Source organism: Strongylocentrotus purpuratus, unplaced genomic scaffold (genome assembly GCF_000002235.5).
Source record: "Strongylocentrotus purpuratus isolate Spur 01 unplaced genomic scaffold, Spur_5.0 spur5_contig_866, whole genome shotgun sequence".
Taxonomy (NCBI): Eukaryota; Metazoa; Echinodermata; class Echinoidea; order Camarodonta; family Strongylocentrotidae; genus Strongylocentrotus; species Strongylocentrotus purpuratus.
The window spans coordinates 1,527,860-1,599,948 of NW_022145575.1; the positions used below are offsets into that span (position 1 = coordinate 1,527,860).

Sequence of the window (72,089 nt, forward strand, 5' to 3'; positions counted from 1 at the left end):
GATATCTGCCTGTTACTTTCAAGATATATATACAGTGCGTCCCAGAAAAAAACGAAACCGAGAAGTATTGATGTTCTATCATAATTTAATCACAACTATAATTAATAAATCATACATATTTGGAAAGCTTAGTGTCTCCTCTTTCATGTGATGCTACTCTGATGATGCATATTTCACGCATGAGTGATTAAAAAGGAAAAGGAAAACAAAAAGGCATTTGGCGGGCTGTATCTGAATTTCGAAAAAAAATCACATTTCTAAGAAGTTGAGTTTCTGCCTTTCATATACCTCAATCAGGAAAAATGAGCGAGGAATGACAAAGTTCTGTTTGTTTAAAGTAGTGCTTGCATATCCATAACTTTATTAAACGACTCTCGTTTTTACTGGCTGCCTGCCATATCAATAAACGAAATTAACAAAAGACTTAACTCCGTTTCGTTGACAATCAGCCGTAGACGAGAGTCTTCATGCATGGCTGATTGTCAACAAAATGGAGTTAAGTCTTTTGTCAAATCTGCTTTTTGCTACGGCAGGCAGCCAGTGAAAAGGAATTCGTTTGTTAAAATTATGAAAATGTAAGGGCTACTTTAAACTAATAGAACTTTGTTATTCTTTGCTCATTTTTCCTGATTGAGGTGTCATATGAAAGGGCAGAAACTCAACTTTCTACAAATGTGAATTTTTCTTCGAAATTCAGATACCGCCCGCCAAATGTCTTTTTGGTTTCCTACCTTCAAATTGTTTTTAATCACTCATGCGTGAAATATGCATCATCTGAATAGCATCAACTGAAAGAAGAGACTCTAAGCTTTCCAAATATGTATCATTCATTAATTATGGTTGTGATTATAATTATGATAAAACATCGATACTTCTCGGTTTCGTTTTTTCTGGGACGCACTGTATATATATATATATATATATATATATATATATATATGTACATTTACATCTATTTGTGTCCTTATACATTTGTGACTTTAAAACCTATTTCTACTTAAATATTGAAACACGGTTTTGTTACACTTCATAATTTTAATATCTAAAACAAAATATAATTCAAGGAATTTGTCATTACAATAGTACATGCTCCTGTATATTATTTTATTTCATTTGTGGTGATATTGTGTAATCATGAATTACATTTACAAATAAAATGTTGTCATCCTTCCCGATATTCAATAATGAAAAAGTAGTGGACTTTTCTATTTTCTATAACTGGAGTTGAGGGAGGGAGGGAGGGAGGGAGGGAGGTATGATGCCACAGCAAGGGAGTGTAAACTTATTGCATTTTAAATTTGCGGATTATCAAGCATTTTCTGGATTAAAGTGAGATACTTTGTTTCCCCTGAAGTATTTGTCAGAACTTTAAAATGAATACTGTACAGTGTAAGTATTCCATTTCTATTCAAAAGACCTCTGTGATTAAAGAGAAATGCGTTCAAGTGAACAATATCTTCAGCAATGCAAACATGTATCTGCATGGCAGGGATTTTTTTTCTCACCATGTGGCACAATATCACTATTGCTAAGAGGCTGCACGACTTTATTTGGATAACTGGATTCAGTGATGGATAGGACACTTCACAAGACTGTATATCCGTGAGAGGGCCCCACCCCCCTCTCATCTCTACACATACAGTAAACCTACAAATACTTTAAAATGTTGAAGTCTGTTGGTGAGCAGTCTATTATGTGGATCAGACAGTAATGCAACAATTATATGGTATCCAACTTTGACTAATACTTAGATTTTGAAAAAGATGTAGTTTTTCATTCAAAGGAGTTTTTTTTATTCATTGATTGTATGTTGGCCAATATGTGGATCAGACAGTATTGCAAACAAATATAATTATGGTATCCAAACTTTGAATATTACTTTAGATTTTGAAAAAGATGTAGTTTTTCATTCAAAAGAGTTTTTTTATTCATTGTATGTTGGACAATATGTGGATCAGACAGTATTGCAAACAAATATATGGTATCCAAACTTTGAATATTGACTTAGATTTTGAAAAGATGTAGTTTTTCATTCAAAAGAGTTTTTTATTCAGTGTATGTTTACATTGCATGAAAGCAATAGCATGCTGCACAAAGCAGGAGAGTTGGCAAGGACATGTACATACACATGTATGTTTCACATAACATCCTTTTTTTATCCTTAAAAAATGCATTCAATACATGGATACATACAATGCACATAGCCTCTTGGTCCCCACACATCATACCGAGTCAGCTACGTGTCAAATATGCAGACTGCTTACATTGATAATTATACACAACAGGACATGGGCAAGTCTTGAGATACACGTATGCATACATTTTTCTCTTAAAGGTAATACAAAGTTTTGGTAATATATAAACAAGGTGGGATTTTGAAATTTAAAATTTGCCTTACCATTGTGAAACCCGTTAGAATTGGGCTTTAAAATGCTAAGGATTTCGAGAAATTAAAATATCAAATTTATCAGTGCTCCCGATAAATTTCAAATAGTGCCTACGGCGGTACAATGATAGCTTCGACCATGAAAATCTTGGAATATGCAGCTCTGATATATAACTTCCAAACGGGAATAGAAAATTGGTTGATTTTAGTCAAGAAACATTGATTTGAAGCTTTAGTGACATCACTCTTGAGAGAGAGAGCTTTACAACATAAAGCATTTATTATTTTCAATATTTTCAATTTTCAATTGTGACAGCGATCATTGAATATTGTAAAATGGCATATGCTTCCAATATGTTCATTTGAACTAAATTCATGACCCCATACCACAACTTTGCATTACCCGTCCATATTTTAAATGTGTAAAGCAACATATGGAACCCCTCACATACCGTAGTAAACAATTTTTAGTCTGTATGTGATTGGTGACCTCTAATTAATTACTCAGCCCAAAAGATCATCTTCCAAACTGAATATGGACATCCTGGTAAAGAATCAATATTCTAAATAAACAACCAACAAGATGTTACATCGATATAACCAGGCAACACCTGTGACCTGTCAATAGGGAGGAATCTATCCCGTGGGAAAATATATGTTTATTCTTCCCACAATTGTCCTGGGCTCTGATTCATAGAAGTTGTTATCACCAACTGCATTTATTTGCAACCAATTATCATTGATTTTTATCACATTCCGGTGTCTCTCCCGGTAGTTGCTAAACGCAACGAAAAAAACGAACTAAAAAATCCATTTTTGGAGTGAGTTTTTTGTCTGGAGTCTTTTTTTTTATTGTTAACGCCCACCGGAGTTTCACCAACTTTTGCAGTGTACATACAAACTTCAGTAAGATAATGATTTTTGCTTACGTGACTATCCTTGCTTCTGTGCTTACAGTAAGACATGCAAAAAATTGGTATGAGAAAACTTTAACGGCTTTTAATGGGTTTTTACAGTAGTGTAAATTTTAGTCAAAAAAATCAATGGTTTTTTTTCAAAATGGCGTTTGGGGTGTGTAAATGGACCTAATATCAAGTGACAATGACCGTTATTAGCTACTAAAATAGTGGCATTTGATTGGCTGAGAGCAAAGTTGTAATAGAAATGTAGCATTTGTTATAGATAACAAGTTTTACGAAGCAGGGCCCAGTTTACAAATAAAGTATTCAATATTCATATATATTCCTCTACTACAATCACAACAGATTTGGAGGTGTGTTCAATATAGCAACACATTAATGTAAATGCATTTCGTCTTTCAAAATACAATAGCTATTCAAAAAAATCAATACTTTGTGACTGGGACATATATGGGTAACAGCTTTTATGAATTTGCATAAAAAGACCCATTTACATTGCAAAGAAAAATCAAACTCAACGGTTTTTACTTGCAGTGTGAATGCCCTCATAGACTGTGATTTTGTTAGGAGTAACAGCTGGAAGGGAATCTTCACACCGATTGTGTATAGAAAAGTGTGTGGAAAATACCTCTGAATATTGCATCTTTTCATGTCTTTTACATACAACAGTGAGTGATACATATATACACACATGTGATCTTTTTCTTCTTGTGACCTCTTATTACAACCAAGAGTATGTATTCGCATCTCTTCAATTGGAACTTGTGCGTTTAATTTGATTGAAAATTTGGAACTTATGTTCCCTGCTTTCATTACAAGAAAGCAGTACACTTACAAATAAAATTTCACATTTTTAAAAGGTATACCATCAGAGATTCTGGACAAGAGTAACCAAAACACAAAAATCAATCAAATGACTCAAATATACATGTATGTGAGCCAATGGAATGCACACACACTGATCCAATTCTGTACTCCCAGTAAGAAAAACTAATATCTGTACATTACATGTACTGTACGTTGTCGACAGAAATACTGAAGTATGATACAAATGACAAACATTGCTCCAATTCTCTACTCCCAGTAAGAAAAACTAATATCTGTACATTACATGTAGATAAGATACAAATGACAAACAGTGCCCATGGCAAAATTTACATATGTGTATGGTAAGAAGGAAAACCATGAAAGACTACATGTATATATACATATATTGTAAAATAGATATCCAACTAATCTAAAATAATATCTACATATGTACTTTGTATTTACATGTCGTAACAATGTGTTGAAGAATTAAAAAACTGTCGGAGAGTACATGATAAAATATATTGGATGAGTTGTTTTAAACACTTGTTTGATAGAAAATCATGTCCATTTACAGTGTAGTGTAGTAGTGTACCTACCGGTAATTATGCTGATCAGTGATCACACAGTAAAATGTTTTTACCCATTAAATATTCATTCCCTCAGAAAATGATAAGTCTTTAAATTCATTCATCATGGTGGCATTATGATATGCCCTTCACATGCACATTATCTGATGTTCACTTGAATTGAATTGAATTGATTTGATTTGGGGTTCTAGATTTCTAGATATCGGATTTCAGAAAGTCTTGGCGAACTAGAGTCACATGTCACCTTGGCTAGTAATCGGATTTGAACGTCTGTTAACCCAAACAATTGCATGAAAGTTCTGAAATTAAACATGTGTTAGTGACTAAAAATTGTGCCTGACCAAATTTACGATGAACATCAAAGATCTGATCTCTGCCAACTTTTACTGAAAAAAAACTTCTAAAAGTGTATCAGATTTAAAGGCTTGATCAGACCTCGGCCATAACGATAACAAGTCAATAACTGTAAGGACTCAATCTTAAAGATAAAGTTGAGTTCTGGTCATGCGATTGCATTGTGAAAGAAACGGTGTGAAACCGACCAGAAAAGGTTGATCATCTAGCATATAAGAATTTGTGTGTATTGCAAGGTTTTGGAATCATCAAAATGATAAGAAATTTGGCCAAGTCTTGGTAAAGTTACAAACACTGTACACAGAAAGATGTATATGGGACTACACGAACATGTGGCGTAAAAAGCCGCCCCCCCCCCCCCCCCCCCCCGATTTTTATGATGTTACATGCATATTTAGAATACGAAGGCATTTGAAGAGCCATGCTTTTCAGGGAACATGTCTTATCTGATGTTCTTCCACACTTGCATAATAAGAATGAGTGACGCTCACAAATTATTTTTCACCTCTTCCCAGAACTCAACCTTCTCTTTAAATCGCTCATTTGTGTATTTGTAATCTCAATTGAATATCATCGTATACGTGTAGGTCAGACCTCAATGATTTATGAAAATGAACCTTGCTCAACGATTTTATTGTTTCATTGGGATCGCGAGGTGAGCAATATTTTTTATTATTTTTAAGACAAGCCTCAACGATAAATATGTGTGTTCCACTGTGAATAGCACCTTGTTCATGTGAAGAAGAGGTACAATGTACAGGCAGTGTCTAACTGTCCACTATGTACTATAGCCTATGTTATTAGTTTACAACTACCGGTAGCTTAAAGGTAAAGACCAGTTCTGATAATGTGATTGCATTGTGAAAGAAACGTTGTGGATCAGAAAAGGTTGATCATCTAGCATATAAGTATTGGTGTGTGTACTGCAAGATTCTGGAATCATCAAAATTATAAGAAACTTGGCCCAGTCTTGGTAAAGTTACAAGCGCTATACACAGAAAGATAGGACTAGTACACAATATCTATCCAGGCCTGATAGATATGATAATTTACCTAATATATCAATTACTAGGCGGTTCCCCAGCAAAATTTGTATCATCACGTATTAGTCAAAACATATTCTTTCACATGATTGGTCATAAGAGCTTACATGTACGTGTACATTTCATTTTTTGAGAGAGGGGCGTTTCCAAAACTGGTCTACGGTATACCTTTAAAGTTTTATGAATATGGGTACAGGTTGATTGGGCTATCAAAAAAAGAACCCCTTGGCATGGCAAACATATGTTGGCATTTTATCAGTGTTTCTGATTTCAGCTCAGCAAGTTTTCATATTTACCAGGGTGATCAACTCCACAATAACAAAAAAATTCAAACATAAAAATTGAAACTTCGGAGGAAAGTGAACTTTTGCACAAAGTCCTAAAGTGACTGGTTTTCTAAAAAAGGGGGGGGGGGAGATGGGATTCTTAGATGCTTTTTGGTGCTATCTGAGCCATAGGGTTAGATGCATTTCGAAACCAAATGACTAATATTTAATAATTAATTTTAGTTGACAATGAATTTTAACCTGTAAGCTAAAGATGTTCATATATGGGTATAGTCATTCATGATGTAGGCGACTTGGCCAACACCGAGCCAACAGGTAATACGCTCCCGTACGGACGTACGCATAAAGGGACACTAGTACGCAAGGGAACCTAATACCCATTGGCTCAATGTGCTGCCCTCTGTATAGACACGCATGAGCAACTTTAAATGATTTTTTTAAAAACTGTTGCTTCAAGATTAAAATCTGTTGCTGTTACAGTATAACACCACTCGTGAACCAGCCTCTATTAACACTGTTCATATACATGTACTATACATGAAGACTATATACAGATGAAAATTCATTGGAACTCAATGTAAATTGATTTACTGTCTACACATACACGTATATTGCTATTTGATCTGAAATGCAAGTTGATTTCTCGTGTTTTGCAAGAAAACGGTGCTTTTGCAATACAATAAATATTTTAAAGATCTAAGCTAGATTCAAATCAATAATTTATTAATAATCTCATTTACAAATACTAGATCACCTAACAGAGTCCTTTTTATCTTCTATTTCACTTTTCTTTGTTTCATTTTTTAACACATCTACAATTTCTTTTTCTATTTCTACAGGTTTTTGTTCCGTTTCCTTTGGTTTTTCAAGGTCTGTCCTTTCATTATCAACGTTTGTTTCCTTTTCTTGTTTTGGTTGGCTCTCTTGTTTCTCCTGAGCCTCTTCCCGTTGTTTCTCTTGGCTTAACTGTTCTTTCCCTTGCTCCACTTGTTTATTTTCCTGATCATCATGAGGCTGTTCTTGTGACTGCTGCCTGGAACGTGCCTCTTGGAGAATCTCCTTGGGTACATCGGCTGGACATGGGTACGTTCCGACACCGAAGGGACGCAGATGATAAACAAGGTATTCCAGGTTGTACAGTGCGGCAGGTGGAATGTAGTGAAAGGTTATAGAGTAATCTGAACAGCATCCTTCAAAACCCTGCAGACAGGATGAAGAATTTATTTTAAAAATGTTAAAAATTATTTGTACGCGGTATATGAAATAATAATAATAATTATAGTTCGTTCTTTTATAGCACATTTCAGGACCAAAGGCCCTCTCAAAGCCCTTTACAATGTACAATCTACGTTTACATAATAATCTTGTAATTACTCGAAGCATTCATCAAAAAGGTGAACAGAGGAATACAGCAATATCATGTCAGGGTTCCAAGCATATCATACCGATTTCTCCCTGATTTTTTGCCTGTATTTTCCCTGTTGGAGTTTCAATATTTCAGAATCATTTTACCAATTTCAAACATCTTAATCCAGTGGTTACGTGTCTTAACTAAAGACAAAATAAAAGAGACTGTGTACTACTTTCTTTCGGGTCCAATTGATTTCTGACTTTTCCCTGATTTATGTGCGTTATCTCAGTCTCTGACTATTTATAGCCGACTGTAAAAAGGGAACTCATCTCCCAGATTTTCCTTTATTTCCAGGACAGCTGGGATAGCCTGGAAATCACTTGGTATTGCTTCACATAAATTGTGGCAAAGCAACATCGCAAACTTCGGCATGTATAGAATAACGAGGTATTCTCAGATTCATGAACAGTGATAATTACATGTACACTGTAGGCCATTAATGTGAGCTTTACATGTATTACTGACATCACAAAACAGAGGGTCAGTGAGAAATTAATCCTTTTGGCCCGAATTCACAAAGGAGGTTTAGATTTAACCCATGGTTTAAACCCTCATTTAGATAACCCATGGTTTAAAATAAGCGCAAAATAAGCGACACAAGTCAGAGGTCCAATATTAAATGCGCGCACAGCAAGGTACGCTTATTTTGCGCTAATTTTTAAACCAGTAAATTCAGACCTTTGAGGCTTGTTCACATATAGTGCGTTAAACCATCTGTACGTTTTTTAACGTGTAAATGAATACTAGCAGCTGCACAAAACAAAGAACTTGCGTGTATGCAGTGAGCTCTGTGTTATGAGATACAGAAATGTGAAACGTATTACACATTATGTCATTATACTAAAAAACACATTAGCACTGTTCATGCAAATGTGAGTACAATGTACATGTACCTCTTTATTCAATACATGCAGAGATTAGGAATGTTCTTTTTGCTGTGTCATATCTATAAGACTATAAACAAGCTATTAGGGTTTAAAGATGAAGTTGAGTTCTGGTCATGCGATTGCATTGTGAAAGAAACGGTGTGGAATCGACCAGAAAAGGTTGATCATCTAGCATATAAGAATTTGTGTGTATTGCAAGGTTCTGGAATCATCAAAATGATAAGAAATTTGGCCAAGTCTTGGTAAAGTTACAAACACTGTACACAGAAAGATGTATATGGGACTACACGAACACGTGGCGTAAAAATCCTACCCCCCCCCCCCCCCCCCGAGTTTTACCATGTTACATGACATATTTAGAATATGAAGGCATTTGAAGAGCCATGCTTTTCAGGAAACATGTCTTATCTGATGTTCTTCCACACTTGCATAATAAGAATGATAATGCTTACAAATTATTTTTCACCTCTTCCAAGAACTCAACCTCTCTTTAACTACCTAGTGAAAATCACTTACCTCGTTACGTGGATAATAGATATAATCCCAGTACCAAAAAGCATCCGGGAGGCCTTTAGGATCAAGATGGGCTTCAGGTTGGAACGGATGAAAACGATTTCGTTCCAAGGAATCTCTTGAATCCCCAGCAACAACACCAGAATTTTCAAAGCACTTGCCAATCTCCACATCTTCTGCACCTCCCTTCTTGTCCATGCCCCAACATTTGGAAGGATCCTTAAAGGCAATCTCCACCAGGTTCTTAACACCGGTCCTGCTGGTCACGTAACCGCCCCCTCCGCTCATGTAACCCTGCTTGACGTAGCGCTTGAACTTGTGGCCAAAGTAAATCGACGTATCGGGGGTGTACGATGACAGGAAGTAGCGTAGGTTTTCCACGATGACAAACGTGTCATCGTCTGCTTTCAGGAACCAGTCATAGTCGTCCAGGAAGTTGTCGTAGATGTGCTGGAAGGCTCCTCGGGTCTTCTGCCAGAGGAAGTCCCGCCCTTCTTTAGTTGCTACCTTCACGATGGGGACCTTGTCCGATGGTTCAGAAGAGATGAATATGACCTTGTTGCAACGCTTCCCCCACGTGGCAAAGATATGAACGGCCTTTGTATTAATGTTTTGAGGTCCAGTCATTATCCAGCACAAAACACGTACCTTGTCATAAAGGACTTGTGCAAGGGCATCCTGACCTGCAATTGGAAAGAAAAAGTGATGAATTACAATTTATATCTCTCCTAATGATATTGTTTTCATCCTTCTTCCATCTTATATTTCTGTATTTCATTTGATATCTTATAGAACTACTACCTCTTTTTTTCATATTTCTTCTGATTTTCTATGTATTTCTTTTCTATTTCAAATATCTTCTAGATCTTGATTCATAATGTACATGTATTTGTTTTCATCTTTCTGTCATATAAGTGTTCTATCTTTCCATGTTATTCTGTGTTTCTATTATTCTATAATTTTCTCTTTCTATATTTTTCTCCATGATAATCATTGTTTTCATATCCTTTTATCATTTCATCATGATAACTTTACATGTCTTCCTGTTTGTTACAATTCATTCATTTGCCTATCTCTTTGTTATTTTTTGGTTATTTTTTCAAAAAACGAAGACATTATAATACACTTTCTCACAGGTTTTTACGGCAAACGCCTGCACAATTTCAGTACAATTGCATACTGTACCATAAGTTATTGACTGTAATCTCAGATCCCTATTATTAGTAGTCCACATTATGACGACGATGACCATTATTATGGTCACTAACTTCACGCACCCCTTCATCGGTATCAGTATGCAATTGTATTGTAATTGTGCAGCGGTAAGCCGTGAAACCTGTAAGAAAGTGTATATTATAAATGACTTGGTTTTTAAGAAAATACTCCAAAAGAGATAAAAAAAATTGACACGAAACAGGTAAAAAACATAACAACGTTTAAATCATGACCATTATTTGAACAATTGATGAAGATTTAGTTGATTTTTGGTATGTTTTACTTTTACGGTAGTAGACTATCTCATGCCACAGTTACGGGTCAAAAATGGATACAAAAGTACAGTCACTAGCGCCAACACCTGTTAATATTAGGTAAACACCTGAATGGTGTCAAATTCCACATGAGAGCCCACTACTAGTACTACCGGTATGTGTTTTTAACTGGTGTAGATCTGGGCCCTGTCTTGTAAACAATGCGATTAATCATTAATCTAAAAATTTTGTGATTGATATCCATCGCAACTATACATGTATCAAACTACAATGTATCATCGTACAATGTACTAGAGATTGGAGACTGTAACTTAATTGTATTGAGATTGATTGGAGGACATGCCATTGAGTCGGATCACTCATAACTCTTTATAAGACAGGCCATGAAGTTCATATTTTAATAGAAGAAAAACAAAATGAGTTGGTGAATGGTGATATAGTCAAATTTGACTTATTGCCATATGAATTATGATAATGAATAGACTACTGAATAGGGAGTAGGAATAGGGAGGCGAGTTGGCTCAGTCGGTAAAGCGTCTGCCTGCCAAAGATCTTGGGTTTGAATCCCACCGTGACCATCCCAGACGGATGACTGAAGCCTGCCACTCCCTTTTAATCATAGATGCAGGCTATTGGAAGTGGAAAACACTCCGTCCATCAGATAAGACGTTAGGAACCCACTGCACTATTCGTATAAGAGTACATGTAGGGGGAACCCTGGTGTAGTGGTCCACCTGCACACCCCAATCAGGCCGAGTATATTCGGCATCTGCAAAGATCGGTAGTTAATTTGAAGCCTGAAAGAGGCAGATTATCTCGAAGGAGACCAGCCTACAACAAAAAACTGACACCACACTGAGCACTCGACCAAAACGAAAGCTTCAGTTTCTATATGATATCGAGGGTTGTGACAAAGTTAGGCGGTTTTAACTTTTAGTTTTAGATTTGGATGGGCATTTAATAATAATGTCTGACTGAGTATAATTCTCTTCATATTCATAACAATTATAAACATCACATGTCATTTAGTATTCAGATATTAAAGGTATAGATCTAGGTCTAGACCAGTTTTGGAAACGCCCCCCTTTCAAAAAATGATATGGAAGCTCAAATTATACAATCATGTGAAAGAACATATATTTTGACTAATATGTGATGATGGTTGATACTAATTTTGCCCGAACACCGCCTACTAATTGGTAAATTATTATATCTATCTGGACTGGATAGATATCGTGACTTTGTGTACGTGTTGCGTAGTCCCATATAGCCATATACAGTGTACATCTTTCTGTCTACAGTGTTTGTAACTTTACCAAGACTGGGCCAAATTTCTGATCATTTCGATGATTCCAGAACCTTGTAGTACACACCAATACTTATATGCTAGATGATCAACCCCAGCCCGCCCCCCCCCCTACTCAGTGTTATTTAGGGTACGCATTTGCATGTTCCCTCCTTTTGAAAACACAGAAAAGTCGGCGCTAGGGAGAGAAGGGAAAGAGAAGATAAGGAATTAGAAAGAAGAGGAAGAAGAATAATAATGAAGGAGGAAAACGGGGGCAAAGGGCTCTTGCCTCCTCCCCCCCCCCCCCCCGCCTAACAAAAATAAGAGAGAGAGAGAGAGAAGGGAAAGAGAAGATAAGGAAAGAAAGAAGAGGAGTCTGAAATTTGGGGTCTGTTTTAGTAGGCTATATTTTGGATACCTTGCTACACTAGCGCCGAAAAGGCTTGTGTGTAAAGTCAATACGGATTACGGGCCGGATTTTTGTGTACCATGAGCCAGACATTGGTGTGTGAAAAGTATCCCTTTACCGGACATTTTGGGAACACGCATGCGGTCCCGACGACCCCGGAGTGGGAGGGGGGGGGGGCCAGGTGATCAACCTTTTCTGATCGATTCCACAACGTTTCTTTGACAGTTCAATACAATCGCTAGACCGAAAGCTTCAGTCTCTATAATCGTCGGTTGTTCCACTGAGACTACGTCTGGCTCCACTAGACCTCCGGTTATAACCGGAGGTCTAGTGGAGCCAGACGTATAACCGGAGGTCTAGTGGAGCCAGACGTAGTCTCAGTGGAACAACCGACGATTATAGAGACTGAAGCTTTCGGTCTATACAATCGCATGACCAGAAGGCAGAACTGGTCTTTACCTTTAAAGCTAAATAAACAAAACAAGTCATTCAATGATTCAATCTTTAAGAAATCAAAGATTCTAATGGCTTAGTTATTCCAGAGCACGTCTTCCGTCATATCACTCTCGTGTTAGTCTTACCCACAAAATTATGATGGTGAGAATCTTGAAAATGTTTCAGTTCGCTTTCTAACACTCGGTTCGTGTCGTCAACAATAACATGTCCATCGGGCTGCCGCAGCGCTTCCCCGGCCCCGTTGTTTGAGTCTGAATCAAACTTTTGCATATGAGAAGAAGATCTAAACTCGTTCAGTCTTGAAAATTTCACTGTGAGGTAAGTTATACAACATCCGAAGAATAATCCAAAGCAGAAATTCCATATGAATCCCCTCGTATTCCCTTTGACGGCCGCCATGTCCGGTGTCCTTTAGCCGAACCAACTTCAAATGATATGGTTCTACACGCTCCAACACGCTCCAAGTCAAATGGAATGACTTACACATGTACTTGTACTATATATACGCGGCAGGTCGGCTGGCCTGGCAGCGCGCGCCTAGGGTTTGGGGAGCGAAGCACGCCCACTCGACCGGGGCCCGAGCTTACCATAGAAATCTAGTCCAGCCTGTAGACCGTTTCGGTGTCGCGCGCCTAATCAGCTGAGAAAATAAAAATATATACAAAAACGTGCAGAAGCTGGACTAATAATACATGCAATAGAAATCGTGCCTAAAAATAGTCAGGCCCTCATGCAGAGACATAATAAGTCGGGAGGGGGTAAAAAACTGAACTTTGCCCCTATATACTAACCCCCTAAGAGCCCCTTCACAAAAATCATGGGAGGGGGGGGGGGCAAAACTAATACTTGACCCCCTACCCCCAAGGGCCCCCTCACAAGAAGAAGGAAAATGCATGTCTTTATTTTGCATATTACAAGTGCTCTAAAATAAAAACTTAAAAGCATTTTTAAATAAAGAAATTCTCCCTTGGTATAGCTATACGCTCCCTCGAATATATCAACTGGCTGGAAACCCAATCAAGCCGATCTAGCAATTAAGGTAGGGGCCAAGAAGTGGATACATATACTTCCATGGCATTTAGCAAGGGTGAGAGCTAGGGAGCAAATATTGTTTAAGTTGATTTGGATGCTAATTTTATGAAGTTGGACAGAAAACCTATACTTCTACGGTTCTACTACTACTAATAAGAAAAACAATGTTGACGATGATGATAAGGCAAGGTTTTTCCCAAATTCAGTAGCCCAATATCCATTACAAACAGACACTCATTCAATTAAGATCCATATTATCAATGGTATTTTTCAAAGGAAAGGGTTTCAAGTAGTGGCACTGATATATCTCTTTCATGTTGCACTTCAAATTTCCGAATCCCAAGAACAATATGTTCTATTTTGGGGTAATTAAACTATACAGGCATTGCCAAATTAATAATAAACTAATCCCTTCATCACATCTTTCTTCAGACAAGTCATCATTTACGGTACATTAAACGTACAGTACAAATACATGATTGTTTGTCTATGTAAGGTAGCCTTCAGATAAGCCAATTAAGACAGCCTACAGAAACAAAAGCAAAGTCAGCCGAATTTTGTCAAAGTGTTTTCATTTTTATTATGCAGGAAACTCTTGTAACTAGTTGTAAACAAGCAGAGAAACGTTAACTGTACTGTAATTTCAATACTTTTTTTTGATATTACAATAAATAATACACTCTCCTTACATATCAAGGTACATTCATTTGTAATTAATAATTTACACATTCTGTAATAAGTCGATGGTAATGAATATTGCTCTCTCCATGCTTTAAGAATCACTTGTGGTAAAAAGAAATATCAATTGGCACATATTCTCTGGATTTCAACTGGAATAAAATATATTGCTCACTCAAAGATAGTTTATATTAAAACTTTTGATTACATTTTTTTCTTTAAAAAAAGCATTATACCAAACAATTTTTGGTTTTGAAAATAATTTTATAAACGATTTACAAATTGAAAGCAGAACATTTAAATTCATTCAATTTGAGTGAGATTAAGACAGTACATTTACCTCAAGTAGTTAAAAATTGTGTAAGAAGTACCTTCTTACACAAATGTATTTCAGAGACATTTAGAACTGATTACCAACAGAATATAAACAAGAATGTGATATGCCATCAGTGTGACTCCTCCCATATATTCAATGACATTTGACCAATTCCCATTTGACCCTTCTTCTTCCTCTTCCTCTCTCCCTCCTCTTCTTCCTCTTCCTTCTCCTCCTCCTCCCCCCCCCCCCCCCCCCCCCCCCTCTCTCTCTCTCTCTCTTTTTCTTCTTCTTCTTCTTCTTCTTCTTCTTCTTCTTCTTCTTCTTCTTCTTCTTCTTCTTCTTCTTCTTCTTTCTTCTTCTTCTTCTTCTTCTTCTTCTTCTTCTTCTTCTTCTTCTTCTTCTTCTTCTTCTTCTTCTTCTTCTTCTTCTTCTTCTTCTTCTTCTTCTTCTTCTTCTTCTTCTTCTTCTTCTCCTCCTCCTCCTCCTCCTCCTCCTCCTCCTCCTCCTCCTCCTCCTCCTCCTCCTCCTCCTCCTCCTCCTCCTCCACTAATTTCATCTTATTTGGAATAAACAAGCTTTCTTTTTTTGCCCCATGATAGCCCCCGTTTAGGTTTGGTCAGTATTCCCCCTCCCCCCAAAAAGGATTGCAAGCTAGGTTCTCTCTAATGTTAGTTAAAAAATAGCAAGATACTGGCAATTACAAGCTGCTCTAAAGATTTTCTCCAGATGTGGAGTATTAAAGGATGAACATAATACTAAATGCAATGAGTTTAACTTCATAGTACCACTACCACATAAATTTACATTTTGCTACTAGAAGTCTAGAACCAACATCATCTTGCATATTACCTTAGAAATTCATTACCATAGAACATGAAAGAGACTAGCTTTGCATAACAAGGTATAATTGCATCAATTTAAACAAAAACTTCAGTCAAAAGCACTTAAAGGAATATCTAACATTTTCGAGCAAAATTTATATAATTGATATAATTAATATTATAATTATATAATTCTGTATCATTACCGAATGCTATTTCCAACAAATTATGGATACTTTATTTACAGGCAGTCTTTCTCTTTCTATGAGCAAAGTTTCACAGCAGATTTCACAATTAAAGGGCACGTCTACTCCAAAAATAACTTACCTTCAATAGAAGCAGAAAAATCAGACAAACCAATCAAAAACAGTTTGAGCAAAATTTGAAAAGTAATAAGACAGTTATGAATTCTTAATGACATGAAAAACTCTGAAAAAATCACAAGACAAATTAGCAACTCCCTCATGAGTCTGTGACATCATTGCCTCACTGTCCACTAATTGTTTTCTTTATATTGATAATACAAATTTCCCATTTCCCCCCTAAAAATCTTATTTCTTCACACCAGCATCCACGTTTTATTTATAGTAATTTGTTTTTGTGTGGGTGCACAAATACAGAATAATTTTTGTGTCAGTTAAATCATGAAAAATTTGAAATTTGATAAACTATTTAAATAAAAATCAACAATTATGAATATACAATTTTTAAAAAATAGTATCAATTCTTCAAACTTAATAAAAGATTTTGTGAAATGTCATGCACGCAATATCATACAAATCATTTAACCTGGGCAAAGGCATGGGGAAATCAAGTTTTGGGGGATAAAAAGATAAATTAATGGGATTGAAATATATCTAGCAATTGATATATAGTGAGGACTTGACGTCAGAAACTGATAACCAAATTGCCAATTTGTGTAAGGATTTCCATTGTTCCATACTTTTTCAAAAATTCATAACTTCCATATTAGTTATCTGATTTTACTCAAATTTGTTTTGCTCTGTTTCTCTTGTTTTACTGCATCTATTAAATGCAAATTATCTTTGCACTTTGAAAGAATAATAAATTACTGGGACATTATCATCCCATTCAGGACTATTCCAAACATGGGCTACCAGGAATTGGAGAACTTTCAGTTTGGTGTCGGAGAAAAACTTTTCTCTGAGAAACTTCCTTCCAAGTAACAGATAATTGATAGTTTTGAAGGCATAAAACCTTGTCAGCTGTACAAGTGTCCAAACTGTAAGACCATGCTGACTGCACAGTCTACTGTACCCCATAGGCTATGTCCTATATACATGTAGCTGCTTCCAGCTGACACAGGCAGAGACTGACATAGTAGGTTCTGCTCAAGATTTTATTGCATTGTGTTTAAGTTGTCAAATTAGAGTCCGTGCCGGCAAACTGGATGTTTTCCATAATACCTGTGGCTGTCACTCATGAAACCAAACCTCTGGACTAGTGATTTCTCCAGCAGGGATATTGTAGATGGTGGAATTTCCCACAAGAATCTTATGGTTCAAGGAGTCTTCAATTCTCATAACAAACATATTATTCTCTGCCTGTGCTATTAAACTACACTATCTTCATAAAGAGGATGGGGTTCTTTCTTTAAACATATGTTGTAATAAAAGCACTACCGCTGTAGCAGTATGGTCCCGCAACTCGCTGCGTCCTTAGCTGCGCTGTTGGTTCTCGCATCGAGTCCTCTGTCTGCGAAGTGGAATTGAGGTATTAGGCTTCCCACTGTTGGCAAGTTGACCGTAAGACGGTGCTGTGCAATAAACAGTACCCTAGGGCGGAAAACTTCATCAGTTTAGTATCACTTTGAAGGACAGGAGCCATTTATCCTCAGTCGTCCCTTCTCAGTGTCCCCAAAAAGGTGGCACTATATCTGTTAGATTTTCAGCTCTGAGTCGAGACTATCCGGATGAAGACTCCAGAAGACCAGGACTTGAAGATGATCATAAGATGGGTTCCGATCCATTCCAATTAACTACAGCTTCTGGCCATCTACAAAGATAGTTAAAATATGGTCAATTCCCATTCCATTTCCGATTCCATTTCAATTCATATCGAAATTCATATTGAAATTGACATAAAAGTCAAAATTGAATTTCAATTCATTTCAATCCAATCCAATTGCAACTCAACTTCAACTTCAAATTCATATCGAAATTGAACTTAAAATCAAAATTAAATTTCAATTCATTTCAATTCAATCCATTCCAACTCAACTTCAACTTCAACTTCAACTTCCAACTTCAAATTCAAATCCTTTCAGTTCATTTCAATTCAATCCAACCCAAACCAATCCACTTCCAATAATTCATTACAATCCATTCATCAATCGCAAGTCCTCCAATCAATCGTATTTAAGTTTGCAGTCTTCTATCTCTATGTACATAGTTGTGACTGAAAGCAATCGCAAAGCAAATAAGTTGCTATTAAAATCAACTCTTTAAAGCCACACTGCACTACTTGTAGCTACTTGCGCCCTCTATATAACAAACAATGCCTTATTGGTGACCATTGGTCCCCCATGATCCTCTTTTTCCTATGTTATTTGAGAGCTGAGTTGATGAGATAACCACCTGTCCAGTGACCTTGCAGGGTGGTCTAATCCCTCCTTTACACTAGTACAGCTGGCCTTTAATATAAGACGGGGCCCTGAACTGGTTCCATCTTGATCAGCTTGATTTTATTGACTTACTTTGTTCTGATGCAGTGTTCCAGTGGGGGTATTAGATCATCACCATCTGCAGGAGGACATGTCTGAGTAGTGTCTACAAAGAAGAAGATCAATAACCATCTGTATTAGCACCATAGATATATTAAACTCCTGGACAGAGGGTAGCACTCACAGATGTTTTAAACAAATGGAATTTGAGGGTTCAGTGACTCAAAGACGTAACTCCATATTTTGCCAAAATGAGTATTTGATAACAAAATGTTTAGAAAAATGTTGGCTTTCCAGGAAACACAAAGACTTAACTCCACCCAACATCCCATCGAAGTCAATGGCTATTGAAACATAGACTTAACTCCTCAAGGCCCAAGTGCTCAGTGACACATAAACCATTTTTTTTCTAAGAATGGCCAAAATAGAGTTAGGACTTTGTGTCACTGACCCCTCAAATTAGGCTCTACCCCTTTAGGGACATTACACCTCTCTCAAAGCACCCAATATCACAGGAACATTGATCAATACCAAAGATCAATAACCATCTGTATTAGCACCATAGACATATATTAAAATGTGTTAATCAAATGGAATTAGGCTCCACCCCTTTAGGGACATTACATCTCTCTCAAAGCACCCAATATCACAGGAACATTAGTCAACAATACCAATAGACCATCTTCATAATGTAATAATAATAATAATAATAATAACCTATGCTTCTATAGCGCATTTCATCATCAGAGAAAATAACAATGAGCTTTACAATATTTAAACAACAAATCAAATTTAATGCACAAATCTTTGCGAAGTACTTAGTTACCAAGGCGATGCGCTAGTGCCCTTTGGTAAGGCATTAATCCTCATTACTACAATAGGTCTCTCAGAGAGGACCTAAAGTGGTCGGTCCTCTGGTCGCTTACTTACAAGCATTTATGCTGTCTTTAATAGCAGTCATGTAAAATAACAACCACTACACTACACTTCATTTCATTTATCTGTTACAAATAATTGTATTTAAAAAGTCAGAATGCAAATTGCGTACATTATTTGTTGCTAGGTAGGACAAAGGTTATGGCTTGTAGAAGTATGTTTTAAGATGTGTTTTGAAGAAGTAAAGAAGTAATTACTACATGAAATAAGAGAATATATGGGTTTATGTGCACAGCAGAAGGGCGCAAACACATGTTTATCTGTTTGTTTATGTTTTGTAATAAAACGATAAAGGAATAGTAACAAGTATAATACATTTATCATATTTTATTTGTGTATATCACTGTAAACAATTCAAACCATGTACAGAGTGCATAAGATTACATGGATGTAGTCAAGCAAGATTAACTTTTCATTTCTTATAATGTCCATCCAACGTTATTGAATCCGTTTGTGCTTTTCTGCCTGACAACAAATATACAGTGCATCCCAGAAAAAATGAATCCAAGAATTTTAATAAAATTATGAAAATGCAAGCATTACTTTTAACAAACAGAGCTTTGTTATTCCTTGCACATTTTTGTTGATTGAGGTGTCGTATGAAAGGGCAGAAAATGCACTTTCTGGAAACGTGATTTTCTCTTTGAAATCAAATACCGTTCACCACATGACTTTTTGGTACCCTTTCTTCAAATCGTTTTTAACCACTCATGCGTGAAATATGCATCATATGAGTTGCATCAAATCAAAGAGGATGATCTAAGCTTTACAAATATGTGTCATTTATTAATTATAATTGTGATTAAAATATGATAAAATATTGATAATTCTCAGTTTCGTTTTTACTGGGACGCACTGAATAGCAACTTGGAAGAAAACCTACCGACTGTGAGTCTAATCTCCTCTTGTTGCTTGGCAAGTCCATCATAGTAATAGAGATCAAAGTGTCTCTCCATCCTCCAGTCACCAATCAGCTCCTTCTTGAGAGAGAACAGGACACTGAAATGGCTCTCACTGCACACAACCCAGATAGGGAACCGAGGCGTCTTGTAGTAAGTTCCAACCTAAAATGATTGTTTTTTTTAATAAAAAATAAATATTTAAAAGAATAAAAATAAATTGATTTAACAATTTAAAAATATTATTGTCTCCACAATATACAGAGCCACTAACCTTGTGCAACCCAAAAGGAATTTCAAGAAAAAAAAGGATTTCATTAAAATGAAACTTACAACCACGCATGACACACTTCCAATGCAGAAATGTCCATCCTCATGGTGTTACTTCCATATTAGGACCTATAGTTTATTGACAAGTACCGGTAGTTAGTTGTTTTTTTAGTATTATCGGCGTTTCATTCTTTTTGAGAATATTTACACCTTTCACTTTTTTGTTTCTTTTTCGTTTATTATTTGTAAATTCGTACTCTTCATAAATCTCAATTTAGGTTTTTTACTGAAGTATTGATCACCATTTTAGGGCATTTGGTTAACCTTAAAAAAAAAAGTATTTCATGAAGAAAAAGCGTACTACCATCATTTATTTATACATGTACATATTACAGACAACTATGTTTACGTCACATGGTTTGATGCCTTTGCCCGGTCCGAGAATATCATTAGTTTTGTTGACACAGTTTATTTAGATTGAAAACAACAATGGCCAAATAGTTTTAAATTGGAACGTTGATAGAGAAAGCAGATGTAGATTTGTGAATGACAGAACTAATGATTGCATGCTACAGTCATGGTTAGCGACTAACCAAAGGAAACACAAAAATGGTCTTTGTAGACAGGTTCCTTTAGTACATGTTTCAATGAGAAACAATTTTCAAGGGAAACAAAAAATGTGGTCACTAAAGCAGGTTTGACTGTACTGTGCATTATCTAATTAATTACTATGCATTATCTATGGGTACATACCTGACATGACTTGTAGTGTTCAAAGAGAGAGAGAAATCCGATATCTGAGCGACCACTCAACCCCTTTAGCCTCGTAATGTCCCTTCCCGTACCTAGCTCTATCGTATCATTGAAGACATTGGACATCGCTTTACCGGTCACTATCAGGTTGACCATCTCCTGTAAAAGATGATAAAAAAAAAGAAAGAAAGACTTTGGACATAGCTTTACCAGTCACTATCAGATTTCCTGTAAAAGATAACCAAAACAAGAAGGAAAAGAAAGAAATTGATGACAGTTTTCCTACTGCATAGTAAATCATGTTACATAAGATTTTCAAGATGTCAGGTAGGGCTGTCAGGTAATGTCATGTTTTATTAATAAGTCATTCTAAAGGTTCATAACTTTAAAATGATACGGGGTTCATTATTCTCACTGTTCATAATTCCGCAATTGAAATAGGGTTCTTGTACTTTTCAAGAATTATGGTTCTTGTGAATCACAAACCCTATTTGATTTATCGGAATCACAGACCTTTGGAACAGCGAACCTTCGTAAAAACAATGCAAATAATGATAGCAATGGCAAAAAGTCTCTGTATGACACATTTTCCTCATCAAGAGATAGATAACCAAAGGCTCAAATATTATTTGTTATTATTCCCAGCGCAATTGTAATGGAGCTAATCACGACTGGAAATGGATGATTTTGCAACGCTTTGATTGTGTTGCACAAAGCAATCCTTCCATCAATTGGTGCCTATAGTTTTGTGCAAAATTGCATGTGCGGCAAACGAGTGATGGTGTAAAGAGGCACATAAACTGAACAAAACGCCAACAAAAAATGGGAGAATGACATGTAGCCAATTTAATCAGACATTTTCAATTGGGACCGATGTTATGTAAGACAGCTGTTCAATTAACTGACAAGGACCTTGGTGGCGGAAATGATCTTAATGTGCACTTAAGTAGCCCTTACATGTAAGTAGCACTTATGCCACAATCATTGTATTCAGGTGGTTATCTAGAGTAATTTATTGATACCAGCAATTCATAGACATAACATAATTAGAGCATTGCAACAAGTATTACCGGTAAGCCTCAAGTTTGAATACATGTTTAATAAAACTGAAATTATTCTAAATATAGTAGGATACACTGATTTTGCTGGGATGAATATTAGACATTATCATTGGGGTTGATGTTCAAGTTTGTCGCAAAATTTTACCAAAGTTTCTAAATATTTCTCACTTACCTGCGTACAGTATCCATGAGCTCCAAGTAATGTGTTCTCAATATTGTCCATGTCTTCCATTACCCTAAAGAAAGAAGAAAAAAGGAGGAAATATATCAATATCAAGACTCCCAAAAGTCTTTTTCAGGACTACACATGCACTCAAGAAAGAAAGATTACAGACAATCCTTTTCAGGACTCTCAAATCCTCCCCTTGCTCTCTCTCACAGGGTGCAATCGTAAGCCTACTGTATGTATATTTGTTCAGTTTTTTTTTTAATATAAATGATGTAGGTGATGCAAACAAAACCTACCAAATCCTTATTATGCTCTTCCAAATATCACATGAGAAGTATTCTTTTTAATATCATCAGGTAAATTCCAAACAAACTACTGCACTTAAATTTTATCCCAAAATATAAAAGTGTGAAATTTAACGATCTCTTCTTCCGGTGTAAATGCTACTTCAAGGTGATGAAGATAAACGCACTGGTTGTGTGTGTATATGTGGAGACTTTCACATATCCTGTTATTCCACATTTTAATGTTTTGTTCTTGTTGTTGTTCTCTATGATTTTAGAGATATTTTATTATTAGAGGAACATGATTCTGATTGTAAATTAACATCAATATTTCTATTGAACATTGATTATTACAGTTTAAAACCATCAAGGTAAATTAATTAGCATTTCAATACATTCCAAAACAGATATATGAGCAATTACACCACTTTTGCAACCTTCTTAAAATGAGTAAAAATATCCTAACTGATTTGAGGTCTCATGATTCAGACACATTTGAAGTATTTACATCAGGGGCATTCGGGCTGTGTTTCATGAAAATTGTTTTTAATAACCAGTGCCAAATTGTATGCCTCATGCTTACAGCCAATCAAATCCAAGGAATACACTAGCTTACATCAGTTACTATAAATTAAACTTGTCACTGCTAACATCTTTTATGAAACAGGGCCCTAATTTCAATCTCCATGTAAAAACCCTGTGAATAAAAAATGCTATATACAGTGCAACCTGTTTATAATGACCACTCAAGGAGGCAACAAAGCGGTCTTTATGAGCAGGTTGTCTTTATGTACAGGTCACTTAAAGATAAGCTTGAGTTCTGGTAATGATAGAAAATAAATTCTCACAGAATCCAACAAAATTTACACCGAATGTTCAAGATTACAAATAAATAACATCTGCCAAACGATTTTGGTAAAAAATATATAGGGCCTTAGAAACGAGTATAGAAAGATAAGGAAATCAAGGTAAGTAGGCCTGACAACGTGTGCTTAACACAGGTCACTATGTGCAAATAAGAGTTGTGTTTTTTTATTCAAGATGATATCCAGCAAGTTTCTGTGAGGTTGTTTTTATTTTACTGGTTCAAACAATCAATCTACTGCAGGATAAACAATCCAGAATGAATTATAGCCATGTTCTCTCGACATACAATGCCTATACCAGAGCTCAAGGTTAGCTTTAAAGCAGGACTGCACTACTTGTAGCTACTTGCGCCAACAATGCCTTAGCGGTACCCGTTAATCCTCCATGGTCCCCTTTTTCTTATGTTAATTGAGAGCTGATTTTATGAGATAACCACCTGCCAGTGACAACGCAGGGAGGTCTAATCCCTCCTGGCCAAACTAGTGCAGATAGGCTTTAAGCAGGTTTGACTGTACTTACATGTCAATGGTTCTGGAGAAGAGGGTGGAGTAGAGAAGGAGAATACACCCTCTTCCCCTGCTATCTGTGTATGTACCAATGTTTCCCTGGACAAAGTCTGCAAGCTCATCTCTAGACTGGAACAGATTCAAGTTAATCTGAAACACAAGGCAAAAACATATACTTAAGATTCAGTGTGAACACAGCCATGATATTTTATTCAATTTGGTATACAAATATATAGATGTCTTCACATTCAAACAGATTCAAGTAAACTTAATCAAAAGGCAACCACATGAACATATCAAGCTTCAACATGAACATATCTAATAGGTTGTATTCCGTTGTATATCTACGGATCTATTTTTCAACAATTTCTTTTTATTTGAAGATTACGGTAGTGTTTGTCTAGTGGTCAATTCTGTGGTCTAGACATGACTGTATATATCTATACAAGAGTCAAGGTACAGTCCTGAATAATGACCATTGTGTGGTGACGGTAATGGTCACTCCCAGAATTTAATGTCAAGATTTGACTGATACATCTCTCCAAACACAAAATCAAATAAACACACACAAACATGCTAGTAGGAAATTTGGTGACAGGCTACACGTAAGTTGGTCTTCAATGATATGCACTTCCCATCGTGTATAACATCACAAAATAGACATATTTCAGCCATGATGAGAGTAGAAATGTTTCATTGACCTACCATTTCTGTGAGCCCATCATTCTTATACCGCCCTCCGCCTGGAAAATGAGGTTTAATAGCTGGTCTAAAAGAGAAGAAATTATATTGTGTGCATGAATTAATCAATCAATTTTAAATTTGTTTAAATGATAAGCAAAGGCACAAAAATACAAATTGAAGATGAAATTAAAACTAGATGGATCTTCGACTGTGCATAGAGCAGTTTTACAAACCAAACAGAAGCAATTTTTAAAATTCAAGTTTGATTGTAATCCATCAACAGGTTCTCATAATATCATGATTACAAGCTATTTTCCATATACCTACATGTATGACCCTTTGGTCTTTGACCTCATGACCCTAAAATCTAATCAGTTCATTGGCTTGATACAATCAGTTCTACTGATAATGTGATCATGAGCTATTTTTGCATACATAATGAGCCCTGTGAAATCTGACCTTTGACCTTGTGACCCCTAAAATCTAATCAGTTCATTGGCTCAGCAAGATACATACTACATGTCTTGAGTTTGATGGTAATCCGTCAATCAGTTCTTGCGATTTAGGAAAACGGGACGTACAGACAACCCGAAAACATAATGCCTCCAGCTACTCTGTTGCATGATACAAATATTTTACTGAATTCAAGAATCAAAATAAATAAACTTACAAAGCAATGACGGCATTCCTCTTCTGTCCTGCTCTCCACACTATATCACAGATGGCCTGAACCAGACATTTGACTCTCGTCTTTTCTGGTAGCTGCTTCAAATTGGCAGCAGTCATTGGGGTGCTACCTTCACTAAAGAGCAGTCTCTGTAGCATGCATGCCTGAACTGAAGCTAGCAGACCACATGGACCACCCTTTTAAAAAAAAATTATTATAATAAACTCAGTCATTACATATAAAATCCCATTCTTAATTAATGCGCAATGGTGTTTGTAAGGTTATTCATGACCATTAGTAATATTTAAAAATCTTAATATTATGTTCTAGAAGTTGGTTCCTCCTTGTATCATATTATACATGTAATTTACAATAAAACAACACATGTTTTGAATAGATAGCAAGTGTTTTCCAACTATTTTCATTAATTCTGTTGAACCAATTATTACAATTATATTTACATTTGCCAGAGCTTAGCAATGCTGTAAATGCTTGATGTCATAACATGCACAAAATGTAAAAATGACATAGTTTATCTAACAGTAATGCATTATTATTTTTTAATATCAAGATCAGTATATTACCTTGTGTTGCACTATTCCATATGAGATGTCAGATAATTCATTGAAACATAGTCCCTGTAATCTCCACTCATCATTAAAGCATCCAGTCCCTTGACCAAACAGAAGAGTCTTTAATTGCTGTATAAATAAAAGATGATGATAAGAACATATATTCTGCTTCAGTTCAAAGCATACATCCTACCTGTCATATGGAACACACTGTCTCTGTTCTTTGGAAGTTATTACACTAGAAGTTACAGGTTTGAATCCCTGCAACGACACTAACGTCTTTTGGCAAGACTTTAATATACATTTGCCACACTCCACCCAGGTGAGGTAAGTGGGTACCTAGTAGGATTATTCCTTGAAATGCACTGTGCACCGATACCAGCTGCCAGAGCTAAAGTTAGGCTAATAATTTCCAAGGCTCTTTGAAAGCACATAGGGACGTTACATCATAACGTGTTGCTATACAATATATTGTAAATAGTAGACATTATTCACTGTTTTGAATTATTTCATGCACTGTCACTTTGCCTGCACGTTGCATGGACATCCCAGTTTAACTGTATGATAAGCTGCCATCAGGATTCTTTCTACAAGGTACAAGAACGGATTATTATTCTTTGAGTCTTACCATTGCTAGTTGTAGAGTGATTGCCCTGCAATCGATGGGTTTCTTGCTGCTTGGTGTGTAGGTCCCAAGTTGGATGCCTCCGAGCTCATCTTCAAGCTCATCTACATCCCCCATCTCTAGGTCTCCCAGCGTGGATACCTCTTTCTTCTGACCGCTCACTGATGGCGTATCCAAAGATGGCCCTTTTCTGTAATGAAAATCAAGGGGAGAACGGAAGTGCACAGTTAGATTATAATCCTTAAGGTGTACACCAAAACATGTTTTGCTCTTGATGTAAAGGGTTCCATGTGGCTACACTGTATTAAAAATAGGAGCTTCAAAAATTACTTCTTAAAAAGAGATATTGCAATTTTCATTACATTCTCAATTAACAGTAAAACATCTCTTGTTGAGTAGAATAGTTAACGCTCGCGTACGTACTTGCATTGAATAGGGCTCGCACGGAACCCGAGTCCGACTGGGGTTCCGTGCGAGTAAGGTGCTTGTATTATTTGAAAATGAAATCCACAGTTTATCCTAGCGGCAAAGGACATTAGCAGACAGCTCTAAACCAAAATGTTCTGATAAGACACTAATCCATACTTTCCATCTAAGTGTACTTGGTACCGAATATGCCCAAGTGCTACATATTTGGCCCCAGCTATGACCATGGTGATATCGCTGGAGGACAAGGAACATTATGGCATAACGGAGATGCCAACCTCTTGACACATAAAAACAAACCGAGTATCCTAAAAAATCAGATTTTCACGCAAACTCGACACTACCACTGGCCCATCGGCCCCGGGCCAGTAAAATTTCAGCACAAGGTTTGCTCTTTCATTGAAATTTAATGAGAAAATTGTAAAGCAAAGTTTTTGTTGGGGGTTTACTTGTACATGTTTCTATGTGATTCCTTTGTTATTATGTTTGTTTTTTGTTTTTTTCTTGTTTTGTTTTGTTGAAAAAAAAGATGAAAATCAAACTTTAAGATTTTAAGGTCGTATTTCACTCTTATTATCGTACTAAATATGATTTAACCGTACTGGTCTCTGTGTGCCGTTTAAGAAGCCATCATTATTATTACCGTTACTTATGCACCTACCTAGAGCTACCTCCCGATCTGCTTCCAGGTCTACTGACATCTGAGTTATCATCAAACGATCTTCTGTGCCTTGAAGACCTATCAGGTTTTGTTGATGACGATGACAACGAAGATGGATGTCCGTTGGTCTTTTCGTTTCCTGACCCTTGAGACGTTCCCTGCGAAGCCTGACCAGGAGCCTCCATTGACCCTAACGTGTTCTCTGGTGAGAGGTCAAAGCCAAAGTTCTTGAGCAGGCCACGACTCGAAGATGACGTCGTCTTCTTGGGGGGTGAAAGGTCGAAACCCGAGGAGGATACTTCAGGTTCAAAGGTCGCAGACTTACTTGTTGCTGTCAGGGAGAGTGCAGGTGTCTTTGAACTCTTATGGCCTCTTCTTCTCTCACCAGCCTGAAATGAATTAAAGATATTGTACAAATCGAGGGTTCAGTGACACAAAGACGTAACTCCATTAAGGCTGCGACGGGTAGTCGAATGCTCGAGTACCCGCACGGTTGACAACTACTCGGGTACGATTGCTCGTACCGGAATATTCGGCCGCAAAAAAAAAAAAATTAAAAAAAAAAAAAAAAAAAAAAAAAATGTCCAGGCCCACGCTTACCTGTGCCTGGGAGAGCGGCGACCGCTGGCATGGTACCTTCGGTAAACATGTTTTCCAACTCAAGCACTGTCAAACTCACCTTTCAGAAACTTGGACCAAATGTCCAGATTTCTGTTTGGACTTGGAGGAAAATGGATTATTCTGCCATCTTTGGTTTTTAAAACAGCATTGTTTACTGTTATTATTCTTATTAAATCGGCGCCTTCAACTGCAACTCAAAGTAAAATTGCATGCGTTTTCGGCGAGGGACCTGGGAAACTGCCGAGTGGTATGGTAGTGGCAAAAAAAGAAAAAAAATCAAAAACATCAAAAAATCAAAAAATTCAAAAAAAATCTAAAAAAATCAAAAAAATTCAAAAAAATTCAAAAAAATTATAAAAAAACATGGCGTCCGAATATTCGAGTATTCGCTTGTGAGCCTGGGAGTGTACTCGGGTACCTCATTACACTGTTGTGCACAGCCTTAAACTCCATATTTTGCCAAAATGATTATTTGATATCAAAATGTTCAGAAGAATGTGGGCTTTCCAGGAAACACAAAGACTTAACTCCACCTAACAACCCCATTCAAGACAATGGCTAGTTAAATATAGACTTAACTCCTTAAGGCCCAAGTGCTAAGTGACACACAAAAGACTTTTTCTAAAGATGGCCAAAATGGAGTTACGTCTTTATCTCACTGACGGTGACCCTCAAAATATTGATTACTCTGGGAAACTTGGTTGCAATTATGGCACCTATGTGATCTCAAGGTGATCATCATTTGCTTTGGCAACAATAGGTCAAGGCTTTATGTGATCAAAAGTATAGGATTAGGGTAGGGTAGCAATTAAGTTTTAGGTCAGGTCAAGTGTTAGCGTTGGGTGTAGTGTTGGGACCAGAGTTGAAGTTAGGAATTCAGTTTATTAGTGAAGTGAATTACTGAAGAGCATTTGTTTCTAAGAAAAGTAGCATGCCAATAGAACTACCCATGGGCCACATACAGTCCCAAGATCATCAGGACAGGACACACAAAATAGTCAATAAACAGTCATCACATGCAATACCACTTTAATACTGATTGTCTGATTTGTAAAACTTGGTTCTGTAAAATTATACTGCACACAGTTTAGATGGAGATTAAACTTAAAACTGAAGTGTATAATCAAGACTCCTTTGAGGAGGCGCCATAGCTCAGTTGGTAGAGCAGTGTTTTGTAATCCGATGAACCGGGTTCGAAACCAAGTCGATGCGCTAGTGACCTTTGGTAAGGCATTAATCCTCATTACCAGGTCCCTTGGAGAGGACCTGAAGCCGTCGGCCGTCTGGTTGCTCACTTACAAGCATTTATGCTTTCTTAGCAGTCAGGTAAAATAACCACCACCACCACCTTCAAATCTTTCATCATAAATAAAGTGAATGGTCCACTGATATTGACTCACATCAAGACTACTTGTAATTGGACCTGACAATCCTCTACTCTTAGAAGCACTGCCCGGCCGAGAAGAGGACTTCTTTCCAGAGTCGTCCATCTTCCTTGTCAAAGACGAGGAGGAGGAGGAAGAGGAGGAAGGTGAGATCAACCTGCTTCTGCTCTCATCGGAACCAGCAGATTTCTGTGAAGTACTGGTCTGGAGATCTTTGGCAAGCTGGAGGTCGGTTGGCTTCACGTTGGGTCGGTCTTTCATTGTGATCACCATCGTGGGTTCTCGACCCAATGACCCTTGACTGACATCTGACTGAGGTAGACCCGTGAATTCTGCACAATATGGAATAGGAGTGATATATCAGTGACATCGGTGATAACAGTGATAATGATAACACTGGATGCTGCTGAAATCACTTTTATACACCAAGACCATTTTAGTCGACAGGTTTGGTGAATACATACAGAGCTTTGCTATTTTACTCTTAATAAAGAGATAAGGAATTATATAACATAATATTTACAAAAAGGCAAGAACCTTGGTTAAAAGTTCACAACAATTATTTGATTAACATTTGAGATAATAATCTTGCTTACCAGTAGGACTAGTGTTCTTGGCTTTGGGAGATTTCACTCTCTGCTGTTTCTGTTCAGACTTCTCCTTCTGTTTCCCCCGTGATGATGATTGTGAGCTCCTCTTCTCCGGTGAGCTCTTCTTCTCTGGTGAGCTTAGATCCGTGGAGGATCGCTGCTCAGGGATACGCTCACTGTTGTCCTTACTGTTTGACCCTCTCTCTATCAGAAACTTTACAATGACTTCAATCATGGATCGATAAGGCTCGGTGGCATCCTGCAGGCAGAAAGGATATATTTTTTTTTATCTACAGACAATAAATACTTGACAAGAAGAAATACATTTTGATTTACAGGCAATAATATATCTGACAGGATCCTGTGGGAACTGGTTAAATTATCTCATGTACAATTTGATAAACACAACACAAATGTAATCAAGATTCTTTACTTTCAGTTTTATAAATAGCAAGATGATCTTCTTCTCCTTCTTCTGTTAATATTTAAAGGGCCTATGATTATGAAGCCTATCACAAAGATCTGTAGGAAGATTACCAGTTGTACTTGGTCGGGTAATCCCTTTGGCAGCTCACTCAGGAAGCTATACTGGGATGGTAGGTGATGCGAGTAACTGCAAGGAGTGCCATGAGTGTAGAAATGGTGTGTGGATAAAGCACTTGTCAATTTACATTTAAATATGCCAAGTCCAGTGTGAGTAAAATCCATGCTTAAAAGGATTTTAAGACCAGTTCATGCTTTCCTACTTCAATTTGTGATTTTATGCAGTAGCCTGATAAAGTTATGAGTGCATAAACAGGCATGTCTTACATGTGTGAGTATTAGATTGTTCTATTTCAGGAGGGCATTGTGCTGTGCATAATGTTGACAATGGGGATGCAAGACTTGGAACGGCTTAGGATAATGCTTACCTTATTTTTCCTCATGATTTTCTCAATGTGTACCTCTTTAGCAAGTTGAGATCTGTTACCAATACTCCCCTCTGTCCTTGGCATCTCAGAGTCCATTACTTTCAATGCATTCTTGCACTCCTGCATGGTGGAGAAGTGAAACAAAGAGTTTAAATGACAGTCTTTTAAAGAAAAATACAAAATCTGTAAATTGGAAGGAAAAAATGTTTGAAATTAAAGAGTCAAAGCATTATTAGACCCTCTAGTTTTCAACCTCCTTGAGTCCTTCTTCTCCTCTTTAATTCTCCTTTGTTTTATATTAACTTCTTCTCTTTGACTTAGTTGCTCTTTTTTTCTTGCTCCCTCTCCTCTTCATCCCAAAATTCCTCTTCAAGATCTTACTCATCTTCAACTTCAGTTTCTTCCTTTCCTCCTCCTCCTTCTTCTTCTTATTTCCTTTCCTAGCCAATATGTTGCCAGTGCTTTTTTTATTGTATGGCTATGAGAATTGATATCTGGTTAGAAATACTGAAGTACACTATTATTATTAACAAAAGTAAAATGTTGCAGCGTTTTACGTCCATTCCGAAGAAATATCAACTTACCAACGCGACAAGGCCATTGTCTGGCAATCTTTATTTGAGAGAAAATATCATCAAAATTGTGATTAAAAAGTGCAAGTGACACCAACTGAGTTAGATCTACAAACTGTAATGAACTAGATCTAGACCTAATAATATATCATGATCTAGAGGTCTATGAATTGTATGATAATTTTGCCATCCATTCATCATTTCAAATTTCAATCATCACAACATCAGATTCATGCAATAAATTATCTTCTTTTGAGTTTGGACTTTGGTGGATTGCTTTTTTTGATAAATAACTTGTAAACGGTACCCTCTTGCGGGAATTAAGTTTTCGTTGTTCTTGTGACGTCTTTTTCAGTTCAACTTGTAGCGCACGCCAATCCGACATGACATCAAAATTTGATATTGTCATATCACCACGGCTAGGCCACGGGTAGCGTCCCCGTTGCTCCATTGGCCGGTAGGCTTAGCTTAGCAACCAGCGCTAGTGAGCTGCAGCGGAGCAGTGCAGAATGTGCTGCTGTGCCTGTGCGCGATCGCGACATGACAGAAAATTCGCTCTAAAACTTCTTATAAGACTACTCAAATAAAACTTACCTTTCGGCTTAAATACTCCCGAACAAGAGATGAAGCTATATTTTCAACAAAACCTGGATATGCCATGGTCGATAAAGGGTTAAGATAGATTGAGTAAAATATATTCAATTTACAACACCGTCGCGGCGTCCCTCAACTTCGAATTTATTTACAGGTCATATGGTAAGCCACACATGCAAACAATGTACTACGGTAGGCCGTGTGAGAATTTTTTGTGCTTGGATCTTGGATTATTTTCCTCCTAAATACTCCGAAAAAGAGTTTTGACTGTTAGTATTGTTCAGGGGCGGATCTAGCTTTTTGCTAAGGGGGGGGGGGTTGACCAAAATAATGACGATGCAGAGCATCGTCCACGAGCCGCGTAGCGGCGAGCCGATTTTTTTTTGGGTGTTTATTTGAACCCCGTAAGTGATGTTTTCCTGGCATCTATTAACACAATGGAGACCATAAAAAGCAGTGCATGATAACGTCTTTTTAAATCAAGTAACAGCTTAATACACAGTTATATCCAGCCTTTTTATCATGTGTTTGGTTAAGTTACCAGATGAGTTGAATATCTTCTCACAATATTTGCACTTGAAAGGGTTTCTCTCCAGCGTGCGTTCTTTTTTCTTTCTTTTTTTCTTTCTTTTTTTTTTGGGGGGGGGGGGGTTGAACCCCCTAAACCCCCCGTAGATCCGCGCCTGTTGTTCTTACTTCTTATTTCATTTATCGATCATTTATGATTTTTTTTTCTCACTTAAGGTTATTATCAGGAGTGTTTCATAATTATTCAATCAAAGGGAATGCTCCAACCCCCCCCCCCCCCCCCCCAACAAAAATAATGTTCCTAGTACTGAGCCCAGCTGAGGCTGAGCTGAGTACAAACAAAAAGTGAAACTTGCAACTTTATGATGTTGTTGATCGGGATCCCCATTTATTTCAAAATTTATTCATCAACCCATACATTTTTCATTCAATTTAGTCTTGAAACATAATCACCTTCCATATAATAATTATTGTTCAATCATCATCATTATGCAATATGCATCCATTTTTTGCTCATCCCGATCTTCCATGTATAAATTTCGTCAAATTGTGATTCGTGCATTTTCTATTTTTGTAATAATTTATTTATCTATTAACATGTAATTATTCTTTCAGTTATTTATTTATTTACTCATCTCCACTAGGCGGTGAAAGTATTCCAGCCCCCCCCCCAAAAAAAAAAATATATATATATATATATATCTTCGGTCTGTCCGTATCGCTGAATGATCTGGCGCCATCACAAGACAGATATTTTATTTTAGAGTATGATTCTTTATTTGCACGCATTTTTGTTTGCGGTTTGGATTGGTTTCGAATTATTCCGATATCTCTCCGATTCTCTTATACATTTTCTTGTCTTTCACTGTCTAAAACAATTGTATATGGTTTAAGAAATAAGATAGATCCATAATAATGATAGATCAATGATGGTTTCCCTGGGATGCAATATTAAATTGTCAAAGGATTTTTTACAATGGAGAGCATAAGATCCATAAGTAAAATTTCTGACAAGTGCAAAATTTACAAAAATTATACCGAGGCCCAATTAGCTTTGCCACTAAATAAAATCGATTTTATCAGTTTCAATTTAGATCTAACTCCGATGTGACTTAGTCAGTTCTGAGGAAAATGACAGCTTATAGTCGGTGTATTAAAGGGATAGTTGAATTCTGTTTTCAGACCGCAATTGCCTTCAAAATGCATGGTTATTGCTCTTATTCTTATCTATCACATTTCTAGTGCCCTTTGATGACCTAAAATTACTATCAAGGTAATTTATGTTGGTGTCGATTCATTGATAACTTCAGCCCCGCCCGTTGTTAATTGTATGATTATGATTTTAAAAACTCAGGTATTCAGTCACTGTCCCTCTAACTGTATATACACGGTGGAAATCACTTTTTTTTGAGGGGCAGAGAGATATATTATTAGAGGCCACTTGGTTTATATTATCATTATTTATTATATCAGAGTATGAAAGTAATCCACGCTCAAAATTGTGGAATCTGCTCTCAAAAAGAGAAATTCATCCGCTACATTGGAGTGAATTTTATTGATTTCGAGAAAATTCATCTCCAAAAGAATGGAGGTCTTATTTGACTCCTAAGATGTCTGAAGTTTGCTAGGAAGACTTTATAATTCTCATTGTATATAAAGTTGTTTTGTCCATTTCAAATTGAATTAAATTAATGTGCATTGATATAATTTATCATATCTTTGACTATACGCAGACAGTGGAGGCCTTGTACTGGTGTACGTACTACGTCGTCATCACAGTTTAGATAATTCTTTATTTAACCCTAAATTCTCTGACAAGTAAGCAAAGTTTTGTGGGGCTTTTGTCATATTTGGCTAAAATGGCTGCCGAAGCACAACTACGCGATTATTTCCCCCTTATTGTATTATTTATTTCTTATTATTTACCCAAGGTAGCCCATTCAATAAAAGTTGGTCTTCCACGGGCCCTAAAAATACATAACAACTATTTACAGTTAAAAATGTAAAACACAATCAATGTAGAATAAATACTGCAAATCTATTACAGTTGATAAACGAATACAATAAAATTAGTTACGAGATTTAACACATTTTCAGTATCAATTATAACGTGTAATCATATTAATCTGTCAGCGATATATATATACATTTTTTTTTTTTTTTTTTGGGGGGGGGTTGGGGGGGTTGGGGAGGGGGGGGGGGGTGACCCCTGGATGTCCCGGATCCGCCGGTTGCTTAACGAATCGACAGTCAGGAAGGAGAGAATGTGGAAAAGAATAAAAATGCGCAAACAAATTCTTTATAATTCTTCCATCAACCATAAGGTTTATATGGAGCTACCCCGAGATAATTATGTGAATGTACAATTTTGTCAGTTGGTTATTATGAGATAACCCTATAAAAGTGCAAATCCCTTTTTCACTATTTCCTATAGATATTAATATTATAGGCTTACCCATGCGCGTGCCCAGTACAAAGTGAACGTCAGAGTTACAAATATCAGAGGTGGTATAATATCCGATATAAAATGTCAGAGATAAAATGTTAACTTTACACTGTAATTTCATGGAATGAATTCCATTTGAACCTTTGGCGTTGTACCTCTGACGTTATTACATCTTACATTAATAATTCCGGAGATTTTTACTTCTGACATTTTTATTGCTTATATTTTCCCACCATGGAAACACTCACGCCTACCTCGTGACCGTTATATCACTACTTCCAATAGCAATTTCAAATACCTGTATTTTCTTCTCTACTGCTTCCATAAAATATATGGATCTTGAAGCATGATCTTGTGAGCAAACAACGCCCTCGCAAAGAGTGTTAAACAATCGAATGTGAATAGCCCTGTGCGTCAACAGTTATTGAAACGAATGCCTTGTATATTCCTTTTGCAGCCAACATCATTCTGTAGAACTTTGCAGGAATTATGGATATGTCACGTGTGTCCTATCTGCGAAATTTAAACGTTAGCAGTGTCCTAAAATATGCAAGGGAACCCGTATACTTTCTAGACTTCACTGTCAGACACTATATTGAGTGACTGACTGACTTCTTCTTTTTCTTAGGTAACAACATATATATTATGAGCTGTAAAGGGTACATGAGCATTGTCTACATTAATAACCTACTTCTTGTAAAGGACAAAATTAAATTGATTGAATCTTTGCGCAGCACAAATCGTACGACCATTCGGTATACCAGGGTCTTAAAATCAGAATATTTAATTAAACGAGCGCCCTCGCTAAATCGAATCGACAAAATAATAACGGTCGTTACTTTCCCACAAAAAGGACTTTTTCAAGCCCTTTTGTTTTTAGGGAAGTTCTAAATTAGTATTATCTTTCAAATGCCGTTGGAACTTAACCTTTTCATTGTTTGGCCTGCAAATTGTAAGAAACTGTAAGTTGATATAGTGTTACAGAGGTGAATATAGGGGTGGGGACAATATTGTGCACCCCCTATAATAACGGCAAGTTCAAATGTGCTTTATAGCACATCCTTCCAATCTTCTTCTTCTCCTGTCTTCCGGAAAGTGGACTGACGCCCCTCCAGGCACGAAAGTTTCTAGAAACATTTCAAAAGATATCATGATATGACTTTTCTTATTTAAGTTCATTGTCTGGAATGATTGCTCCACTGAGTTTTCGATCCAGAGGCGATTCACATCCACAATCAATGCATCGTTTCCTCATCTGTGTGTAAAAATAGCTGCATTGAGCAGAATGCGATTCGATTTCCTCTTTGGCGCTTTTTATTCACCATCAAAGAAAGGACCGCTTCTTTCATTTTGATTTGAGGTCGATTCTTATTACTCTAGAAATACCCATCGCTCTTGGTTACCAAATGCCCAAGCTATATTGAGAGTAAAGAATGACGTAATAGTGACGTTCAAAGTTATAGATGGCATATTGATTACAATTAAGACTCATTTTGGTTGCAACTTGCAAAATTATATAAGGGCGGGTTTGTGACAGTGCAATACTATTTTTGGTTATTAATGTCAGTTTCAAAGAAGTTAAAATAGGGAGCGTGGGAGAATATAGTTCGCCAGAGGATGTAGACAGAGCGACAATGAGAAGAAAAGTCCTCGGCACTAATATAGAACATTGGCGAGCATCTGAGCAAATAATGGACTGTTATATCATGAAAAGAACCAAATATTCAGTCCCTGGCTCTTAATATATATATATATATATATAAAGGAGTATATATTCGCCTGCACGGATGTCATTTTAGAGGACACCGTCTTCGTTTAGGGTTGAGTAATCTCAAGCTCTCTCTTCTAGTAATCTTTCTCTTATATTTCCGCTATATACTTCTTTTGTTTAAATTCAACCTTCCCTCCCTCAACCACCTATTTCTCTCTCTTTTAGTTATCTTTCTCCTGTATTTCTTTTCTTAAAATTCACCCTTCCCTCCCTCAACCACCCCTTTCTCCAGGGGTGTCGATTTGTATCCGTGGTTGGGGGGGATGAAAGGGGCCAAAATATTTTCGGCAATGGATCAAAGCAACCAAGAGGTAGAGGCGTGTGGCAGGTTGCACCCCTCCCTTCCAAGTTATTAACTTTTTCAAGTCACCCTCAATAAAGATAACATTTCAGAGAATATGGGACCCATGTGGGGCCCACATGAGCTTGCTACCTGGGTTATTATCCTCTCAAGCGCGTAATTACCAGGATTTTATTTTAGGGGGTGGTAGTGAGCTCTGACAATTCATTAAATTATTAAAGAAAGAAGACGATTCGTTGTACCATTCTCGACTCTTAATCCTTGTCTGAATTCAGTTCCCCTCCCCTCCCGCGCGAAGCGCGGAAGCTCTGACGTTTCATTAAATTATGAGAGAAAGAAGACGATTCGCTGTACCGTTCTCGACTATTAACCCTTGTTTGAATCAAGTTCCCCTTCCTCCGCGCGAAGCGCGGAAGCTTTGATGTTTCATTGAATTATTAGAGAAATAAGACAAAAGACGAGTATAATAACCATTACATGTACTCTCATCGGGCTCTCATTATTATTATTTTTTTTTTTGTGATGGTGAATTATTGGGGGGGGGGGGGGGGGGGAATGATTGTACAGGCCATCCCCCCACCTGAAATATTGGGGGGGATATATCCCCCCATCCCCCCCCCCCCCCCCCCGGGATCGACACCCTTTCTCTCTCGTTTAGTTATCTTTCTCTTGTATTTCAGCTATTTCTTTTGTTCAAATTTACCCTTCCCTCCCTCGAACACTCCTTCCCTCTTTCTCTTTTAGATAATTATCTTTCTCTTGTATTTCAGCTATTTCTTTTGTTCAAATTTACCCTTCCCTCCCTCGAACACTCCTTCCCTCTTTCTCTTTTAGATATCTTTCACTTGTATTTCAGCCATTTCTTTTGTTTAAATTAAACCTCCCTCCCCCAACCACCCCTTTCTCTTCAATAGTAATCTTTCTCTTGTATTTCAACTATTTCCTTTGTTCAAATTTACCCTTCCCTCCCTCAATCACCCCTTCCCTCTTTCTCTTTTAGATAGTTATCTTTCACTTGTATTTCAGCTATTTCTTTTGTTTATATCAACCCTTCCCTCCCTCAACCACCCCCTTTATATCTTTTTTTTAAATTTTTTTTTTACTAACCTTTCTTTTGTATTTCAGCTATTTCTTTTGTCCAAATTTGCCCTTCCCTCCCTCAACTATCTCCTTCTCTATTTCTCTTTTTAGTAATGATTCTCTTGTATTTCAGCTACTAATTTTTCTTGTTTGAATTCACCCTCCCCTCCCTCAACCAATCCCTCCTCTCTTAATTTTTCTCTTGCATTTCAGATTTCCTTTGTTCAAATTCATCTTTACCCCCTTAACCCCCTTTCTCTTGTATTTCAGGTATTTCTTTAGTTCAAATTCACCTTCCCTCCCTCAACCACCCCCTTCTCTCTTAGTTATCTTTCTCTTGCATTTAAGATTTCTTTTGTTTAAATTTACCCTTCCCTCCCTCAAACCGCCCCTTTCTCTCTCTCTCTCTCTCTCTCTCTCTCTCGCATTTCGGATTTCTTTTGTTCAAATTCACCCTCCCCTCAACACTCTCTCTCCCTCTCTCTAAATTCCATGGACAAAAACATACGAATTGGTTCTTTCACTATAGTCTTGAAATGAATCAAAACAGAAAAGAAAGAAATAAAAAGAACTGTGCCAGTAAAAATGTCATACATTTTACTCTTTGCAGGAACAGAAATGATATGCACAGGATCTTCACACCCGGTAAATTGTGAAGAGAATACTGCTAATGGTTTCTTGGCCACAACATTCATATTATTTTCATTCTCAATTTCAATTTCGAATTGATTAACTTTGCTTCAGTTCAAGTTCAGTTCAGTCCAGTCCAAGAAAATTTAATTAAATCAGGTTAAATCAAATATAAGTTCAATTTAATTCATTCCATTAAACAAATTCAATGATTTCATCAACATGGAACAAAAGGGAATTTTGCTCTGATTTTATTGACATTCGTTTTATCAACATCACAGCCGAGACACAAATAAAAGAATTAAGCACGATGATACAATAAATCTTATAATATCTCTAAAAAAAGTTCGAATTTATTACATTTATACTGACATGTACATCAATAATTCAACCAAATAACATCTTGTTTTTGGTATAGAAAAGGTTTATAAAAGGATAAATCACATTCATCCTTTAACAAAATAAAAGAAACATGTATCGTTTCATATCTACGTACAGTTCATATTGTAATTTATGAAATGCACAATTAAATATTTGGCATCCACCAAGGAAGTATTCATTTCACGCAAGCATGTTTCCTCAAAGTCTTAATACTTAAGAAAAAGAAAGAAGTAAGAAATAGAAATTGCAGTAACTAATCTAATAACCCAGACATAGCTTTTTATTAGTGTGGTGTATTTTTAAATGTTTGGCAATAATACTCTAATACTCTACACAGATTGATACATTTTGGTTGACATGCTATCATGCATACAGGCAAACGGATGGAAATCTACTTCAAATACTCTATTTGAAACTCAAGATTTTAAAGATATAAGTTTTTAACAATACCAATGAAAAAATAATCAAATACAGATCAATATGGGCACCAAACACCTAATTTAATGAACAATTCGTCTTTTTAATGCTTTGATAGGACAATTTGATTTAATGTGCATCTACGGGTATACACATATCTCAGTCTTGACAATTTTCAATTTTCAACAAAAACCACAAAACTGTTACGAAAATAGTCAGCATGACCTTGACAGGTATTACAAAAGCCATATCCTGCATAAGTCTAAACCTTATGAAATTGTTTTACTTTGAAGAAAAAAAAATCTAAAATTGCAGAAGTGCAAGGATAATGTAATTATTCCCACCATCTTGAATAATACTCATGTAATTGTTGCATCAGTTAACACTTGATTAAAATATAGTTGTCTTTCTAACAAAGCCAACGAATTGTTGGCTTGGATCCAGAGGGGTTGGAAAGGGGGAAGTCCACCCTGATATTACGTTGGTTTAAATAGAAGCAGGAAAATGAGAGAAACAGGTCAGTAAAAGTTTGAGCAAACTATTACAAAGAAAATGAAAGTTCATGAAATTTTCTGTACAGAGAAGATTGGAGAGGAGCTTGCAGATACATACCTCACAGTGTCGCCAATGTGTGTGTCACTGATGACAACTTCAAAAATTCATAACTTTCGTATTTCAATTGGATATTGCTCAAACTGTTACTTATTTGTTTCTTTAATTTTTCTGCTTTTATTAAAGCCAACTCAATGTCTGGTTGGACTTCCCCTTTAACTCAGTGTTAAGAGAAAGGAATGAATGCCCTTCTGGCTCAAAATATACAAAATGCTATGACTGAAACACAGGCTACATATTTGTTGAACTGCCACACACAATCCATGAATTACAACCATTTCTCCTTAAAATAAATACAAGTTAAGGGTGTCTTTAAAGTCAATACCTTCAAAAGAGATTGTTTTCTTTTAATATCCTTTTATCTAGGAATTAAGCAGAAAGTCGTTTCAAAACATATCTTTACATGAAGAATATGTTTGGTTCTCACAGACAAGCTGTAGAAGAGCTGTCTGCTATATTTCTATTCTTCTTTTGTTTCTAACTATGATGAAATAAATGAATGAAAGGAAGTTTTGCACACTATCTGGTGACGTACAGATATAGTGTTACAAACTAATTCTAGACATTGAAAAAAGGTAAAAAAGGTGGAAAGTATAACAATCACCAAAATATGTTTTGCTCTTGATGTAAGGAGCTCCATGTTGCTATCCTATATTCCAAATATAAGCTTCAAATATTACTTCTACAACGAGATATTGCAGTATACACACTCAGGGAACAATAAAATGTCTTATTGCATCAATTTATAGAGGATAAATGTGTTATCTTACTATTTTTGAGAAATAAAATTTGCCAATGCTAAAAACTGCAACTGCAACCCTGAAGAAACCTAAGATTGCTTGTTTCCATGACCTTATAAGAACTTTCCAGAAAAATACTGTACTTACAAAAAATACAGATGGGTTTGAAGGCTTCTGATTTGTTGTTTATTATTTTTGTATTTAGAACACATGATTTGTGTTTGTAAACACCATTAAAAAGGGCCTGCAACAAAAACATATTTTTCCATGAAGTCTATGACCTTGATCGAAACATTTGACCTTAACAGTTGGAAATAAACTTGACATTTGATACCGGAATCACCTGTACGATTATGTTTGGCATAAACCTTAGGATTCACCTTCGAGAAGAAACATATCTAAAAAAACACTTTCACTTTCCACCCATGATATTCTCACGTTCGGAATGGATATTATCCATTTATGCCAAACATATTTCTCCAAACATGGGAGAGTTAGTTGGTATCAATAGAAAGCATAACATTCCTGGCCTTCTTTCAAAAAGCCTGTTTCTAAGAAATAGGATATATCATTTTAAATTGTAACCAACTGTTTGATTATTATTGTGAACGGAAAGGAATTCCCAGCTGGACGTTTGCGGTCTTCATCCATCTTGGCACAGAGACAAAGTTTGGGAGGATGTTTGGCTTCTTGGGATGTGATGGATGGTGGGGATGGAGTATGGATGGGATTGGGGGTGGGGTGGAGTGAGGGTGGGGTGAGGGTGGGGTGAGGGTGGGGTTAGGATTGGGGTGATTGAGGATGTGGGGTGGAATAGGAGATGTGGTTAGGGTGGAGATGAGGTTAGGATGAGGATGGGGGTGGGAGGAGGAGGAGGGGAAGAAGGCGATGATGGTGAGGGCAAGGAGAAGGGGGTTGAGGATGAGGGTGGCTTTGGGGCTGGGGTAGTGTGAGGGTCGGGGCGCTGTGAGGGTTGGGGGGGGGGGGTGATGGCCATGGTCAGAATATTGCTCTCTCTCTCTCTCTCAAGGACATCCTCTGGGCATGAGGCCAGGAACCATCCATCCAGTGCTGCGGCCCTGTCATGATAAATTATGAGAATAGAGGTAATGTTTACAAGCAATCAGTTAGAGGCAAGTATTTGATAGAATTGTGTGCCAAGCAGAAGGGGGCAAGTGGATGCATGAAAAACCAACCTTGATTTTGAATTAATGACACAATAGTAAATTCTTGTTAAAGGTTTGACAGTTCTTGACTACATCAAATGAGTTTATCTACTATAAAAATTGTTAACTTTGACCCCAGCCCACCCCAATTGTGTTGGTGTGTTCATGCCCTTCTACTGGACATCAAAATATATTCAAATGTATTTTTGGCAATTGTTTGGCTTCATTTACCCCCTCCCCCCCCCCAAAAAAAGAAGTTGTTTCTGTATTAAAGAGAAATTTAAAAAAAAATGCAATTTAACGAACACAATAAAAAAATGTCAAAAGAATAATAGTAAGACAGATAGACAGAGTGAGTGAGAGAGAGAGAGAGAGAGAGAGAGAAAAAAGAAGAGAGAGATAGATAGATAGATAGAGAGAGAGAGAGAAAAGGGGGTGAAGGAAAGTGGGAAATATGTGTGAAAATAACTGGAGAGATGGGAAAGAAAGACAGAGTGAGTGAGTCACAGAGAGAGAGAGAGAGAGAAGAAAAAATACATGAACGGAAGAGATCTGCACACATAAAATAAAGAATTTATAGAAAATGCATTTATGAACATGTATCTCAGATTCAAGGATAATAACAATACCAATATGATAAAAACATATCTTAAGATAAATTACACAAAAACATCGGCTAAATGATATTGTCTATTCCAAGTTAAAGATAAAGTTGAGTTCTGGTCATGCAATTGCATTGTGAAAGAAACGGTGTAGAATCGACCAGAAAAGGTTGATCACCTAGCATATAATAATTTGTGTGTATTGCAAGGTTCTGGAATCATCAAAATGATAAGGAATTTGGCCGAGTCTTGGTAAAGTTACAAAAACTGTACACAGAAAGATGTATATGGGACTACACGAACACGTGGCGTAAATATCCTACCCTGGAGTTTTACGATGTTACATGACATATTTAAAATATGAACGCATTTGAAGAGCCATGCTTTTCAGGGAACATGTCTTATCTGATGTTCTTCCACACTTGCATAATAAGAATGAAAACGCTCACAAATTATTTTTCACCTCTTCCCAGAACTCAACCTTCTCTTTACATGCAAATGAACCAACAATTCATTTAAATCAAAATGCCAATAATTTCAATTCAAATTGAGTACTTTTAATCATCCATGATAATATGTAGAACACAAATATGAACAACTTTTTTCCCCCCATTTTTTGGACCCTCCAACAGGCCATTTATTCAAAATCAATCTCAAGATAACATATCTGAACACATGTTCCAATGAATATCATATAATATTTCATAATAAGATATACATAATGAATATCAACCATAATACTGTATATACAGAACATACATGTAGATTAGGGAAAGAAAAACAAAAATTAAATAATAATGCAAGATCATGACTGAAAATGATGTGGGAAATTCAATATACTCCTATTAAAGGATCAAAAATGCATGATCAACATATGAAGATGTATAAAAATATTCCATAAGAGAAAGAATGACAGAAAAGAGGGGGGGGGGGAAGAAAAAAGGGAAAAGATAAGGAAAGAAAAGCACAAGGTTTTTACGGGGGAAGGCATCTGAACCTAAAATAGATTTTTAGTGAGGTGAAATGCGTAAGAAATTTATAAAAGATAGATATCCTTTAATGCTCCTCACTCCCACACAATTCTACGAGAATAGATGAAGAAGTGAAAGGTTCTTTTTTTTTTTCTCTCCTTGACATTAAAAAATAATAAATCTATCATCCTTGATACTCGCTACATACAGAATGAGGAAATGTGAGTGAGAGAGAGAGAGAGAGAGGGAGAGAGTGAGAGAGAGAGTGAGAGAGAATGAGAGAGATAGATAGAGAGAGAGAGATAGAGAGAGAGAGATAGAGAGAGAGAGATAGAGATAGAGAGAGAGAGAGAGAGAGAGAGAGGGAGAGTGAGAGAGTGAGAGAGGGAGAGGGGGAGAGATAAATTACATCTAGTTCATAAAAAAAGAGCAAATAAGAAAAAAACTACAAATTTTTTAGGTTATATCAATCTTTTTTTTTATGCACGTGCATGTAGACCTAGTATCACCTCTTTTTTTAACAGGTGATTTTTTTCTTTTTTATCGTGACCTACAAAGCGATGCACTATCAAAGTGACTGGTAGCTGTCATTTAGGGGTCGTTCAAATTCTATTACAGTTCTAAAATTGCATACAGCATTTTAATTATTTCACAAGCAAACTTATGAAATTGAGATTTTTTTTTTTTTTAAACTTCTCTAGTACCAAAGAAAAATACAGAAATAAAAAAGAAACATAAATTAAATGAATTTTACATTGCCTGTTACTAAAAGGGGAAAGTCAGTATCAACTTGGTTTTAACAACAACATAAAAAGGAAACAGATCAGTGAAAATGAGAGGAAAATTGATGTAGAATTTAAACAAAAAGTCAAGGATTCTGAGCTTATTTTGATCGAATATAAAAATCAATACTTCAGTTTCAAGCTATATTTTGAAGGTCCTCTACTTTATCATACAGTCAAACCTGTCTATAGCGACTGCCCAAGGGAAACACAAAAAGTGGTCTTTGTAGACAGGTTCCTTTAGTACATGTTTCAATGAGAAACCATTTTCAAGGGAAAAAAATTGGTCTTTGTAGACAGGTGGTCACTAAAGCAGGTTTGACTGTATCATTAAAACAATCCTATCAAAAGAGGAGCAAAGAGAGCCCAATAGGCACGTCTTGATCATCTCGAGATTCCAAAATAGCCCGCTATTTCTGATTTGGTAAATAATCCTGAAGTTCCCAATCGCGTCTTCATCAGCTCGAGATTCAACCTCGAAACTTGAAACTCGACCTTGAGAAATTAGCTCGAGATATTTTGCTCAGCGTTAGCGCATAGGGCGAGTCTTCGGTCTAGTGAAGTCGCACAGGGCAAATAGCTGGACATTTTGCCAAATAGTGGGATATTTTGCAAACTATCCCAAGATATCTTGGGATGACAATCCCGACCAAATATCCCACCAATTGCTACTTCGGTCTGATGAAGACGCAAATTAGCTGGGTAGTTTGCGGATCGGGATAGTTCAAATAGCTGGATATTTGGCAATCTCGAGATAGTGAAGACAGGCCTTTTGACCGGGAATCAGGCTTGAGAATGGCTGGGGACAACAAATAAGAAGTTCAAATTGGAGAGATATTGGGACACTCTGTTTTCAGCTGTTGCCCCAGAAATCGTGGTACACTATTTCAACTATTGGGTTTGCAGGCTGAAAATGGAGTAATACTTCTCTAGAGTATACTTAGCATATGGACCTTCATCAAAGTTGGCATGAGATATATGTTTGACACGATGTATAGACAAAAATGGAATAAATTGTATAAAGAAAATCAGGAGCCATAAGGGCGTTAACTCTGTGTAGAAGTATAGAGTTAACGTTCTTTTTGCTCTCAATATATAAAGAACAAATAGCAAAAGAAACAAAAGAGGGTGGAAAAGAAGGAAAAGAAGGCAATTACAAGTATTCAAATTTGCAAGTAGTGCGCCAGAAAGGTATTAACTATGAATTGAACAACAAGCTAATATCGTTACAACTCATGGCAGAAGAAAATAGAGAGACAACTAGCACAAACAACAACAAATTAAAGAGGAAGCACAAATCAATAAGACAAGGATGAAATTAACATAAAAATAAAATTTTGCATTAAGAAGAGGAAAATATAATATGTAGAAAGAGAGGAATAACAAAGAGAAAAAGGTAGGCATATTACAAGAAAGTATCATATCCCTATTTGTAATAATCTTTCAGAGTCCAGAGTTAAAATATTTAAAAGCCTCGACCTGTATATTCCAATAACATTTAATCCTATATTCCTTAAACAATAACATATCTATACCAGAATTAAACTAAAATAAGGGATACTACCATATTTTTTTCTAGTTTGAAATTTTGAGATGAAATAAACAATTGTGTCGATAGCACACAACAGTTGAGAAATTAAATAGATTAATGAACTCATTACAACAAAAGGGTAAAAAAAAAGGTCCACAGTGAACAGAGGAATTGGTTCAATGACTGCATACAGGTAAATAACCGCTAAAACAATAGAAGTCTGAACACAATGGAACAAAGTTGAAAGAACAAAGACATAAAGTTATGGAATGTTAATAATTTTGCTAATGTAGGCAGAAAGCCAAGTATGGGATATTGAACCTCAAAAAAAAAAAGGTTACATTAAAAAAAAATGTTATATAATTTTTTTTTTTTGAAATTCACTTTCACACCGAAGAGAGATATATTTGTTACAATGGGATGTTGTCAAATGGTTAAGAAAGTACAAGCTCATTTGCTGTTGTGCACAAAGATGAAGGAATTTATTACTAATCCCCCCAAAACAAATAAATGTCAATAAAAATAAGAAAAGACATGCCTCAAAGTAGCAATGTATCTATAAAGTTAAACGCTCAATGATCATCTGTTTGCGGCCACAAGCGTTTTAAATATCCAGGTTCAGTATCCAGCTTTTAGTAATATTTAAACACAAATCCTATTTTTCTAACCTAAATACTAATGATGAAATATCAGCATAATTTTGACAACATCATTCCCCACTATAAACAATTCACATGTTGTCTTACCAATGATAGCATTATTGGTTATGATTGTGTATCAAATATTAAAACAAGTAGTTGGGTACAAATAAACTTGATGATTATTATTCTACAAAGGTTAATAGAAAATATTCTGTATTTTTTGGGGTAGATAACTTGTTTGAAATGATTTGTTGAATGTTACATGTATCTACCTATCTATCTGTCTGTCTATCTATCTATCTATCTATCTATCTATCTACCTACCTATCTATCTATCTATCTGTCTGTCTGTCTACCTGTCTATCTATCTATCTATCTATCTATCTATCAAACCACCTACCTACCTATCTATCTAGCATTCTAGCTATCCATCCATCTATCCATCCAGCTAGCTTTCTATCTATCTTTCTATCGATCTATCTACCTACCTATCTATCTAACTTTCTATCTATCTATCTATCTATCTACCTATCTATTTTTCTATCTTTCTATATATCTACCTATCTACCTATCTATCTATCTACCTATCTATATATCTACCTACCTATCTATCTACCTACCTATCTATCTACCTACCTATCTATCTAACTTTCTATCTATCTATCTATCTATCTTTCTATATATCTACCTATCTATATATCTACCTATCTATCTATCTACCTATCTATATATCTACCTATCTATATATCTACCTATCTATCTATCTATTTATCTATCTATCTATCTATCTATCTATCTACCTATCTATCTATCTACCTATTTATCTACCTATCTATATATCTATCTACCTACCTATCTATCTACCTATCTATCTATCTATCTACCTACCTATCTATCTACCTATCTATCTATCTATCTACCTACCTATCTACCTATATCTATCTATCTACCTATCTATATATCTATATATCTACCTATCTACCTATCTATCTATCTATCTACCTACCTATCTACCTACCTATCTATATATCTACCTATCTACCTATCTATATATCTACCTATCTATCTATCTATTTATCTATCTATCTATTTATCTATCCAACTATCTATCTATTTCTCATTTCTACTTGCCAAACAATGAAATATTGAAATGGTCTTGGAGTGGATTTTGAAAGTGTTTGTGGTCATTTTAACTTAGCAGGACTTTTTTTTAATTCAGCTACTTCAAGAGTTAAATTTCTCAAGTTATGATTAATCTACACGTATATCTGTTTTATTTAATATTCTTTTTGTGTGAGTATGTGAGAAAAGAAAAAAAGTATCTGTCATAACATATTTCGAAGCATGTATCAAACATGAATGATCTAAACAACTTCAACAACAAAAAAGTTGAAACACTGGTTCATAGTGGCTCTCGATTGAACCCAACAATCACAACAAAGTTACGTTTCAAGTATTAAAAAAACGCTGAAACACCATGAACTCATCCTAACGAGCCCTCCATGGAATGCAACCAGGGAATCATGGTCCACTTTGTCTACAATTTGGTGCAGAGCCAAAAACTAAAAGAGGATGTTTGTATCACTTCAAATGATAAACTAGTTTCAAATGATTGACTCGAAGGAGAACACTTTTGTTGTTGTTTAAAATCAAAGAGAACAACAACATAAAGTTTTGCAATCAATCGCTAAACGGCAATGGCCAATCAAGATCATCATTGCATGCATGCATTGTTCAAAAGGCTGATCATTAACCAATCAGAATAAGTGTTTTAAATGACAATTGAGTGACGGGGCCTGATTGCACTATCTCTTGTATTTGTGAATGGGGTCATACAAATTTGATCATGCAATCTTCTGCTTTTAAAAATCAGGTGAAAGGGATACCAACAGCAACATCAATTACGGTATAAAATTAAAAAAGTGGCTAGTACATGTAGCTGTACTATCCAACACACATAACACAGCTTGGAGCAAAAGTCGCTGCAAAAAAATCGCCTGTTTGGAGTCAGAGGGTGGTAACTCATACCGTTTATACAGGGTTAACGCCCTTATTGCTCCAAACAGACAAAAGGTTGAATCACCGCCACATAACCTTTGCACTATGTACGATACTAGGTTAACTGAAATGTAAACCATGATTTGGGAGCGGGAGGGGTGTACCGAGGAGGTGTGTGCCTCTCAAGGGCTCCATAAATTAACTCGTCCAGCAAATGTTTCTCACAAAAAAAAATACAGATGAGATCCCCCACTTTGCTCTTTCACGCTGCATCCAGGCAAACATTTTACTCCTTCCGATCAATAAATAATTAAATGTGCCAAATATGTATTTCATGGGGTGATTGAACCAAAACAAAACAAACCTCGACAACAACATTCTCACGTCAATTGGAATGTTTCTGTTTCGTTTATCGGGACATCGTCAACAATTTCCCCCCTGCTAAAGGACATGATTATTGACTACCGGTAAACTCTCAGAGGTTTTCCTCTGTCATATTCCCAATTTGTGCTGATATATGTTATATCGTGGTGTCCTGGTCGAGTGGATATGTCACCAGACTGTGGATCACAAGGTCCGCTGTTCAAGTGAAGTCCCGCCGCGGCACTAATTTCCTTTGGCAAAACATTGATCTACATTTGCCACTCTCCACCCAGGTGTTAAATGGGTACCCGGTAGGATGCGAAAGCTAATGTGGTTAGATTAGCAAGTGGGCGCTTGTTAAAATGACGCCTGGCTGGAATGCTCCCCAGGGAGTGGCTAATGTGCATACATTGTGTGCGGGTAAGCCTGAATCTGATGACTGGGGTAATAATATATATCTGTAAATCGCTTTGAGAGGGCCTGCGGTCCTGTAAAGCGCTATTTAAGACAAACTATTATTATCCATCAGGACTCTACATTTAAAGGCGCCGATGTACATAAAGTCCTATAAATTTGGCAATTTTAACAACCCGTAAAATATGCAGGACAGACCCCCAGTGGAGAAAGTTAGTGCGAAGCCCTAATTTTCACACTTATATTATTTGAATTCTATGAATTCTAAAATAGAACTAATATCCTGCATTGTACTTTGTAATTACCTAAAAAACCTACCAAGAAATATTCTATGGTTCCTTTTTAGTTGGAAAGTCAGAATATTGGCAGCAGCAGCAGCAGGCGAGTGGGGGTCTTAAGAGCCACTAGACACTATGAGTTCCTTGGAAGGGCCTGATTCAAATTAGTACGCGGATTAAGTTTGTATTTTACTTCAAATTTTACTTTGCTAAGTAATATGTGTTAACTCGTATTCAGATCATATCTAAGCATTTTCTTGTATATCTGTGCTGTATCATCTGACAATAATTGACTAAAGAGTGTGGTAAGTTCATACAGTTTGAAAATATTGAACGATTGTAGGCTTTGAAAAAGAGATTTGGAATCTGTTCTATTAAAGTGTGGTGAATGTAATTGCTCTCATTACTATTTTTAAACTTAAATATATACAATTTAGATCACTTTTGTATGTGCTCCCCCATACTTCTACTCCATAAGAGAGGTGAGGCTGTATAAAGCCTTAGCCTATATAATAACAAAAGTATATTCTTTGCAACAAAATGTCTCAACTTAAACAGAAGGCCCATTTTATTCTTCCATATGCATTTTTTTGGTCTAAATATGTTCTTTCCATGAAAGGTGACAAACTTAGACCAAAGCTCCAACTGAATACTAAAGGCCAAAAACTTAGTTTTTAACAATTAAATTGAATACCAAGCCTAAAGCTGTACATGTACTTGTAATTGCAACTCAAATGACAATCCAACCCTTGTAATAAGTTCATACAAATCAGAGAAAAAAAATGGCAAAATTTTGAAATGAATTGGACTAATAATAAAAAAAATTATAAATGTTTGAAATATGAGTTCACTACAGCTATACACTAATCTCAAATTGGAAATTTGAAGTTGTTTGTGTACAAAAATATTACTGATTTCTGTAGTTTCTCCAAAGTGCTTTAACCCTTGGGGCACTACTCTAATTATATCATGAAGAGTATTTTAATACAGGTCCTATAAAAAGAAATGACTATCCTCAATCATAATTTTTTTTAAATTGAAATTTTAGTCATCTCGTGTGTTGGAAGAAATAGATACATTCTCGGCCACTCCATCACAGAGACAATACTGATTCAGCAAATTTAGAAGAGCCCATGCCTGTAGTGATTGCAGCTTTCAAAGATTCATAACTTTCTCATTGCAACTTTCACAAATACGCTTCTCTGCTCTTTCAGCTTTCTTCCAGAATAATTTGCCACCAATGTTGTTGTTCCTATTAATCATTAGCGTTGGTATCCCAAGTAGACTAAAAGCACACTTGTGGGCTAAAATCGCACAGTCCTAGTGACACGCATTGCTCTTCCCAAGATAATAGTATCCTCTATTTTTAGCCGGGTGTGAGAACTGGAGTAAAGACACTCTCGAGGAATCCCATGCTCAGTCCCAGATACAAACATCCCTGTCCTCACGCTTAATCTTTTATTTTTATTTACCGGGACCCTCCTCTTGTGAATGGCCTAAATAATTTGCACTACACACATGGGGCGCAAAACAAACACAACACTTGTAAAAAGAGGGGACATATGTCATGTATATATGTATTTTTATAAAATTGAGTCGACATAATTCTGGCAGCTTATTGAGTCGACATAATTCTGGCTGGACTGTGAATGATGGATTATTTGACCTTGCTAAAGAGACATATACTTTGTAAAGGGAAAACCCCTTCTTTACAACAAGATTGATCTGGTCTTCTGCCATAAAATGAGGAACAAAATTATGATTCCATATTAACTGTCAAACAAAACAGTTTATTCTCCGGACACCTATAAAAGCAAAAACATCTGAGGTTTCATAATATATTTTCATTGGATCAGCCAACATATTTTGTGACACATTAATAATCATAAGAAGGATAAATAAGACCTTTGTTTTTAAAAAGAGCAGCCCCTGACCAATAAACAAGAGCTGTTCATAACTGAAATGATTTACGGAGGAGAAGTACAAGTGGAAAATCACAGATTGAATGGCTCAGAAGATATATACTACAATCAGACTATCATGGGGGTTGGGCTTCCAAAGCCCTGCCCACAACAGGAAGGTTGGACACTCCCACCTTATGAATATGCATAACATTCATTTCAAAGTGCAAGAGGTATAGCATGGTACACTGATAGCTTGTATACAATGCTGATTTCGTAATGTACACCTGTAATCAGATTAAAGATGCAATCTTCTTTCTTTAGGTAAGAGCAAAGAATTGCTTTGAAAGATTCATTAACGATAACAAAACTATGTAGAAGAAAATGTCTGCTTTTAAATCAAATCTGAATCTCAAGAGAAAAACAATGTATAAAATATATCAAATCATTTAAAAACAAATTTCAAAATACATTCATACATGTATTTCATCTTACACAGTCTGAATTTTAATGTTTATGTTAATAAACTATGGATCTATTGCAAAAAGGACGGAAACTCTGTCATTAGGAAAATAACATTCTGGTGGTATCATGAATAATGACCCAGGGAGACATACATGTAAACATAAACTTTAAAGGTAAAGACCAGTTATGGTCATGCGATTGCATTGTGAAAGAAACGTTGTGGAATCGATCAGAAAAGGTTGATCATCTAGCATCTAGCATCTGCAAGGTTCTGGAATCATCAAAATGATAAGAAATTTGGCCCATTCTTTGTAAAGTTACAAGCACTATACACAGAAAGATGTATATGGGACTACCCTATATCTCTCACAGACCATGAGAGAAACAAATTTACCAAATATATGAATTAGTAGGCAGTTTCCCGGCAAATTTTTTATCATCATGTATGAGTCAAAACATATCCTTTCACATGATTGGTAATGAGAGCTTCCATTTCATTTTTTGAAATTGGGGCGTTTCCAATACTGGTCTTTACCTTTAATACACAAATTCTGTAATTTGCCTCCAAGCACCTATCCCGTTGTACTGAACAAGTTATAGGGCCCATTGTCTCTGACCATAAGAAAGACACTTATGTGGTATGGATATATATCATTGGACATTTATTTTGAGAGGTTTGCCATTACCTTTATGAAATGAATATTTTCTTCATTAGTAACCAAGGAAATAAAAATCTATAAAATTGGTAAAATGTTAGTACAAATGAAATGGGAGAGGTGCAAGGTAAATCAGGGAATTGCCAATTTGTGTTTGATCAATTACAACTTTTAAAATACATACCGATAACCTTATCGGAATATCCTGAACTTTTAATGACCTCTTTCCAATAGTTTTGTGTTTTCACTTAACATTGCAATATCAGGATGGACTTTTCTTTAAGTACCACCCATTTTGGTGATTTCTAATAAGACTAAACACCCCCCCCCCCCCCACCCCAAAAGAAAAAACAAATGTTGCAGACCTTTTTTTTTTTAAAACTGTCCAATTAAATATATCTAGAACAGGATATCAAATGTTTGTGATAAAGCTCCTTTTTTCAAATTGTCTATGAAACGTAGATGACAAGTAATTATGCTGCCACTGACAACACCTTGGTCATCCACTATCTCTTTCAGTTTTAATAAAGAGGGAGTTAACCCTGGTGTAAACTTGGCTTTAATAAAAACAAAACAAAACTGAATGAAATAGGAAGATGAGAGGAACAGATCAGAGGAACATATCATAGAGGACAAGTAAGTTAAAACAAAAAAAGTTTTGATCTATCAAACAAATCAAACCAAAACAAAATCTACCTATCACAGAGCATCACAGAGCATGTGTGTAAGAATATGTCCAATAATACACAGGAAAATATATTGTAACATGCTTTCTTCAGAGAAAAATTGAAAGAAATGTTATGATTCTTCCTTTAAAAACAGAGCTGCTTGCAAAGGAAACTTGCCAATTATTATATTTTGATGGATCACATTTCTAATAGTTGATAATTTTTCTTGGTTCATATAATTTTCTTGAAACATTTCTTGAGCTGATTCTCTATTTCTTTTTTGTTTAACCACATGTAAAGACAACTTGATGTCACAGTAGTTTTCCACAGTGGCTGGCTCCATTTCACCAATGATAACAATAGCTATAAATCATTCTAAAATTGGTCTCCTGAACTTTATGTGGGAATACCGGAAGCTATTGGAGATGGCATCAATCCAAGAAAATCTGTGCTGAAAATTCATTGGGATAAATTGGTGGATTGGTGGAATGTCACTGTGACAAAGTGCTGAACTAATTTTCCTTTTGTTTCAACACACAAAATTATTAAAATTAAAATTTTTCAAAAATGTATGATGCAGGAGGGTCTTTTTTTTTTTTTAGAGGACCTACATGTATAATGATATGCTAATAATGCTATCCATGATATATTTTGTGTAGTGCCCCAAGGGATAAGGCATTAAGGAAAACAAGAAAAATAAATGCTATTTTTGTACAAGATAAACAGGAAAGTTGTCCCATGACTATGTCATAATCAACTGACTAAATTGCCAATTCGATATTTGCAGGGATTTAGTGATCTCACATTTCAAGCATTCCTAACTCCCTTATTAATTAACAGCCAAAAATTTTCATGATCAGTAACTGATAAAAGATCATTCATATAGATCAAAAACAGCATTGATCCTAATACTGATCCTTGTGGAACACCACAGCCTGATTTATTTAAAACTTTTGCTATTCTGTTTCTATTATTGTTCTGCTTCCATGCCAATGAAGTGATTACGAGGGTTGGATTGCCCTTTAAGTTTGATAACTAATTTTATATCCAGTCCTTTGTTAAAGACCACAGGGGTTTATTCCTAGAATAGAACTTGTACAGCATCACAAAGGATTACAAGGGAAGATGATCGTTTTTTAATTCAATTTACCAAAGAACTTTAACAGGAAGCATATATATGTACAATGTATTTTCAATTGAGTGAAACAGGGGATAGCGAAAAGGTGCCAAGGAAGCTATATTCTACTCATTGAAATCAACACAGAAAACATTATTATCCATTAAAGTCACTTATCTTTTTTTACATTCAGATACTTCTTAAATATCTCAATTTTCTATGAGGAGTTGTTCTTACTGATGACCTCCATGTTAATGTATAACCCAATTAACAAATATATCAAATCTTTATTAAAAAGTAAAAGAAAAGTAGAAAGAATTAAACTGATTTAATTTGAACTCTGGAGAGATATTTTCAACAGAAAACGCCTCAACCTACAGACTATTTGCCCCCTCGCTTGGAAATGTTACGTTTCAGCATTGCTGCCCAATGACGTCAAGCGTCGTACAAAATGAGGTAACAGAATTGGGATAAAGTGTCAAAGATCTCATTACCGTCCTCAATTCTGAAAATCGTTTGACCCAGATCCCGGCATGAGGTCACGGATGAGGCGGGTAAAAGACCATCCCTGGGTGGAGCAAACCAATGGAATACACTTACCCCCATCATACTTTATATAGTTCAATGCCCTAATTGCATTTGTACGTATTAACCTGTCCGCACAAACATGTAAGATGAAGTTACAATAACTTAACTCTCTGTCTATGGGAACAGCATAGTTCCAAAATGAATTACGGTATATGTATTATGGGAATGACAGAATTATTTACTGGTATTGCTTCATAAAAAGGCTAAATCAGGTTAAAAATGATATTAAAATATATATATATATATATATATATATATATAGGAAGCTGCACATGTACATTGCACATGTACTTGTGTATATAATCCATTTTCAACTTCACTTTTCCTATAAAACATATCAAACCTTTCATTTTGACAATCCCCCCCCCCTTCTTTTTTGTTGCCCCACAAGTGACAGTTCTGTCTCTCCAACACACTATTTGTTTTCATGATTTCACATTTTTTTCTCTTTTGTTGTGTCACCAATGTACTATTCATGCACTAACATGGACTTTATGTAATGTACAAATCAATCACTTTCTCCAATCATCCTCCACAACGGAAGGACTACAAAAACTATACAATTGAAGATGTATTACAAGTACATAACATATTTAATATTTATAAATTAAAAAAAAGTATTTTTGACCAAAATTAGAACATAGTGAGGGTTAGGTGGGCTGAAATTAACATTTCCATTTGTTTAGGATCAGTAGAAGATTAAAATTTTGCACAACTCAATGTAATGTTCCGATTTCTTAATTTTAGCTGATGGAAAAAGACTACCTGTACATATACTATACATCTAAAGGCATATTACATAGCACATTCAAAATGTATATATATCACTAGAAAAAAATTTGACTCTGTGCAGCCAAAAATATGCCTCCGTCTGCAACATAATCACTATATTTCAATTATCGGATTAAAGGTAGTTGCCCTCATCATAAAGAACGAAATGGAATAGAGTTTAAAAGAAGACAAGAAAAAGCAAGAGCAAAATACTTGTTTACTTAAAAGAAATACATGATCCTAACTTGATTTACCCAAGGGTGGTTTCTGCCTTTGAAACTTTCATCAAAGAATACATCTCCTTTATAAAGGCAAGCTATTTAAAGGCTCAGTTTGCATGGATAGATTTCAGAAGGCAATCCTATTTCACAATTGCACTTTCATCTGGAGGGCTGTAATAGCTGATATGATAATGACTACACCATAACTTAAAGGTGCTGAAGGGAGCTATGGGAAAAGTTCAGAAATAACCCTAAGCCTTATTAGTTTCATGGTCTTATTATGATCTCATTCTTCTCATATCTTCTCTTGTGTATCAGGACAACTGGTCATGTTGTTGGCAGAAAGTCATTAGCATGAACGCGTGCCACAAAGCAGTTTGTGATACGCAAATTTAACTAATTTCTGAGGTCTTGACTGCTCTATAGATATTATAAAATTTTAAAACATGACAGGGATTTCTCTCTGTACTGACTTATAAAAAGGAGGCGATAGATTAATGCAAGTAGCTTGGCATCAAATAAGCACAGTATCTTTTTTTTTAGTTATGGGCATTTTAATGCTAAGACCACCCCCTCACAAAAAAGGCCCTTTACCAGTACAAAAGTACTTTACGGGTAATCGAGTAAGAAAAGGAAGGAGGGAGGGGGGATGGTGGGGGAGCAGTTGTCCACGAAAAAATTATCTTTATTTCTTATACAATATCAAAGTCATTATCATTATACATTTTTTTCTACTCCTTCTTCCTCCTCCTCCTCCTCCTCCTCCTCCTCCTCCTTCTCCTTCTTCTTCTTCTACTCCCTTTCCTCCTTTTTTTCCCTATCATCATCATTATTGCTATTATTATTTAAGAACAAACAAGAAACTAATTTAGATAATCTTGCATCCATCTTTAATTTCCCCTGATTTCCTTTAACCAAAAATAGTATATTTGAAGACTGACTACAGAAGTCAATTTAATTCAACTGCAGTGACATAATAATATCTTATAAATAACTGCTTATGACCATTACCTTAAAGACCTGAGAAACCAATCTCCCTGTTAGTGATTGTTAAGTGCTATAGATAGACTGCACAGTAAATGCACTTTGTTTGGCTATCACCCCCACAAAGTGATGTAACAGCACATTCAATAGATATGCAGATAATGAACTTTAGGGCCCTTAGCAACCTGGCAACGGCTCTTAGATTTACCAATAAATGTGACAATGTTGTGGGCTGGCATGTCTGAAGCATTCAATAGATATCAGAAAAGGGGAATTTCCCTCAAGTGTCGATATCGTGTTTGCATTCATGAGCATTTCAAAACATCTGGGACGAGAGCAATGGAGTGGAAATATGAGATGCAAGACATACAGGTGTAAGCCCTGTTCAGACTCAGGGAGATTTATACAAGACTCGTATAAAGAAACATTGTATAAAGAAACATCGTACAAAGAATCAGCGTATATAAATAACTGTGACAATGAACCGATATATATAGCGAAACTGGATAACAACATCATATAAAGAATGTTGTATAAGAAACCAGTTTGGATAAGGTCAGTTGACATGATGATGACACCTGGCCAAACATGGAAAAAGGGTAATCTCAATTCTCGTATAGTGATACATTGAATTCTGGAAGTCTGAAAGGGGGGGGGGGGAGGAGGATGGTATACAACCAGACAATGATGGGGTGGGGCACGCAGAGTGTCAATCCTCAATCTTGAAAGATATTTTTAGAACATATATGGAGGTGGAAGAGAAAACACTTTATACTGATGGGAATCAGCACCGAACCTTATTTTCTTCAACAAATTTGAAAGATGGATGATATTCATCACCTTCATATACGAGCAGAGATAATGGGGAGTGCTAATAAATATCATAAAGGCTCGATCACATTTGCTACAATATACATTTTTTATGTGCATGTGAATGGCAGGAAAGGATGATAAATTTAGCTGATACAAAGGTGCTACACGTACATGTATAGCTGTCTATGTGTTTTAAGATACAATAATGTTAAGTGCTTTATGCATAAAGTATGCTTTAAACACTCATACGGTATTAAACTGCAGTAGTGTACGTAGCACATGAGAACAACAACATTACTGGTAAACTATTCCATCTATTAAAACATTACTTATAGCTGGTATTTTGTACACAGTATGTTGAGGTCGTATTACATTCATTTTTCGTCAAAGGAGGAAAACATGGAAATTCAAAAATGAGAAAGAAAGCAAGAGAGAGAGAGAGAGAGAGAGAGAGAAAGAGTTGGAGAGAGCAAGATGACACAAAAAAAACCCACATATACAATACATAATTTAGATCTTTAGAAACATATCGTTAGACTGACGCACTCATTTCACAGACTGACACAGATGCTGAGATACATGTACAGTACTCTGACTGAAGAAAGAAATTTAGGCAGAGTAAGAGAGAAATATAGGGAAAGAGAGAATAACAGAGAAGGGGAGAATTGTAGGGACGGAGAGAATTATAGGGAAGGGGAGAATTATAGGGACAGAGATAATTATAGGGAAGGGGAGAATTATAGGGACGGAGATAATTATAGGGAAAGAGAGAATTATAGAAAGGAAAAATTATAGGGAAGGAGAGAATTACATGGAAGATGCAGAAACCAAGATACTTACGTGTACATGCGCTCAATCTGTTCCCAGCTGATATTTCTGTATGGAGCTTTAATACATTTTCACCATACCACTGTGGAGTCAGTTTTGTACTGCTCATACTCTTTTCTATTGAAGAAAGAAATTTCCGTCTCGTTCTCTGCAACCACAAACATACAAATAAAGAAAATGTAAAAACACACCCAACATTTTCTCAAATTGGAAGAATATGCAGACACAGTACATTTACATGTAGGTATATAATATTCTTACCCATGTATCACATGAGTCAATATATACAGCTACTCTCTTTATAGTATATTTTGATATTAAAGTGAACTGAACAATAAAATGTATGATGAATATAAACAAAAAATGTTTATTCATCATCGCCACATCCTAATCCTCCTTCTCCTCCTCATTCTATTTTTTTTATTATATTTCTCCTCTAAATCATTCTTCTCCTTATTTTTTTCTTTTTCTTCTTTTCCTTGTTTTAGCTTCCTCCTATTCCTCCTTATTGTTCTTTTCATCCTCACCACCACCACCACCACCACCACCACCACCACCACAACCACCACAACCACCACCACTACTACCACCACCACCACCAGGTTCAAGGTGGTTCAAGATTCTTACCTATGTTACATGCCTTGAGGGTTTGATCTGGCTTCAGCATGAGTTTGTCATCATCCTCCTTATTTATAACAGGATCACTTGTCTGTGGATTAAACATAAAATCAAAATGTCGTAGTCAACTTTTGAAAACAAATATTGCACAAAGTACACTACTGCCTAAAGGTTTTGGCATACCAGTCGGCGTTTTGGGCTCCGTCTGCTTCCCGATAAACGCTGTTAGGGTCGCGCCCGATATCTGCCTGTTAGCTGCACAGTAGCTGCCCGTTACCTGCCCGTGGGCAGTTCGGTCCTCGCTCAATGCGCGTGCTGAAGTCGAGCATTCTTAAGACGCGCACGCACACATAACCAATCGTGACATCATAATGCCTGTTTTCATCCTCTCTATATATGAAGGACGCGAGTAATTTTAAAACCAAATAACTCATAAAACCGGTATTATTTATTAGTGTCTCCCTGCCGATATGGATCAGTACGCAGCAACAGGTTTTGTACGTGTGTGCGTATGTGTCTGTGTGTTTGAGTGCAAATGAATATGAAACAGGCGTTGTAGGTGTGTGTGACAGTGTGTCTATTAAAGTGAAAATTTGTGTAATGTATGCTTCTGCAAGAAGTTCTGCAAATGAACTTCCAATAAAACCATTACCATTACCATTACCAAGATGGGAACAAAATATATAGATCAAGCGACAAATAAATAAAAGCAAAAAATCCATAATAGAAAAGTAGATGAAATAAAGATATAGAAAATTAGAAATTACTTCTTTCACCCTCACTCTCTTTAATTACAGCTTCTCACTTTTTTCTCTCAAGGGTTCAATCATCGCTACTAAGATCACGTGATCTTACCTCGTGCACATGATCTGATTATAAACAACTATTGAGGAAACAACAAGTTGCAAGACAATCTGACTCCAAGCCCTTTGTTTAGAAACACTTGAAACATAACATGAAATGTATGCCCCTCTTGTCAAAAGAAGAAGAAGACCTGGAAGTTCTGGTAAAATCTCAGTCACAAATGCCATTACGAACTGCTACAAACGCCGTACGAACGATTTTCAGACAATGGAAATTCGGGAAGACAATGGAAAAACGGAGGTTCGTACAAACCTTTATGACCATAGCATATTAAGGCTATTAACTGATAACACAATGATCAGATATAATAAAATCTTAGATGTTTTTGGTAATTTATGGGGCTACATACATGTAGCTCAAATGATGTGCAGCCTTTTATTACTCTAACAAAAATTATTAAAAGTAGTTTGCTGTCAAATAAACAGAACTAGATAAATCCACCGTTTCTACAATAGATGGTATAGCATTTGTTATGGATAGGGGCATTCATACTGAAGGCATTAAACAGAGTTTTTCTCACATTCCAGAGTTTTATCTGAAGTTGCTAGGCAACTATCCTTAAAAAATAGCTCAAATGACCTGCAGCCCTTTATTATTCTAACAAAAATTAATAAAAGTAGTTTTACCGAATGTTTGTACGTTTTGTGCTGCGCAAAGATTCAATCAGTTTAATGTTGGCCATTACAAGAAGTGGGTTATTGATGTAGACAAATGCTCATGTACCCTTTACAGCTACATGTTTTTGACAAAGAAGAAAAAAAGCCAGTCAGTCACTCAATAGTGTCTGACAGTGAAGTCTAGCAAATAAATGGTTTCCTTGCATAATTTGAATTATTAGGACACTGCTAACGTTCAAATTTCACAGATAGGACATACATGACATATTCATAATTCCTGCGAAATTCTACAGAATGTAATGTTGGCTGCAAAAGGGACATAGAATCTTTAACAGATGATTTTTCAACTTGGTTTTGGGAGGTGTACATGTAAATGGGCGTGATCAAGTTATGAAACACAAGGTCACTAACTTCCCATTGTAATCATATTGCTCTGAATCATATTACATTCTTCGGCCAAGAAACATTTTCCCATGCTGCATTTATAAACACACATTGCCATGTTCCCATAAGAAAATCAAAGTCAAAGTCAAATTCTACTATAAAGAAGAATTAAGGGCCTGGGAAAACATGATAAATCAATATCGGTAATGTAATCAGGACTCTATACACTACATTTTGATCACAGGTGGGTCCGGATTAACAAATTTAAGTTTCTAAGCATACGCCCCCTTTTTGTACATTCTTAATTTTTGGGGTCCTCGGTTAAAATTTGGAGGACCTTACATGTATTTCTGGCAAGCCCTGCTTACATACACTGAATTCAGAGCTTGAGTCCTTTAGTTCAACAAATAATTTTGATGAATAAACTTTCAAGAGTCATATATTGTTAATTTGTTGCATTTCGGCCAAGTCTATGTGAATCTCAAATTGGCAGTTCGGTCAGTGGTTTGTGACGTACACCTGGGGGGTGTTTCACAAAGATCATAAGTCAAACTTAACTCTAAGTTGGACTTAATACATGTACATTATGGAGAGTCATTTGTAGCCTTAAAATAAAATAATTTTAGACTTTTCATAAATTCCACATCAAGAACATGAAATATCCTTGATAATAGATGTGAATGATTTGAATCAACATGTTATGCCTTTTAAAATAACTTTTACAAAATATTTTCAGAGATGTTAACGGCTTTCCATAGTTATTAAGCCAAACTTAGAGATAAATTCAACTCAGGATCTTTGTGAAACATCCCCGGTACATGTAGTCCCGGATGACTTTCCTGTTTGTCGTGTACAAAAATATCATAATTTCTTTTTTCTTCTTCTTAGTGCTTTCTCACTTGGGACACTACTTAAAAATGTATTATGGCTAGCAAATAATTATGAGTCTCCGACAGAGAAAGGACCCTCCTGAGTCATACATTTTAGAAAAAAATTGAAATTTAAGTCATTCTGTATGTTGGAACAATTGGGAAAGTTGTTCGCAACAACATCACAGAGACAATGCTGATTCAGCCAATTTGATGAGCCCATGCTATTTCAACTTTTGGAAAAATTCATAACTTTTTCATGTTTGTCCGATTTCATTCAAACTTTCACCAGTCTACTTTTAAAAAATAGTTCTGCTTTCCTCTAAGAGTAGTTTGTTATCAAGGTTGGATTTTCCTTCATTTCGTCACGTTTATGTCTGACAGCATGGTACAAATGCATGATTCCTACACCCGGGGCGCTTTCATAGGAACCACAAAATATCAAACTTACACTGTATAGACTGTTCGGACTACAGGAAATTTTAATGTATACGGTACACAAGTTGTTTAAAGAAACGTCATATAAAGAATCATCGTACATGTACATGTATATAGAAATGATTGAAACACAAGAGAAAAAAAAAACGTATAAACAAATGTCAATTGACACGACAGCTGGCCAATCATCGGTGCGCACTCACGATAAGCCCCGCCCAGTTACCGGTATATGATTTGTGTACGATAAAACTTTTGAACAGGAATAGGAGCATGATTCTTTATCTAGTTCTCGTTTGAAACGATGCTCAAACATGCATTTCACTTCTAAAAAAACGTTTTGCTATAAGACGTTTCTTTAGATGACATTCACACCAGGTAAAATGCAATAGTTTTAGCTCTAGGATTCTTGTATAGCTATACAATCAATTCTGCTGGTCTGAACACACTGTAAAGGCAGGGTAAGAAGAGGGCTCATCACTTCATTTCTGTGACAGAGCGAGGTTACGGTAATTGGGTCAGTCTATTTTCTGCCCCAAAGTACAGAAACATGTTGTGACTCATACGTGATACACACATCGTTATACACAAGTCAGACAGGTGCATGATGCGTGATGATCGAAGGATCTAAACACAAGTTCCTTACCAGAAAGTAATTTTTTTCAGGATAGTCAAATTTGCATATTTTTTGTGACATTTAAAAACTTTTTATGCATCTATCATTATTATAAATATAAAAATAATAATCATGATAACAAAAATGGTGCTTATAAAGTGCTTACCACCGAAGTCTCTATTATTATTAGTAGTAGTAGTATCGTTATCATTATTATAACTATTATTACTATTATTATTATTATTATTATTATTATTACCATTATCATTATAATAACTATTTTGTTCAGGGGGGGGGGGGGGTGGGGTAGCATTCCAGCTAGTTCAATCGCACTGGCTTACATACCATTTAATAAAAAAGAACGAAAAATCACAAAAAATGGTTGCACTAACAGATACCCCTGGGTACAGAGAAGCAACAGATAAAATGCCTTGCCTAAGGACTGATATTTTAGGCACTATGCTGGGAGTCTCACCCACTACTTTCACCTGTCAAATGCTTTAACCACTCAACAACAAAAAACAACTACCGGTTCACAATAATAAGAAGGATATCGTATAAACATTACATTAATTACCTTTGATCCATGTTTCTTGTATTCTACCTTGAGTGTATCATACCCGTGTTTCCTAAATGGGGGAGGCAGCCCACTTCTCGTCTTAATATCTAAAATATTTGAAAAAGTAACAAATGATAATCATACCAGTAATCATACTAGACACTATGAAGGGGTCTTTAATAATGAGATATTGTTAGATTGAAGAAATCTCATTTCTTTCTCTTTTTCTGTCTAATAGTTAAACATGGAGGAATGTCAACAAGTTGTCACCTACTAATTTCCTCTTGTGTAGTGTGCAGTGGTGATCAATGATCACATATGAAAGAGAACATTTATATCAATTATATACCTCTCTTTAGAAATCTAGCCATCTGATTGGTCAAAATTGCAGTCGTGATTTTGTATATTCCCGCAAAGATCATGAGTGATATCTGTTGCCCTGGTTAACGGGCCGCATGAATCAATTGTGTTCAGATCCCCCATTGGTTTACGTGTTAACATTTTCTTTGTGCGAGCGCGAACACCATACATGTACAGTGCTTTTTGTCTGCGATTCCCAAATGATTGAAACTTTCAGTCATATTTCAAGAGAAGGTAAACATACAGTTTTTCAGACTTTCTGTGATGTTTGAACCAATCTTTACTCAATAAAAGGATAAGGTTAGAATTCTTGGTAGATTTTTGTTTCAATTCGGCATTAAAAAGACATATTGACTGCTTTAATATTCGAGGCCTGGCTGTTTTATATGCTCAAGGGAACACGGGCACATCCTACCATGACCCTGAGGTGCGCCTGGGTGCATCTCTATACCATTATACTATTTAAATTTATGTACTGTATGTTTCAGCTTTATTTAGTTATTTTTATTTATTTATTTATTTATTTTTTGTGGGGGGAGGGGGGGGGGGGGGTCAAAATCAGTTTCTTCTTTTTACAAAGACTAGTTTACACATAATATAGACACACTTGACTGAAAGCTTCAGTCTCGTGTATCAAAAATTGCTCTGGACACAATTGCTCCACAGACTGCCTATACGGGGAAGGTTGACAAATGTCAGTTTTATATTTTTAATCCCAAACCAAATTGTTATTTCTGTCTAGGTACACACCAACCTTCTTTTATTTTGTTCATCAACTCCTCCACAGTGTCATCCAAGTTGACATTGTGCAAGACGATGTGTTTGATGTTCCGATGTAGAAATGAACGGATCAGACGAATGGTCACTAACACTTCAGACGATCCTTCCATGTTTCTTCTTCTTCTTCTTGAATAGAACCTTCCAACAACTTCTTCCTACAAAGTCTGGTCTAGTATACTTGCATCACCAGAAGGGTATCAAGGTACTTGTAAGTCCACTTTCTGAAAGGATACAAAAGATGGAGTGGAAGAAGAGACTCATAAAGTAAAACCTTTACCTCCAGATTAAGCCTGTCAAATCAGCTCGAGTTTGCCAAATAGCCCACTATATTTGGAAGAAGAGACTCATAAAGTAAAACCTTTACCTCCAGATTAAGCCTGTCTTAATCAGCTCGAGTTTGCCAAATAGCCCACTATTTTGTGATCTGGCAAATTTTCTGGATTGAAAATAGGGGGCTATTTTGCAAATTTGAGACGATGAAGTCGGGCCTATAATGAGGAGGTTGATTGCCATCATGTATTTGTTTTCTGTTTAGTCAATGATGGATTTAAATAAAATGGATACAGACTACTTTTCTCTTTGAGTAGAGATAGATTCATTCACATTGTGGTGTTGATCAAGCTCCAATGTTATAGTTATATTGATTTATTCCTTGGTTATCATAGAATGGGGATAAAATGTGTTTACATTTTCACCAATTTGACGAGCATGTTTGATGACTTTTTGACACATGAAAAATGTCTCTATCTCTCTTCCTGTCTGACTCTATCTTAAGACTTCACCAAATTGTTCTGATTGAAGTTTTTTTTTATGCTCAAGGTTAAACAAATACCTGTATATTTCCATAGTTTGAAATGTAGCTCAACATAGTTGCAAAGTACCATTGCATTACACACAAAAATGATATTGCCATTTCTATGAGTACTGTATCTTGGGTAATGGGTATGCCAACAGAAAGTGCAAATACATTTGCACACAAGTAGAATACAGAACATTATTAACACATGTATGGGTGCTAATACAATGTACAGAGATGCCAACCTCTTGACACAAAAAAAACAGACTGAGTATCCTAAAAAATCAGATTTTGTAGAGAAAAATCAGATTTTCACGAAAACTCGACACTACCACTGGTCCATCAGCCCCGGGCCAGTAAAATTTCCAAAAAATGTTTGCTCTTTCATTAAAATTTAATGAGAAAATAGTAAAGCAAAGTTTTTGGTGGGGTTGCGGGAGTTTACTTGTACATGTTTCTATGCGATTCCGCATTTTTATGGGTTTAACAATTTTTTTAAAAATGAAAAATTGTATTTTAAGATTTTAAGTTCAGATTTCACTCTTATTATCGTAGTAAATGTGATTTAATTGGAATGGTTGGCATCTCTGAATGTATGATATGTCATTTCCCTCAATTTTAGACAACATCCCATTTTTTTTGCTTTTAGCGTCGTTTTTGAACAAGCCTGATCAGAAAGGTCGTAATTGAAGCACAAGATATCATGTCTCAAAGTAATGGACCCATGATACCTCATTAGCTACAATGTACAATGTCATTCACTTCTCACTAAAAAAGCTGTGAGTCACTGTGAGTCTTTAAAAAAATATGATATGCTTTCAATTACTCTGACCTTGACAAAATCCATGATTCTATAAATATCCAGATGGTTTCATGTACATCAACATATTAATTAGCATTCACAAAGAAAAACAAGGGATAGGTGAATGAACTTGAAAGCCAAACTACTGACAAACACGTACATTAAACCCCGCCCCTCAAAAAAAAAAGAAGAAGAAAAGAAAAAAACATCAACACTTTAATACCATATATGTCCACAATCCATGATAGCAAATACCTAAGTACTGGTAGGCATTTAAACAAACTCTAATGTCTAGAGCATTCAATGTTATTTTTTAAAGATTTACACAAACATGATTTTTTCTTCTTCTGGAGTTACATGCCTTTATTAAAAGATAAATTACTTGATAAACCAGTTGCTGTGTAAGCTCAATACTGTAAAGGTCCAGCTTTATACAGAAAAAGGGTTTTCTATTTAATAGTAATGGAAATTTGATTTAAAAAAGGGTTAACATAATTTGATTGAATTACTGACTGAATAATAACAAAATTTGATCACAAAGATTATCCAGAACAACTATTGGGCCGATTGGGCAAAAACTTAGAACATTACCTATAAAAGCCTCAATTACCCCATACAACCAAATTTGGGTCCATCTAGGGGAAGGGTTAGGTTAAAGATAAAATTAAAATAATTTAATTAAAACTTAAAAAAACAACATTGAGGGGATACTGATTCGACATGATTGGACCTAGCCTATAATCTAGGCGGAGTGCCGAGCTTTTTTCTTTGCTGCTAGACTAACCTTAAGCAGAACGTCTGATACGGCGAGACTACGAACCGTGAGCCGCGAAGCTGCTCACCGCCTATAATCACTGGTCTAGCTTTAGTCGCTGTTTTTTTATTATCGACCATGAATCCGTGGCAGTTTTTCATACGAAAAAACCTCATGAATACGAAATGAACTCAACCAATCAGAAACACGTATGGAGAAGAGTCTATGCATATGCATATTATAAATCACGTGACATTACCTCATTTTTTCCATCCAAGATGGCGGGTAGTTCATGCGACGACGATCTTCTGGGAGAAAGTTTATCATATGCGGCCAACAAACTAGGCATTCCTAATGGAAAATTCAGAGAACTGCAAGAATCCGCTATTCGTAGCGTTATTGAAGCCGCCAGGGATATTTTTGTTGCATTACCTACTGGTTTTGGAAAGAGTGCAATATACCAAGCAATCCCCTTGTGCTGTGATTTTCTACGCGACCACGGATTCTATGATCATGATGACTCGAGGGGGAACCACTAATTTGTCATTGTAAATTTGATACGATAATTGTTTTACCATACAAAGATATATGTTTTATTGTTCACATAAAACTACAATTTTTTAATTTTTTGATATTTCACAGTAGTAAAATGATCATTTTAAAGATTTTTTTGGTTTCATCTCCCCTTCTTCCTTTTTATTACCCCTATTTAGTAATGGACGAGCGCAATCTTTTTTCGTTGCGGTTTCTTATATCTGATTGGTCGAACGTAACATAGGTGTACCTTATTTGGTAGGGCTATTGAATGATTCATAGATCCGCCATTTTGAATATATATGAATATTGATTAGCTAGACCAGTGATTATAGGCGGTGAGCCGCTTCGCGACTCACGGTTCGTAGTCTCGCCGTATCAGACGTTCTTGCTTAGGGTTAGTCTAGCAGCAAAGAAAAAAGCTCGGCACTCCGCCTAGATTATAGGCTAGATTGGACCCAAAGCCATAGTAACAGGCAAGTTCTTTTGCTGATTATGGAATGGGGGGGGGGGGGGGGGGAGGCTCAGATTTGGTTTGGACGGCGATGTGTGGCTGAAGTGTCTAAACCCATACCCATTTTTAAGGGTCATTTTGCATGAATAATTTACACTTTTTCATTCCATCAGTGAGGAGTTTGGATGAAAAAGCGAAATGTTTTCAACTATTTTTGCGGGATTTTGCATCTCATTCTAGTAGAATTTTCACTTTAGCAAAATTATGGGCAAGATATTATAAAATAGTAATCCTTGATCTGAAAAGTGGGGGCATTCTCCATGTTTAGGGATTTTTTGCAAAAAAGTAACACATCAGAATGGCACAGCCTTGTATACCGTATTAGGCGAGTACCCCTCCCCCCCCCCCCCCGGAATAATTATATAGCTAGGAACTTCAAATTTCAACCAAGGTTGGAATGAAAATAGCCACACAAGTAGCTTCTATTTGTAGTATTGACAACAAAAATACAAAGTGCCCAAATTGATTATTTTTATGTTGAAGTGACATTTTTATAATTTTTTTATATTTTTAGATCTATGACTTTTGACCTTATCCTCCATCCTAATACAAACTCTTTGTGGGCTAAAATCATTAAACAGAACAATGAAAGTGTGGTATATTTTTAGCCATGTCTATGCATTTTAAACATACAGTGTAAGGCTGCGACGGGTAGTCAAATGCTCCAGTACCCGCACGGTTGACAACTACTCGGGTACGATTTCTCGTACCCGAATATTCAGCCGCAAAAAAAAAAAAAAAAAAAAAAAAAATGTCCAGGCCCACGCTTACCCGTGCCAGGGAGAGCAGCAGCCGCTGGCATGGTACCGTCGGTAAAAATGTTTCCCAACTCAAGCACTGTCAAACTCACCTTTCAGAAACTGGGACCAAATGTCCAGATTTGGTTTTTAAAACAGCATAGTTTACTGTTATTATTCTTATTAAATCGGCGCCTTCAACTGCAACTCGAAGTAAAATTGCATGCGTTTTCGGCGACGGACTTGGGATACTGCTCCAGTGGTATGGTGGTGGCAAAAAAAAACAAAAAAAAATTATCAGGAAAAATTAAAAAAAACATGGCGTCCGAATATTCGAGTATTCGCTTGTAAGCCTGGGAGCATACTCAGGTACCTCATTACACTGTTGTGCACAGCCTTAATTTTAATAAGCAACTATGGAATCATGTACATATACATTTACATGCCAAAATAAATACAAAACCAGTAATTTAAACATGAAAATAATAATACATTAAAAAACAAATGCATATAAAGTTTATATTTCATTTTTGATTTCTACATGTTTATAATTTATATTTTAAAGCCAGGCTTGACAAATTTTCACCATTGGCTTTGGGAACATAAGATTTAAGTAACATTGAAGCAATGACATTGACAATGTGCACATTACCCACTTGAACACTGACACTGTCACACATCAAGAGATCGAATTATTCGAGAACTACAAGAAGGAAGCTGAACTCGGATTACAGATAGAGCTGGAAACTCAACTGCAGATCTCTGTATTTTCCCAGTTTATCCGGTAATAGGTAATGTCAAACAAGGCTATGCTGCATGGTGGCGTTTTAAATCAAAGTTTGTACGTCAAAAAAGGGTCGATTCAAAACAAGTTTATAAAATCACGGAGTATTAATTAACGTGTCCAACATATTTTCAACACTGATGAATATGAATAGACTCATCGACTATGAATATGATCAGTAAATAACCACATAACACTCGACATGCTCACGTCACCACTCTTGTCTCACTCTCAGGATTAAATAATGTTTGTTCAGAGACGCCAAGGTAAAAGATCGGCAATGCGTGACATTTTCATTTTTCGGTGCGAGGGTATAACACACGTATAGGTAGGCCTATGGCGTTTTTTTTAAATCTAGCGCGCGCGCCGTGCGTGAGAGCCGTTTTCAGACCCTCCAAATGCATGACGTCACGCCTAATGCGTGACACTTGGTAGCTCTGTTTGTTGTCATTGTGCCCCCCCCCCCCTCCCCCCCTCCCCCACTCCGGGAACAGGAGGACCGCATTCATCATTTTATGTTCCAAAAAATGTCCGGTATAGATCTAAGTCTAAAGGGGTACTTTTCACGCAACAAAGTCAGGCTCGTAACATACACAAAATCGGCCCGTATTGACTTTACACATCGAACTTAGGGAGGGAACATGCATATGCGTACCCTAAATAACACTGAGGGAGGGGGGGGGGGCATTGTGGACATTGATTGAGTTGACATGGCAGGCCAAATGCAAAGCCAAGGCAAGGCAATGACCGAGTCTGAGAGTGAGACACACAGACAAACACATCAATTAACAAAGAAACATCACTAAGTATAAGATAGTGCCACAGTTATTATAACAATACATGACTTACATGAGTCCAGTGTATGTCTGCAATGCAAAGGCAGCAGGTACTCCAGGCATTAGACTAGGCCTATATAGATTCTATATGAAAATAAGTCCAGCTAAGCCTAAGTTTCAATGTTGGGTCAGCAGCAGACGAGCTAGACATAACAAAGACAAATGGACTACATGACTTTGATTTAGGTTAACGTATCAGGTACAAAGTAATTTATGAACTCTTGATTCTTAGTTTTATTTAATATTAGCTCATATTTTGCATGCTAATTTATTTAATATGGCTTATGTTGTAAAATTATCTTTCTTTTAAAGTATTATAGTGAAAAACTTATTAAGAATATAAAATCTCCACAGCACTATTACAAAAAGCCCCTCTCTTTTCTTATTGGAATCGTCCAAATCACAAACGATGAAGAAAATGGCGTCGAATCCTTACGGCCACGGGTCATCACCAATGCCTTCAAACATGCCTCAACAAAGATTTGGACCACAACCAGGACCGGGAATGAGACAATATCCACCTTCTAACTTCCCTGTAAGTTCACATATATTTTATGTTCTCCAAAAATGCAAAATAACCTACCAGTATTGATCAGTTGATTGCGTTTCCTTTTGTTGCAGAACAATGAATACAGTCCCATTCGTTAAAAACTGTGTTAGTACTAGGGCCTACTGGGAATAGGATTATAGGAAAACACAAACGCGCGCACTTTCGAACTCGAGCTCGAGGTGATGGCCGATCCGGGAAGCATGTTACCTGTTGATGCTTAATTGCTAAGCTAAACATGCATAAATCAGACGCTGGGTGTCTCCAGTGTTGTTTTTGCAGTCATGGTTGTTGATGATGTTGTTTTGTTTTGTGCTGCGGCCCCACTCTTTCTATTTCTCAAGCTCAAGTTCTTGATTTGCTAATGAGTGATGGTGCATGGTGATCATCGACATCGGCATCCGCAGTCTATAAATTATATCAGGAAGAGTAGAGACTAGACTAGCGTATGATTATACTAATAATAGGCAGTAGGGGCGCTGGTCCGAGAATAAGGATCGTCTTTGTAAACACGGACGGATGCGACCTAAAAAATAGTGATCGTCCGCATTTTCACTGATGATTCTTATTTCTGATCTGCGCGTTGGCAATG

General features: G+C 36.3%; 2 protein-coding genes across 2 annotated transcripts; both read right to left on the bottom strand.

Moving 5' to 3' along the window:
- Positions 1-6,849: 6,849 nt before the first annotated feature.
- LOC581429 (glycoprotein-N-acetylgalactosamine 3-beta-galactosyltransferase 1-like) lies at positions 6,850-13,263 on the bottom strand. The gene is made up of 3 exons (XM_781429.5): positions 12,967-13,263; positions 9,202-9,881; positions 6,850-7,587 (listed from the first exon to the last, which is right to left on the bottom strand). The coding sequence occupies exons 1-3, from the start codon at positions 13,238-13,240 to the stop codon at positions 7,138-7,140; spliced, it is 1,404 nt and encodes a 467-aa protein (XP_786522.5). The 5' UTR covers positions 13,241-13,263; the 3' UTR covers positions 6,850-7,137.
- A 4,078-nt stretch (positions 13,264-17,341) lies between these two features.
- Positions 17,342-32,571, bottom strand: LOC115919733 (probable ubiquitin carboxyl-terminal hydrolase MINDY-4). Its single transcript, XM_030973760.1, has 15 exons — positions 32,428-32,571; positions 31,262-31,381; positions 30,357-30,609; positions 29,776-30,092; positions 27,755-28,143; positions 26,671-26,857; positions 26,055-26,171; positions 25,474-25,667; positions 24,825-24,888; positions 24,133-24,269; positions 22,466-22,529; positions 21,233-21,391; positions 20,194-20,374; positions 18,408-18,480; positions 17,342-17,707 (listed from the first exon to the last, which is right to left on the bottom strand). Exons 1-15 carry the CDS (start codon positions 32,491-32,493, stop codon positions 17,659-17,661), a joined length of 2,370 nt encoding a protein of 789 aa, XP_030829620.1. The 5' UTR covers positions 32,494-32,571; the 3' UTR covers positions 17,342-17,658.
- Positions 32,572-72,089: the final 39,518 nt, after the last annotated feature.

Excerpts from the sequence above, each read along its gene's own strand:
- LOC581429 (XM_781429.5), bottom strand. The coding sequence starts at position 13,240 with ATGGCGGCCGTCAAAGGGAATACGAGGGGATTCATATGGAATTTCTGC. Across the intron at positions 9,882-12,966 it reads TCACCATCATAATTTTGTGG|GTCAGGATGCCCTTGCACAA; the intron begins GTAAGACTAACA and ends TTCCAATTGCAG. Across the intron at positions 7,588-9,201 it reads TCTATTATCCACGTAACGAG|GGTTTTGAAGGATGCTGTTC; the intron begins GTAAGTGATTTT and ends TCCTGTCTGCAG.
- LOC115919733 (XM_030973760.1), bottom strand. The coding sequence starts at position 32,493 with ATGGCATATCCAGGTTTTGTTGAAAATATAGCTTCATCTCTTGTTCGG. Across the intron at positions 26,172-26,670 it reads TCACTCTACAACTAGCAATG|CAATTAAAGACTCTTCTGTT; the intron begins GTAAGACTCAAA and ends TTATTTATACAG. Across the intron at positions 17,708-18,407 it reads GAACACTGCATCAGAACAAA|ATGGCCAGAAGCTGTAGTTA; the intron begins GTAAGTCAATAA and ends CTATCTTTGTAG.